Raw genomic sequence first — 69178 nt, 5'->3', positions numbered from 1 at the left:
AGTGGATAAAAGCAAACAGTCGCATTTTAAAACGAAATTTCTATCGCATAGTTCTGCTCATAAAGAAACGTCCTTGCTCATTTTCAACACATAAAGAACAAATTACTCACTTCCTGCTCTTAAACGTGAAGTTAGAAAACTGAATCATGCTTTTACACAAAGGTAGTAATACAGTTTCAAATAGCTGTAATTTTTTTCTCTCAGCACTTGTAGTTTCCAACTCTTCTCAACACGTCCCCCCTCGTTTTTTCATTTTTCCCTGTAGAGAGCTGGGCAGGTTGGGGCCGCTGGTCTGTGTGCAGCCAGGAGTGTGGTGGTGGAGTCCAGGTGCGTAGCCGAACCTGCCAGCCTGAGGATGGAGTGTGCGAGGGAACTGTTGAGGAAGGCCGTGCCTGCAACCCTCAGCCCTGCATTGGTAAGCTATAATTTTGTCATTGAATCAGAAACACTTCTGCAGGTGGCTGGGCTATAAATCCATAACTACGCTTTTTTTATTTCAACTTTCACAGGCAAAGAGAGGAACAGGAGCCAAGGTCTGCGTGCCATTGTTGGTCTGAAAAGGGACAACGCTGATGAGTCCTACCCTGGAGCTGTTGCAACTCAAACAGGTTGGATAACAATGAAGTCCTGCCACATATAGATGACTGAAATGAAGCAACACAATCCCCTAACCTTAGACTGTTTATTGTCCTCACAACAGATGCAAAAACAGACGAGTGGGCCTCCTGGAGCACATGTTCCGTCACCTGTGGGGAAGGCTGGCAAAGCCGTTCCCGCCTCTGTGCCACTTCTTCCTTCACCACCCAGTGTACAGGACCCCTGCGTGAGAATCGATCATGCAACAATTCAGTTGTCTGCCCTGGTGAGTTTTTAAATCATAACATGAGCATGGCAGAAAGCATAAGTCTCAATGATATCCTTTAATGCCAATTAGACAAGTTAGAAAAGCACTTTTTTATGCAGAAATGTAAAACTTAACCCAAAAGTGCCCCAAAAAGGCATCTTGATCCAGAGGCACCTTCAGAATGATCTTCCAGAGATTTTTAACAAAATGTCTTACATTGCTTAACTAATCATCAATTATGAATTTCATAACTTGCTTGCAGTGGATGGTGCTTGGGATGAGTGGACCCCCTGGAGCCTGTGCTCTTCCACATGCGGCCGTGGTTACCGGGACCGTACCCGCACCTGCAAGCAGCCCCAGAATGGAGGACAGCCTTGCCGCGGCCCCACGAGACAAACCAAGTTCTGCAACATTGCTGTCTGCCCAGGTGAGAAGCATATCTTGTTTTATTCCTTTGAGAAAAAAAAATCCAAATATTCCTTTGGAGCCCAGATTGTTCTGTTAAAAGCTCACAATAACAAGCTCATGATGTGATGCTTAACTCTTCCTCTGACTGATTCATTTATGAAAGCCTAATTAGGTCACCAATTTGTATCAGCATCATCACAACTGCAGTGGCAGGTTGCAATTTCACCTGACTCACCAGAATAAAAGCATCTGTGGATGTTAGTCAGTGGCTTAAGCTGTCTGTGACTCATGGTCACTTGGCCCGGTAGAAGTCAATCTTCTATTGCACCACCTACTCAAGTACTTAAAAGTTTTACCTCTGAAGTTACTGCAGCACCGTATTGGTTGTTTTCAGGTTTAATAGTCATCATTTACACATGCTTTTTATGTAAGTCTTTTTTAGTCCGGGTTTTGTTGCAGTTCCACCGTATCACCAGCAGATGTCTCTGTTTAACAAAAGAAAAGAGAAAATGAAAAGAAGAAATGGAAAAGTCATTACAAGATGATTGTGTATTTTATTTGAAACTCAGAGGAAATTATGTTTATGATTAATATCCAATTTGGCTGTAATATGAATGTTATTTAAATATTCACTTTTGTCCTAGAAATGAATGGCAATGGCAATTCAATTGTTTTATTTTTTTATTTTTTTATTTTAATACATCTGAGCTTGTAGCAAGCCTCAAACATAAATTGCCAATTTAAGTCCTCTGGTTTCATCATTCAAGAATATTCTTTCTTATCAGTCACTGCCTTTTATTAAAAACTCAAAACTATAATTGCATCCATAAATTGGCTAAAATAACTGACCCATTCAAACTTTAAATTTGCCACCTTTATAGTTGAAGGGCAGACAACTGAGATCTAACTTTCTGTTCTGCTTAAGCTTAGCCTAAGTGGGTCATGTGAGATGTTAATAGCATCAGTGAGTTCGTCATGATGTCTGCAGAGGCCCGAGGGTCTGTCTTGTCCTTGCCATGCCCATAACTCTCCTGTGTACACGTTCCTCTGCTCCCCTCTAGTGGACGGATCCTGGAATGAGTGGTCAGCCTGGAGTACCTGCTCTGCATCATGCTCCAATGGCACCATGCAGAGAACCAGGGAGTGCAACGGGCCATCTTACGGAGGCTCCGAGTGCCATGGCAGCTGGAAAGAGACAGCAAACTGCTTCCTGAAAGAATGCCCCGGTGAGTCATAAAATAAATCCCAGATCCAACTTTTGAGTTTTATTTAACAGGGTAGAATGAATATTTATTTATATATATATATACATTATTGTCTATAGTTAATGGAACCTGGCATTCATGGAGCTCATGGGGAAGTTGCAGCCAGATCTGTGGTGGTGGCTTTCAGCAGAGACAGAGAGTCTGTGAGGGCCCTTTCTTTGGAGGAGAACCTTGCCCCGGTGAAATCAGAGAGCAGAAGCGCTGCAATGAGAAGCGATGCCCTGGTTAGTGTCTCCAGCACAATGAATTAATATAATCTTTTTAGAAATCCAAAAGAAAGTAGGGAACTAACCATGCATCAACTGGTTCTGAATTTAGAGCCCCATGAGATCTGTCCTGAGCAGAACACCGGAGACATTGTGTGGAAGAAAACCCCTGCTGGAGATGTTGTTGCTGTTGCCTGCCCTGCTGATGCTTCAGGTACTTTAACAGCCTGGTTGCTGACTTTATGCATTAGACTTTCCCCCATCTACATTAAAACTAAACCAAGAGTTCTTCATCTCATCAACAGGTCTGATTCTGCGTCGTTGCACCCTTGATGCTGTAGGTCTTGCTTCTTGGGAGAACCCCACTTACACCCAATGTGTTTCCAAGAACTACGAGAACATTCAGATGCTGGTAGGCCTCCAAAAAGCATCAACAATGTGCTAAAAATTTAAATTATTGAGGGTAAGACATTTTAAATAACCTTTTAACTCTGTCTCTGCAGTCAAGGCACTACATCTCCAAAGCACAGATTGGGCAAAGCGTTGATGGTGTTGCTGAGGTGATTTCCCGCTTGAGATTCTCCTCTGATGAAAAAGCCAAGTACAGTGGTGACCTTTTGGCCATTATGGAGATCATAAACAACACCACAGAGGTGTACAAGGAAACCAAGCTGAGGCTGAGCACTGCTGACATAGAGGTAAGCTCCAAGGGCTCAAGAGATCCACAAATTTAGAGTTAATACCTTTTAAGGAAAAATAGCATCTAATTAGGATGGGCTTGGTGTCTTCTCACACCTCTACCTTTGTATTCCATGATGTGCAGAACTACGTCCAGACTATCAGCAACCTACTGAAGGAGGAACATCGTGACAAATGGGAAGAGGCACAACTGGTATGTGACAAGAATGTGTGACTGTAAGAGTTCAAAAAAGCAAAGGGGGTAAAATAATAAAAATAAGCCTATTATAAAATACTATACATACTCATCTAAATAGGATGAGTGTGTGAAGAAGAAATCTCAGAAAATATCTGCAAGGGAGTGCATAAGTACCAAGAAGATGAGGAACATATATTAAATGTGCTCTAAAATAAATGTTTATTCACTCAAACCTTTTAATTTAAACAGAAGTTGCAAAACCAAAGTATTAGATGAGATGTGCAGGCATTCACTCCTCCAATTTGTGAAACTCAGATTAGCCCGAACAGAACTTTGTCACGTTTGACCAACTGTCGACAAACCTCCCCCACACTCCTATGACGCTTGCAATGTTCCTGCATGTTTCTTAATAAAGTCCAGCCTCCAAAAAAAAGTTGTAATAAACACACTGTTTCATGCACAAACTGATCTGAGAGCAGGAGGGTGAGTTACCGAGGCCAGTGCCTCTCTGAATCAGGGAAAATCACTACTCCCACTCTGCAATCTGCGTGTCTCCATGCCATCCCACATACTGACGGCTGCTGCTGTATAGAAACACAGGCAGAACATTTCATGCAAAAGCGCACACCTCGCGCCCACATCACTGCTCTGCTGCGTCAGAGACACGCAAGTCAGGTGGCCCTCCCTTTTCACAGAGAGAAAAAGAGACGGGACAAAAAAAAATACAAAGTATGAATCAACATCCATTTATGGCCAATCGAACATTCTAGGGTTGCATAGCAGCAAGAATTGTGCGTTTTCTCATCTTTTTTTCAGTCAGCCAGAAAACCCTCTGAAAAAATAAGCACTAGCTGGAACCTGTGCATCCATAAATAATCAGTAAACTATAGCTGTGCTTGACTGAGCAAATAAACTAGATGTATATGCTGCTATTTCTGAATGTTCCTTTTTTTCTCCATCTTCTCTCACTTAGATGGGTGCCAACATCAAGGGGTTCCTCCGCCTGGTCGAGGACATTGTGAACATGATTGGCACACAAATGAGCGGCTTTCAGGACATTTACGAGGTCACAGAGAATTTAGGTGAGCCCGGTTTCCTGTTCAGTCAGGCAGAATGATATGTCCTTTGGTAAACCAGAAAGTCTATCAATCTCAATATAGGTGCTGTACAAGTAGAACCTGAATTCTCTGGTTATCAATTTAGTACAAACTCTAGTCCATCAACTGCTAACTGCAAGATGTAAAAGCTCATATGGCAACCAGATTTGACAGAAATACAGTATTTTTTAAGAATAATTAAATGTAAAAATACAGACATCACACAGTGAAGATCCTATTCTATGTCAATTTATGAGCTTAACAAGGTATGAGTATCTACTCACAAAGTCCCCTTTGGATGTTATCATTTGTACCTTTCAGTGCTGAGCATCCACAAGCGCCCAACGACCACGAGCTCTAACTTCACCTTTCCCGTGAAGGGCTGGAGGGGGATGCTGGACTGGGTCAGGACCTCTGAGGAGAAGGTCACCGTGTCCCGTGATGCTCTGTCACTCAAACCGTCTGGTAAGATCATATAAATTTAACATTTTTGTCAAAGAAATAAATCAGCATGTGAGATTTGGATTAAAGACTGAGTGGAATTTTGTTTCTTTTCAGATGGCAATGATGCTTTTGTGACCGGCATTGTCCTTTACAGAAACCTTGCTTCAATTATGTCCTTTCAGAGGTAACATTACTGTGTTTTAATATTAAGTCTCCATATTCCTGCATTCTTATTTCACAGTCTTACGCATCTAAGATCAAGCTTTGACAGTAAAATGTGCTCTTCCTCTACAGTAACACCACCCTGCTCAACTCCAAGGTGGTGACCGTGATTGTCAAGCCCACTCCGACTCTTCTGTCGACCCCTGTCGAGATCGAGTTCCCCCACCTGCATAATGTGAGTTCCTAATGATCAGCCTAATGGAAAAATATCAGGCTCCCTGTGGGTGTTTATGTAACACATTGCAGAGAGAGTGACATTTTCCTGACATTTGCTGCGACACTTTGACTTTTGCGTCAGCTGAAACCCAGCAAACATCTCAGAAGCAACCAAATGGTCACTCGATAATGAGAAATCATGCACAATAATTACAGTCTGCAGCTGATAAGTGGCTGTTTTTAGTTTCATTAATGCATCACAATAGGGTGGGGTGAAAAAAAATGTGCATGTTGTGGCTAGCAAGCTGTTGCATCTCACATGTTTGTAGTAAAGTGTCCCACCCCACGTTTCCCTTTTCTGTAGAGAGATTTCTCACACTGACCTCCATCTGCCTCTTTTTTGCAGGGCACCGTGAATGAAACATGCCTCTCATGGGACGAGAGCGAATCGTAAGTGTTAACTGATGGGTTTTGTTTTGGCTTTTTTTCCTTGAATGCACATCTGACCATTACTCATCTTTTTTTAAGTGAAAGGGATGGCCTTTTCAGTTAAAATGGTGCCTCTTGTCTGGTTCTTCACAAACATCTGTTACCATTTACACAAACCTATAAGACAGAAAACAATCCTCATTCCACATCTTTTTCGTGTTAGTAATTTATACAAGGGGGACAAAAGAATGACTAAGACACGTGAAAGTTGACTCCTTAGTCTCAGGCTCAATCAACAGTCTGGCACATTTGCAGACACCTGGATAGAGTAAAGAAATGAACGCAACTGTAGCTGGCTTGCAACTCATTTCAATCTTTAAAGTGTACTCAAAAGCTTTTAGCTTCTCCATGACCCCTGAACTGCATCTTAACACATATTTATATAATATTTTGCATATTTTAATGAGAATAATACTGGTATGGTTTATGCTGCCTTGCTCAGCTGTCCTTCCATAATAGTCTGAACCGGATGGCTATATGATGCCAGTCAGAAGCTGGGGGCTCTCCTCTAACTGCAACAAACAAATGTATTGCTGCATAGTATGATCTCTTGGATGTGATAAAAATGGCAATAATTAATGCCTTATGTTCTCCTGTTATGAGGGGACACCTTGTTCCTTGTCCACCATGAACTGGATACATTTTGCATGTAGACATAAAGAGGAAAGAATGTGATAAGGATTATGCTAATTGTGGCATTTGTGAAGCTCTATCACAATTAATCATGACACGCATTACAATTAATCACAAGCACATTAATCCTTGGGTGTAATTTTGCACCCAGGTTGCACAAAATTGTATTTTGTGTCTCAGAAATAATTTTTTGGTATCCTTTTTTTATGTTAAAGCGCTGAAAAAAATCTTGTTGGTTTATTCTTATTATTTCTCATCACATATTTATTTAAAAAAAAACATGAAGAAATAGCTCAGATCAGAGATTTGTCAGATCTCTCCTCTCCTAACTCCCCCTCTCCTCTCCTGTGCAGCTCCTCTCTTCTTGGCTCTTGGTCTGCTCGGAGCTGCAGAGCGGTGCCCGTTCATTCACACAGAACCAAATGCGTGTGTGACAGCCTCTCCACCTTCGCCATCTTAGCGCGCGTCAACTTCGACTCGGTAAGTCTCCTGTCTGTTCCCTGTGAGGGCTTGTTTTTCTTTTTCCCGTTCACACGACGTGCATGCCAAATGTCTCCTGCAGTGTGAATGCGGTGCAGCGAGGGAGCGGATAGGGACTTGTTGTTTTCCAGTGAGCGGCTTTGCAGCAGCGCTCCTTTGTCTCCGCGCAGGTGCCGCGGATCGGAGAATCTGCCTGTTTCTCTACTGAGAAAACATTCAAACATTCAACATGTCGCGATTATATTTTCTAGTAAAAAATGTCCATGTTAATGTTTGTAACAGAATACTAACATCATGCTCGTATTTACAGTGCATCTTGCAAGAATAAATTAAGAAAGGTGCACAACAAATGAGCTATTGCTAAATGTTTGCTCTAATTGTAGCCGTTTTGATGGTTTTCGAGATTGATTGCTTTATAAGTAATTATTGTGCATTGCTGTATTTCTTGCGCAAAAGCAATATAGATTGTGCAGCTTCCATACTCTGTCATCTTGAGGTGTGAAAACCGTCAAGCAGAAAGGAAATCTAATCAACAGATATCGAATAGATTCTTCCATCTTTCTTGATTCCATTAGTTTGCGGATAAGCACATAACATTGTACTGCAGTTTATTTCAACTGCTAAATCCGTAGTTTTTGCTTCTTTATGCTCCAACTTGTTCACATCCTAAATTTGACTTGACTTACTGCTGCCAACCTGAACAGCAACCCCTCCTCATCTCAACATCCCCACCACAGTAGAAAAGAAAAAGGAAAAAAGGCAGCTGAGCCAATCATTTCCTCTGCCAATATCTCTGAATTCTCAATTACATGCACCCCACCCTCCTCCTCCAGCTTCGACTTCTCCTTCTTCTTCAGTAGCAGCAGCAAGATTTAAAATGCCAGAGAGGCAGACCAATGAGAGACAGACTATGGTCATGCACTGATTGCAATGCACTCATTTCTTCTTCTCCCCCCCAACACCACCAACCCCACATTGCCTGACTTTTTGTATATCCTTTGATGTGCGCTGTGGACACTTTTTAATAACAACGTCTTCCATGAAGAACATCAGTGAGATTTGAGTAGCAGAAAAAACAGAGTGAGCTTTGGAGGAAAAAACAACCAAATGTTGCAGTGTGTTAGCTCTCATTTGATGTGCTTTTGACACCATGGTTCCCATAAGAGGACAGAGGACGCAATTGACCACTCCTAATATACAAATTTTAAGATTGAGGGTCTCTGAACACACTATTTAAAATTGGAGCACATGATCCGGTCAAGGACGTACTTCATATTTAGGTCCAACTGGCTGTCTGGGGCTCACTTAGCCAAGTGAGCAAGATTCGACCCAGATACAAAGAGGAAAGGAAACAGGACACCCTGTATCAACTGTGTTATACCCCAGATTCCCTGCAAGCTGAGGCAGTATGACAACTTACCCCTCTGCTAACTGCCATCTGGCTGGGGATGCTACTCGTGTGGAGTTTGAAACTAATTTACCACACTAAATTAGTCTCATTCTGCCACGGGCAAAATTCTCCATCTGTGCTTTGATATTCGTTAAGCATCTTCCCATCGCACTTATAACCTGAGATGCACCAATCAGGCTTTTCCTGGCCAGTATCGATTTGCAATTTTCTTGAAGGTCTAACCTGCCAATTATGAATTTTCTTTCTAAGGACTTTAACACATAAAATAGAAACAAAATGTGCTGCAGCTCTATTGATAAAGATAGAAGTTTTCAGCAAAAAATATGAGATCAGCCTTAATTAGGTATCAAAGCATAACTCAAAAAAAAAACCCAAATAATTCAGATTACATGCTGTTTTGTTTATCAACCATAAATGGTTTTTGGTTTTGATGAATTCGAATGAACGGGAACAACTTTGATTGTTCAGCTATTGACATGCCGATTGCCAACCAGAACCAATAAAGGAAAAAATGTCCTATTCCGATCTCTCACTGACTGACTGATACGTTTCTACTTATACTCCTGCTAATGTATACCCTGCAGATTTTCAACATTCAAGGATATTTCGTTGCTCACCTTTTGAGGACACATCATTGGTTTTCCATCTTTTTGCCCTCTTAGAACATTAATAGTATTATAAGTACAGCATTACAGCAAGGAGGACATCTTTGAGGTGATGACAACTGGATCAGAGGTGTGAGAGTAGCTCGTAGCCTCATTAAAAGCCTGGAGAGCATGAGCTGGGGGAACCAGCAATTATCCGCTGAGAGGGCTTTGTGAAGCTGAGATTTGTGCATTCACAATTGACCCGCTGGCGTGTGCAGCATGGAGGACAGGCAGTAGAACAACCTCTTATCCAACCTAAGCTTGGCGCCAGGTCAGCCCTGCTGGTGGCAAGAGCGGGCGCTAAGTTGATGTCACAGATTAGGAGACTGTAGTGGTGGTTTATTGCACAGGTGATAATGGTCCACCTGCTCCCCTGCAGCTCCCCCAGGGGTAGAAGAGAAGCTGTAAGTTGGCATCAAAATATTGAGGACATGCCAAACAGGGGAAAAAAAGCAGCGTGTTCTCACCCCCTCCTTTGCTGACTCCAAACCCGACCATTTGTTAGTTCAGCCCTCCATCTTTTTGACACATTCACCGTTAGGTCACCTTGCCTGAGCCGTGGCCTAATTGTGCCATTCAGCTGTTTGCCATGAGGGAGCCGTCTGCTTTTCCAGATAGTGCTCATCCAGAGGCTTCCTATTCTTTCCAGTGAATGTGTGTGAGCGTAATTGGTTTGCCTGGTGCATGACTGCCTATGTGTGTTAGTAATCATAGCTAAGAGGCATGTTTTTGGTCTTGTCTTCCCACTACAGATCATGGACAAAGCAAACCTCCCATCTGTTACCCTCATCGTCGGCTGTGGGGTCTCTTCCCTCACCTTGCTGCTCCTCATCATCATCTATGTCTCAGTTTGGAAGTAAGTATGCCTCAAGCAAATCAGCCTCTAACATTACATGATATGTAGTGATTTATCATCCAACCTCTAAACCTTTTTTATTTTTTTTAATTTTCAGGTACATTCGCTCAGAGCGTTCAGTTATCCTCATCAACTTCTGCCTCTCCATTATATGCTCAAACGCTCTCATTTTTGTCGGACAAACCCAGGTTCGCAACAAGGTAAACCGCGCTCCAAATCTAACCCACACTATCTTTATTATCTCTTGGATACAGATTTCTCACTGTACCTCTTTATCTGCTTCATCCTGGTGCCCACAGGTGGTGTGCTCTCTTATAGCTGCCCTGCTCCACTTCTTTTTCCTCTCCTCTTTCTGCTGGGTCCTGACAGAAGCTTGGCAGTCCTACATGGCTGTCACTGGTCGTCTGCGCAACCGCATCATCCGCAAGCGCTTTCTGTGCTTAGGCTGGGGTACGAGGACGAGTCTTCTTCTGCATCTCATGCTTTATCAGTCTTGCATGAGTTTTTCTTCATAGCCTTTATCCTGTTGACTCTAATTGTAATGTATATTTTTTGACCTGCAGGACTTCCTGCTCTGGTAGTTGCTGTGTCTGTGGGTTTCACTAAAGCTAAAGGATATGGAACTGTCAACTAGTAAGTTCAAGCTCATATTCTATTCTTGCTTCATATTTTTATTCATTTTTTTATTTGATAAATTAAAACTTAATATCATTAATACTTCTCTATCATAGCTGCTGGTTGTCCCTTGAGGGCGGACTCCTCTACTCTTTCGTTGGACCTGCTGCTGCTGTTGTTTTGGTTCGTATTCTAGACTTTGATTTCCAAGTTTTAGAGAGTACAAAAACTGTTTCTTTAAAATTTATTACACATAACTGCACAGTCTCATCAATAATTTCTTTTTAAACAGGTGAATATGGTCATTGGTATTCTAGTCTTCAACAAGCTTGTTTCAAAGGACGGCATCACCGACGTGAAACTGAAGGAGAGAGCTGGGTAGGTCTTATTGGTCTTCACCGTATGTGTGTGTCTTGTGTTTAAATGGAGGGAAAACGCTTATTCTTCACCAAGAACCTTAATATAATGATTAAGAGTTAATAATATACCTCTATGTACTTTACTGAAACTGTACAGGGAGTGTCCACACAGATCTCTCACAGTAGTATAGGAGTGAGACAATCTTTCGTGATTTTATGTGGAGCATGACAATCAAACAACAGCAACTTGAATTAATCTACTGGACCATATACAGGAGTCTGGGAGTGAGACTCAAACACTAATCTGATTAATTTATGTTGTTTTTTTCTTCCCTCTGCAGGGCATCACTGTGGAGCTCCTGCGTGGTTCTCCCTCTCCTTGCCCTCACCTGGATGTCTGCTGTCCTGGCCATCACCGACCGGCGCTCTGCCCTTTTCCAGATCCTCTTTGCCGTTTTCGACTCTCTGGAGGGTTTCATTATTGTCATGGTCCACTGCATCCTGCGTAGAGAGGTAGGAAGGCAATAATACCAAATGAATTGAAAGGAATAAAGATAAAAATGAATGTTAATTTTATTGTTTTTTTGATCAGGTTAAATGAGCTGGAATATTGCTTACAATTTTCCATGTATCCATTAGGTTCAGGAGGCTGTGAAGTGCAGAGTAGTCGACCGCAAAGATGATGGGAATGGAGACTCTGGCAGTTCTCATCACAATGGCCACCCTCAGCACATGGTAAATATCTTGGCCAATTGCCTTTGTAATGTCTTGAGTGCTTTTTAAATGTATTCCTAAATGAATATATGCATGCATTAAGGACTAATAGTGTTTTTATTCTTTTATCAGCAGCCTGATAATGAAAAGGATGGGGACTCAAACAGACAAGGTAAGTCCAGCACCTAAAACATTTTGGCTTGCATTTAAAATATATACATTTATGTATGAAATTTTTCATTCAAGGCGTTGTTTCTTATGTGTTTCTTATGTTTCTTTTTTTCTTTTCCCTAAAGGAATGAAGAGCTCTTCTGAAGAAAAGGTGCCTCCTCCTCAGATGCCACTTCCAATGGGCCCCAACTTCCACACCCTGCCGTCCAAGGGCAGCCACATGCAGGCTGTTCCCGAGTACTCCAGCCACACTCTCACCCTGAAGAGAGAGAAAAGCCGCCTGGCCGGAGGGGTTGACCCGTCTTGTGGGAACCCAGTGTACGTCTGTGAGGGGGAGCTCTTCCAGCAACTGGATGCGGATCTTGCTCTGGCTCAGGCCGAGGGTAGCCTCTCTGACGGCTACGTCCTGATGCCCAACACTACGTCCACCCTGAGGTCCAAACCTAAAGACGACCCGACAAAGTACAACATCAGCGTGGAGCAGCTGCCCCAGGCCAGGCTTATGCACCTCGGCGGACCCTTCGCCGAACCCCAGGCAGCCTTCGGGATGGGCTCGATACTGCCCGACCAGGTCAGCGTGTCGTATTCGGAGAGGGACTCACCCATCCAGAACATCCACAACATGTCCAGCGAGTCGCACATCACCCACAGCAGCTTGGAGAACACCTTCGAGTCCATGAACTCAATGATGTCCAAGAGCGAAACCATCTCCACTCTGTCCATGAGCTCCTTGGAGGTAGGAAGAGATAACTACTTTATGCGTTTTCTAAGACATTTTTAGCATGTTTGGAAATCTAAACTCCATTCTTTCTCTCTATTGTTGCTTTGCAGCGACAGAAATCACGATACGCTGAGCTGGACTTTGAGGTAAATATTAATTAATACATTTATTATTATTACTGTTATTATTTATTCATAATTTCTGCCTCACAGTTATAAAATATATCAAATTTCTGTAAGTTCTAATTTTGGGGATGTTTTTTCTGTCTTCTCCAGAAAATCATGCACACCAAGAAGCGCCACCAGAACATGTTCCAGGACCTGAACAGGAAGCTGCATCACACTGAGAAAGACAGAGAGTCCCCTCCATCTGACAGCAAGGTAACACCTCGTCCTATTACGCTCAGCATCTACTTTCACAGTCATTTTCAGGAAATAATGAACAAATAATTAAAAAAGAGGCAATAATACTATAAAAAGAAGACAGTAGGGAAAATAATGACCTTAAAAATGAGCTGCAACATGGTGTACTGAACTAATGTTCTTGGTACCTGGAGGTCATCTAAATAAGGATGTATTTTCTTCCTTCTTACAGTCTGTGAGATGGAGTGTGTCTTCGGGAGGAAGTGACAAAACAAACCACAGCGTGAGTGTTTATAAACAAACTCACACAAATGTCTTTCCCGTAGATGAGACACACCTTCAGATAGTTCAATGCCTCAAAGAAGGAGTTATTTCTCTGATTCCCTTCATTAGAAGATCATTTCACTTTTTAAAATAATATAATGGAATTGCTCCAGGTTGGTGACGTGATACCAGTCCTAAACACTCCTCTCTCTCTGCTCTGACAGGACAAACAGCAGGCTCCAATGGAGAGGTCTTGGGAAGGAGTCCGTGGAATACCTCAGTCACCCCCTGCATGGGTGCGCAAAGACATGGAGCCTCTCGCCGCCTCGCCTCTGGAGCTTCACTCTGTGGAGTGGGAGAAGACAAGCACGACCATCCCCCTGGTGGGGCAGGACATTATTGACCTGCAAACAGAGGTCTGAGGAGGAGAAAGGGGGCAAAGCAAATCCGCCTTGTTTCACCTCAGTCACCTTTTTTGGTTTGGGAATGGGATCCTTTCATGGATGAAGGTAGAGTAACCAAAAAAGGGGGGAAGTAAGTCCCAGAATCATTGTCTTCAAACCCTCAACCAGAGTGAGAAGGGTAGGGAGAGAAGGAAGTGATGGAGGAGTGTGGGGGTGATGGCATTGGGGATGTTTAATGTAGCTTCTCAGTGTGGACTCTCATCAGAGTGCTCCTAAAGCTCAAAGAACGGGTAGTCGGAGCGGTCAGTGGCATCCATGGGCTTGGACTGTCTGTGGCTCCATAAACACTTCCCCCGGGAGTTTCCCTGGGCCTCCGGTTTTCAGAAGATGTGCTCGACATGTCTGTGCTTCTCTCTTTTTGTCCTTCAAATCGACTTTGGAGAAACAAATTGAAAATTGGAGAAAAACATTGAAAATTTTAAAAATGGCGTGTGTTCTCCCTGCTTCTTGGGAGGCACAGCCGGAACTCTTCCAAAACGAGACGAAGGCGAAAGAAAAATAAAAGGGATTTCATGCTCCGATAGAGTGGACTTTAGTAAATGGGCACACACTTTTTTTTGTTTTTGTGCAGTGTTTTTTTTTTTTCATTTTGAGTTTGTTAGCACCCAAATCCAACAATCTTGAGCAGAAAATGAGACTCTATTGAGACTAAAACATTTCTGTCAAACTGGAAGCAAAACTTATTCATCTTGATAGTGTTTCTTGCTGTGTTTGTCTTTACTATTATTAATTATTTCCAGTGCATTGTCTATATTTTGATTTGTCTCCCCTTTTAGCCATTACTATTGTTTTCTGTTATCTACAATAGAAAAAAAAACATTTAATGCATCCACAATGTGTTGTGAGCCCATATGGACTGCATCGGGACAAACATATTGAGTGGCGATGGAAGCGCTGGTTAGTTAAATTTCCTGGTTTCTTTGATGCCAAAACACCAGCACCAGGATGAACACGGACTCTCACGCAGAAAGAGCAGTGCACTCTTGGGAATTGCCGGATGGATAACTGGCACAAAGAAGCAGGCTCTTCCATGTCGTACATGCGGATTTTAAAGGCCTTTTCATCATCGCCTTTTTTTGTTTTTCAGCCTTGCAAGACTCTTGGACTGAGCAAAGACTTCAACACATTTTGTGTTTTCAGCCATCAGTGTGTAACAGTGCAATATGATGGGCGCTTGATGCTCAAGCAATGACTGATATTATGACCTAGGCAGAGTTTTTTCCTACCGATATTTCAAAACTTTTATACCATCTTCCATATATATTTACAGAGCAAATAGATGCATTATTGTATTAGGAATATATCCATTAGAGATTTGTTTGCACAAGACTCCATATTTGGAGTTCTCTGTGAAATCATACTTCTATAGAGTGAATGAATCTCTGATTATCTCCTAACTGTTCTTCAGGATATTTGTTATTACTCTCAGCTGTAAAGCAGTGGGTAATAGAACCTCGTGTCTTCTGTAACATTGTGTTACTATAACTCAACTGTATGTTCTACCAGCCAAATCCTAATGTCCGTTTGTTTCAATTTCCTCGTCCTGCCGAAAACCCGACTTTAGTTACCTATATTGAGTATTTTCTTGTCGAGATTTCTGTTTTAACCTGTGTAAATGTACAGTTTTCACAGCACAAAAATGAATGTGAATTATTTCTAATAAAAACATCTATATCAAATAATCTGAAGCCTTTGCTCTTTTTTAATATTGATTTATTGCATCTTCTTTAAGCCTTCTTACGAAGATAAAAAAAAAAAACTATTCACTTACAAGTCTATGTCAATAAATTAGAATATGATTCAAAAGCTAACTTAAGTAATGTAAATAAAAAAACGAATCAATATGGATTCATGACAAAGGATGATACATTTAAACAATTTATTTTTGTAAATTCTGATGGGTAAAGGTAATAGCTAATTAAAACCCAAAAATCAGAGTACCTAAGAAAACACACTTATTAAGTCAGCATTTTTCTCAATGATTTTTGTAAACCATAACATAACTATGTTAAAAATCATTTTTTGTGCTCTTAAGTACAAGTCTCCAGGAGACACTGACTGTTCACAGAGTGCTGAATCCAATAAAATCAATGGAAAGTTTAGTGGAAGGAAAAAGTGTGATAGACAAAGGTGCACAAACAAATTCGGAGGATGTTTTAATTTATCGAAACTTATCAACTTATCAATTTATCAACTTTATCAATTTTTAAAGTAGTAGCAAAGACCAAATATTGCCCTTTTCTTTTTTTTAACTGTTATATACCAACCACCAAAATGTGCAGTTTGAATCACTTGATTATTTTTGTCATAGAATTTCTAGTATACATGAACATGTGTTATTAGGTCTCATTTGGCTATATCCCATTTCCTAGGGTTATCCCTGACTTTATCACTTCTCCCCTATCCCATAGTACTTTATCAGATAATCATAAAATATTTAATTGAGAAATGGGACATTTCTTCATCAAGGACAGTTCTCACTGATTTCTGCTTGGCAACAACCAAAGGAAATGAGATTTAGCCTTCAAGAGACTAATTAAATTAACATGCATGTTTTTGTACAGTAGAAGAAAGCCCCCATGCACCTGCAAAATCCACACAGAAAGGCAAAGGCAAAAAACACAAAAACTATTACCTAAAAATGCTACTTCATGTGCAGGTAAAACAAAGAAAAAGAAATGCCGCAGTAAGATGTTGAACCCCTGCAGTATTAAAGCCTCAGGCGAACATCTCGCTCTCTAAATATAGGCGTGATTTTCAGGTACATAAAACAGCACTCATTTAAGATGATAAAAGTGTAATTCTCCTCTGTTCTATTTCCATCCTTCGAAGGGCGGCACATCATTACCAAGAGAGAAACGACTTGTGATGTTGAGTAATGAGAACAGAAGAATTAACAGGAGCTAGAATCATTTCTAAAATTAGGAGTTGGCTCAAATTTAGATTTGCCTGCTTCATTTTCAATATTGCCTTCTCGCTCTCTTTAATCACTTCTTGTACTTTCTTTTTATTCAACCATAATGTTGCTGCAAGGCATAAGCAGAAAGGTGATTTACATGTTGCATTTGTGTAGTGCTGCTCTGTTTTGTGAGGTCACCCAGAGAGCAGAGCAGCCTGATTACAAATGGTGCTCCACCTTTTATGTGTCATTTTCACAGCTACCACTTCATCACATGATATGCATCATTTTCCTCTGGTTTCATTTGCATAACTTTTTTGCATGTTTGAACATTTTGTGCTAATTTATTTTCCACCACAAGTTGTAACTGCGAAAGTCTGCACAAGCTGTTAATGATGGCGAGGATCGGGAATTTAATGTTCGAGTGAATTTTACAGCTTCTCAGGTCTTTCGCCCCTCGTTTTCCTTTTTTTCAATGTCATGAGGTGCTGACTGCGCCCCGAAGTGTTTTCACCATTATAAATAAGAACATGCATGTGACAAACTGTACTAAAGAGCCCCACAAATACAGACTATTTGGTTGTTACCCTGGGAAATGGATGTGTAAAAAGTGCTCCATCTCCTATTGTACCAGCCTAATTCCTCACCGAGAAGTTTAGGATAGTCCACCTATTTAGTATTTGAGCTCATTTGAATAAGAAAAGAAATATCATGCTAAATAACTGTTTCAATAAAATTATTGGTATCCCTCACAAATCTCTTTAAAATAAATCACATCACACCTTTTATTTCATTTTACTGCATCCATTTAAGTTGATCTGACTTTCTGTTACCCTGGGGTGTAAATATGAAGTGACAAAGAGGACAACATCTTTTAGACACACTAGAACACTAGACTGGATGAGGATCCATCACAAAATACCTGTCTGATCTACTTCAGCCTTATGCTCCTTCACGTTCTCTCAGGTTAGATTAGCAATTGTTGGTCATCTCAAAAACAAAGTGGAAATTTAGAGGTGACCGTGCTTTCTCAGTCACTGCCCCTAAACTGTGGAACAAATTAGCGTTGCACATTATACACAGGCCGACTTACTTACCGTTTCCGAGTCCCCTTTTGAAACACATCTATTTTTCTTGGTTTTCAGTACTTTATTTCTTTAGTATTATGTCTTACTTTTTATTTTATATTTGTGCACAGCACTTTTGTCTTTGATGTTTTAATGTGCTATACAAATAAAGTTGGATTAAATTGTTAATATATTGTTGATATTTATCTTGCAACCTCGCACAGTGAGCAGGATGGTAAATGAGGAAAACAAAATTTCAAGAGCTTTCTGTTAAAGCACCATAGCAAAGAGTGGCATCTCAGAATCACCGGCTCTCCATAGCAACCTTTATATGCTATCTACATGCTAACAAGGCAGAATGATCTAGAAACTATGTGCTATTCTTTTCGTAAAAGGGTTTTTTTACGGAGTATGTACAGAAGGGGTACCAATAATTGTGCCGCTTAGGATAATATTACACACAATACTTTCTATACATGGGATTTTGTTTTTCCTGCTCAGTAATATGTCATGGGTCTTTGGTGGGGAACCTGAATGCAATCAGGAGGTATAGGCAGACAAACGCAATCTGCACATGCATTCTGTTCACATAAGCAGGTTAATAGGTGAATATTGGCAAAAAGCTAAATAAACAGAGGTATTTGTGTGTACAGTGATTATTGTACAAGAAGGAAGATGGAGAAGCTGGTGGCTGCGCCTGAGGAGAAAGCAATGAGCTAGAGTGAACTGAGGATGGATAATGACATGAAATGATTCAACAGGGAACAGAGAAACTAAACTGAACTAACTAGATCACAAGAGGATTAACTCTATATATCAGGGCGAAGACTAAAAATCAACAAAATTAATGGTAAAATGAGCATCGATGCAAAATATACTCAAATTAGAGGTCGGCTTTTTAAAAAGCTTTTTACAGATCTTTACTAGGGTAGGCAACAAGTTTGGAAAGAACTGTCTGTAATTACTTTGCACATTTCCTGCTATCTTGTTTCCTATGTTTAATAATCAACATCAATTCAGTCATCGTTACAGTAATTACAAGCAAATGCACGCAGTCGCCATCTTTGTAGGCATGTTTGTTTGTCTCAAAATCTGAATCCCAAAGCTGATGACATCCGCACACAATTCCCAACTCAATCCTCCCAACAACATAAATTCCAATTTTAATTAGCACCTTGGTGGAAAACAGCAAGACCAAAGCTGCCTCTTAATTTGGTGTTTTAGCCATGAAATATCAAATCCTTAAAAACATCAAGCTCGGGAAAAGAACAAGCTTGCAATACTGGCCCTCTGCCATACATCTGCAGGCATAAAGAGATAATTACTATCATAAGAACAACAAAAGCAATGCATGTTGAAAATTCAGCCTCGTATCTGCACCCTGGACCCTGGTGAAAATAAGCAAGAAGTCAAAGATGCCACACTATTGCTAAGTTGTCATTTATGTGATGTAAAGAGGTGACACTAAAAACAACAGAATAATTACAGAAGCAATGTAACAGATGAGCATTTGACAAATTGATTAACCCATCAACTAGCATCTCTGCAATGTGTCAACTTGCTGTGCTCCAACACCTATTTAGTAAGAACCACCTGTTCCTCATTTACTACATGTCTACACATCAAAATGGAATAGAATAGAATAGAATAGAATAGAATAGAATAGAATAGAATAGAATAGAATAGAATAGAATAGAATGTTGTGAAAATGTATTTGCTCCCTTAGAGATTTCTTTTGTTTTCATTTTTTGTCATACCTAAATGTTACAGATCATTAAAAGAACTTTTAATATCAGCAAAAAATAACCAGAGTAAATACAAGATACACTTTTCAAAAGATGATTTCATTTATTCAGGGAAAAAAAGCTACCGACTATGGAAGCTCTGTACACATGATCATGCATAACTTGGATTATGTGCCTTCCCACTCTTACTGCAGACTCTGGGATCTTGATCTCCAAATAAAATGCAAAATCCACTTTTTTCTGCGATGAGACTTTGGACTGCTGAGTAATAGTCCAGTCCTTTTGTTTACTTAGTAAGATGCTTCTGACATTGTCTATGTTACAGGAATGGGCTTTGCTTCAATAACCTCTTGGCTTTATCTATTGTAATTCTTTACTATCAGGATGTCCACAAAATGCAGTTAAAAGCCTTCAGCTGATTCAAAATGCTGCAGCAAGAGTTCTGATGAAAATTAAAAAGAGAGATCATATTTCTCCTACTTTAGCTTCCCTTCATTGGCTCCCTGTTAAATCCAGAATAGAATTTAAAATTCTCCTCCTCACATATAAAGCCCTTAATGATCTAGATCCATCATACATCAGAGATCTGATTGTTCCATATGTTCCTAACAGAGCACTTCGTTCTCAGACTGCAGGTTTACTGGTGGTTCCTAGAGTCTCTAGAAGTAGAATGGGAGGCAGATCCTTTAGTTATCAGGCTCCTCTCCTGTGGAACCAGCTCCCAGTTTTAGTCCGTGAGGCAGACACCCTGTCTACTTTTAAGGCTAGGCTTAAAACTTTCCTTTTTGATAAAGCTTATAGTTAGAGCGGCTTAGTTTATCCTGACCTATCTCTGTAGTTATGCTGCTATAGGCTTAGGCTGCTGGAGGAGATAATGACCACTTTCACCCTCTTCACTACATTCTCACACTACTCTCCAATTTTGCAATATTTGCTGTTATTTCAGTTTTTAACTTTGTTCTCTCTTTTCTCTTCCTAGAAGCTACACCTGGCCTGACTCTGTGTCTACCTGTGACACCTTTCTGGAGAGGGGCAATGTCCGAGCTTCTGCTGGCAACAACTTAATGCTCACCCTCTACCGATGATCCACATAGCCCTGTCTTTTAGTGTTTAACCCTTTCTCTCTCCTAGACATGCCAATTGACTGAGCTTTTACTGTAACTAATTATATGTGCTCTCTTTCAGACTCTAACCTTGAAAACTGGCTCAGAGTTTATCTGTTCTTTCTTTCTAGGTGAAATGACTAAAGGAGCTACATCCATTAACATTTACTTTTCCTTCCCATAGAAAGTACTCCTGGATCAGTGCTTCTTTGTTCTCTTTGTGTCTCTGCTCTGTTCTCTCAAACCCTCAGTCGATCGTGGCAGATGGCCACTCACACTGAGCCTGGTTCTGCTGGAGGTTTCTTCCTGTTAAAAGGGAGTTTTTCCTCTCCACTGTCGCTACATGCATGCTCAGTATCAGGGATTGCTGCTAAGTCAACGCCAGTGACTGTCCACTGTCTCTACATGCTCATCCAGGAGGAGGGAATGCTACAAGTCACTGACTGGATGCAATCTGCTGGGTTTCCTTAGATAGAAAAACTTTTTATCCAATTTGAATAAATAACAAACTCTGACTGCACTGTTCAATGGTTAGGACTAATTGGAATGTATGTACCTGACTTTGTGAAGTGCCTTGAGATGACATGTGTTGTGAATTGGCGCTATATAAATAAACTGAATTGAAATTGAATTGCTTGTGCACGTTTTTCTACTATACTTTTTCCTTCCACAAAATTTTCCCTTAATATGCTTAGACAAAGCACTTTGTGAACAGCAAGCTTCTTTAGCGCCAACCATTTGTGACTTGTTGTATAAGGTGTCAATGACAGAAGCTTTCCCATGAATGTGTCGACTTAAACATGGCCATAATATTGCTTTTCTCCGTGTTTCCTTTTTTAAATGTTATACAATATTCTAATTTTCTAAGAAACAAATTTTTTGATTTTCAGTAGCCAAAGGCAAAATCATTAAAATTAACTAAAATAAACCCTGCCTCTCGCCCATAGACTGCTGGAGATAGGCACCAGCTCCCCCGCGACCCACTATGGAATAAGCGGTAGAAAATGACTGACTGACTGACTGACTAAAATAAACCCTTGAAATATTGTTTCTGCTGCAGTTACTAAACTGAATAACAGGAATATTAAGGACATTTTCTTGGATAAATTTTGTTACTTTCTTTTACAGAAAAGTTGAGATATACACAGATCACGTTGACTTTAAACAGTTAGGTAAAGCCCAGATAATGATGTAATTACTTTTAGGCATCTTTTATAACTTCTGAGTCAATGAAGAACACCTGTGTGTGTATTTTAAGGCTACACATCAAACACACTGCTTGTCTCTATGGCATTATGGAGAAATCCAAAGAAATCTGTCAAAATATCATAAAGAAAATCGTGGACCCCTGGTTTATCAATTGGTAAAATGTCCAGATGAATGAAGGTGCCACTTTGATCTGTTCAAACAATCATATGCAAGTATTTTGGTGAAAAATGTGCATATCAGCTCCAAAGAAATATAAAAAATCATGTCAAGATACTGATTGAAGCTGGTAAGAGATTGTCCCTAATCAGTGAAACAAGTCCTGTTCTGACATTGGCTGGAAGGCCACTCAGTGATGAAGAAGCCACTTTTCATCCAGAAAATTAAATATGCGAAACGAATGGGTCTCTCAAATGAGCAATAACTCAATGCTGCCAAATTAATTAAAAAGTGGTGTGTCCATCACCTAGTACTGATCTCAGTCCTAGAAATTTTGTTATCAGAGCAGAAAAGGTGTGTTTGAGCAAGGCGGCTTACAAACTTGACACTGTTGCACCAAATGTCCTGCAAATATTGTGAAAATCTTGTGGAAGGATACCCACAACATTTTATTCAATTAATTTGGTTTAAAGGGCACCTCTACAAAATGCTATGGAAATGTAATAAATTTACCGTACATATATACTTCTGAACATTTAGAAAGCAACAAACAACTATCTAATTGTCTTTCTTATTATTTTTGCCATTTTGCAATTAGGAATAGTTTTGTTCATTCTAACTGATCTAAAACAGCAAGTTTGGTAAAAAAAAAAAAAAAAAGTTATGTCTTTTTATACAAGGTTATAAAACAGCTGGTTTCAACTGTCTGAATTATGTAGTATTCATAACAGGTTCAGATTTGGACATTTCTGGACAAAGTAATTAGTTTGAACTGCGAGTATCTTTGCCTTTAGTAAAATACTACAAAAACAATGATTGTATGTATATTCTTCCCACTCTTTATTTAATCTTGTTTATGTAAAACAGGCAAGGAACCATATGCGGGAGACTTATTGACCTTAATTTCTAGAAACTAAAAGTTTCCAAAAAATGTGTTAAAATCCACAATGACACCCTGAGGTCTCAGTATTTCATTATTTAAATTCTGTAGTTGGTTGACTGATCTGTGATGTTGAAGTGAACTCTTTCTTTCTGTGGGTAAACATTTCATCTTGTCAAATAGATAATTTTGAATGAATAACATCAGTTTTCTATTTTACATAATTGTCAAACTGTCTAAGAGATCTTAGCTCCTTACTGAAGATTTTAGACAATACTTAAAGTGTTGTCTTTTTTTTCAAAACTGAGTTTGATAGTAGTTGTTGAGAACAAATCAGCATAAGCTTCATGTCACATGATTGGCTCCAGTTCAGCGTGTTTTAAATGAAGCTTAACTGACAAAGTGTAACGAAAGTGTAACGAAAAAGCAAGACTTTATAATGTTCACACCGCCTGTTGGTCAATGTCTGATGCAGGAACTCTGTTTTTGAGGCAATCACATAACCTTATGAGAATACTCAAGCTCAAATTTGATAACAGGGGATGCAGAGGAAAGGAAGCGGTCTCTCAGTGACTTTAAAAAGCAATGCAAACACACTCACACACACAAAAACATTCTCTTTTGGCCACACATCTTCAGATTTGCTTGCACTCTCCCTCCTGCTTAGAAGACATAAAGCAGTGCTGTGCATAGAGAAATGGACCTCCTTCTTATGTGGGTCTTTCTCTGAATGGCAAGAAGTCAGCTGTGGTGGATTACAGCTGTGCTTGTGCGTCATGCCGAAATGCCAACACGCTCTTGAGAGTGGAATCCTGGGGCGTATTACTTCGTTCCCCTGGTACGCTAACTCCATGGGCTTACTGCACTGATGGAGGCTAATGACTATCTTCGGTATTATTAGCAATGCTATGGAAAGTAACATTTTGTACCATAGAAATCACCTGGACAGCCTATAGTTAGGCCATGAAAGTTGAAAATTAAGCAAAATCATTCAAGAAAGAAAAAGAACACATAATTTACATAGTGAGGGTTAGTTGCATCCACCAGGGGTTTATTATTAAAGGTTGTAAGCTATGTTATTCCTTGTTTTATCCAGCAGCATCTTTTATCTGCTCTCATTTGCTTGCAAGGCATCCACCCCTGGTTCAGTATTTCAATTCCTGATTTCTCTTTGTTCCTTAGTGGTTTTTTCTGTTTGTCTATCCAGTACCCTGCCTCTTGACCGCCTGTTCAGTAAATATAGTAAATTTTATTGCACAATCTGACAAAAATTTGTCGTAATGAAAACCCAAGTTGAATACATGTTTAAACACATCTGTACGTAATTGCTACCATGTTAAATACAATCCAGCCTAATGTGGGAAATGAATCTGAGGACATGCTTTTACAAATTTCTGTTGCAGTTACAGCTGAGGTCATTCTATCTATCCTTATCTTGACTGGCATGATGGAAAATCGTTAATCCAGAGGTGTGGGAACAAATTCAATATTAATGTTCCACATGTCATGTATAAGCACTAAAGAGTTTCTATGGACACTCGGCCTGCAGAATACAACTATTTCCACCTGTTAGCAGCCTTCCCATCCATGAACATGGTGGATATTAATTGCAATAATGACTCACTAGACTAATTATCTGCTTGAACAAATAAAAAATAAGCTACAAAGGGACCACCAAAGGCACCTTGACTTTTTCAGCAACGGCTCGTAGAAGTTATTAAACAGCTACTGTTCTTGCCTCCTGTAGCAGCTTCCAAACAAACAAGTAGAGATTCAGTTTCAGCTGTATATTGGTCCTCCTCTCTAACAGTGCCACATCTAACAATCCTTTTGGCGACTGTGGCTCAGTAGGAAGAGTAGTTGTCTTGCAATCAGAAGGTTGTGGGTTCAATTCCAGCTTCCTTCTGCCATATGTTGATGTGCCCCTGGGCAAGGCACTTAACCTCAAGTTGCCTACCGATCTGCATATCGGTGTATGAATGTGAGTGCGATTGGGTGAATGTGGCTCTAGTGTAAAGTGCTTTGAGCGGTCTGTATGACTGGAAAAGTGCTATATAAGTTCAGTCAGTCCATTTTGCTTGAATTTCCACTCATAAACATCCGGTGTTCTTTATTGTGCAAAGTTAGTCTTAGCTTACTAAACCCTTCTGTCATGACAAGGGAGGATTTTGGATGCTAATACTTCTTAAGTTGATGAACCCTTTATGAGTTGTCTACAATATTAAACATGCAAAATAAAATTTCACTTTTTCCAATATCAATATTTTCTTTCCCTAAAATGTGATTGATTTATGAAATGACATCTTTAGAAGCATCCATCCATCCGTCTTCCGCTTATCCGGGGTCGGGTCGTGGGGGCAGCAGCCTAAGCAGAGAGTCCCAGACTTCCCTCTCCTCAGCCACTTGGGCCAGCTCGTCCGGAGGAATCCCAAGGCGTTCCCAGGCCAGCCGAAAAACATGGTCCTTCCAGCGTGGCCTGGGTCTTCCTCTGGGCCTCCTCCCAGAGGGACATGCCCGGAACACCTCACCAGGGAGGCGTCCGGGAGGCATCCTAACGAATCTGTAGAAGCAGTTAGCGTGTAATGAGTGCAGGATTCAATTTAATTCAATTCAGTTTATTTATATAGCGCCAATTCACAACACATGTCGTCTCAAGACACTTCATAAAAGTCGGGTACATACATTCCAATTAATCCTAACCATTGAACAGTGCAGTCAGATTCAGTTATTTATTCAAATTGGATAAAAAGTTTTTTTGTCTAAGGAAACCCAACAGATTGCATTCAGTCAGAGATTTAGCATTCCCTCCTCCTGGATGAGCATGTAGCGACAGTGGACAGTCACTGGTGTTGACTTTGCAGCAATCCCTCATACTGAGCATGTATGTAGCGACAGTGGAGAGGAAAAACTCCCTTTTAACAGGAAGAAACCTCCAGCAGAACCAGGCTCAGTGTGAGCGGCCATCTGCCACGACCGACTGGGGGTTAGAGAGAACAGAGCAGAGACACAAAGAGAACAAAGAAGCACTGATCCAGGAGTACTTTCTATGGGAAGGAAAAGTAAATGTTAATGGATGTAGATGCTTTAGTAATTTCACCTAGAAAGAACAGATAAACTCTGAGCCAGTTTCCAAGGTTAGAGTCTGAAAGAGAGCACATAGAGTTTGTCACAGTAAAAGCTCAGTCAATTTCCATGTCTAGGAGAGAGAAAGGGTTAAACACTGAAAGACAGGGCCAGGTGGATCATCTGTAGAAGGTGAGCATTAAGTTGTTGCCAGCAGAAGCTCGGATGATGCCCCTCTCCAGAAAGGTGTCACAGGTAAACACAGAGCCAGGCCAGGTTTAGCTTCTAGGAAGAGAAAAGAGAGAACAAAGTTAAAAGCTGAAATAACAGCAAATAATGCAAAATTAGAGAGTAGTGTGAGAATGTAGCGAAGAGGGTGAAAGTGGTTATTATGTCCGCCAGCAGGTAGCAGAAATGGAGGGTGTGTTTGCACCTCAACCATAACTGAGCCGGTTTCTAAAGTTGTTTCAAATAATTATGACAACTTACAGTCCAATCTACTTTGATGCAAGAATCTGCGTTTGACATTATGTTGCTGTTAGAAGTAAATAATTTATCCCAATTTTTGCAAAATTCCCCTTTTTGTTGCAGCTAGTGGGTTTGGTATGTAATATTTGCAATGCAGCTCCATCAAAAAGACCTTGTATGCAGAGAACACAAAGGATTCTGGACTCCCCTTTGTCAGTCCTGGTAGTTGCCATAGCAACAGAGGCAGCAAACAGGCAGCTCATGAGGGCTATTAACACCAATGTATTTCACCTCCAGCAGACCCTGCAAAAGGACAAGCCGCATGAACATAAAGCAAACCGAGATGAGAACTGAGCAGGGTTTATTCTTCACACATTTAAATTTTCACTGAATTATTCAGTTTGGTGCAATTATGTTAAATATTTCAGCAAACTATATCAAATATAGGTATTTTATTGTCAGAAGAAACACATAGCTATAGGCCCTTACAGTGTTAAGAGACATGCAAACTAAATAGTAGTACACTTAAAATGTGCATAACATTTAATTGAGGTGATCTTAAAGAAACATCAGCAAATTTTCATGTGTGAGCTTTATAAATGTGTTGGAGCAATTATGTGTTCAGCAAAAGACTGCATTCCAAGATCTCCACACCAACAGAATATTATCATATTTGCAACATGTGTTCAAATCCTGAACAGAGGAGCTCAGTCATAGAAAATGTATCGACCTGCTTTTACCCTGCAGGTATGATTACATTTCTGACTGGTCATGTGTTTTGTGAAATTATTGATGCTCTGGCAGAGGAAAGCATGCTACAAGCTTTATCCATGACAAACATGTGAATCTATAATGCCTTCAGCAATAAAAAGAAAAGCTCCGATGGTGGAGTCATGTAAATTAAATCCAAAATGCAAAATGTTGAAGTCAAGCTTTTTAAATTATTCAAATAATCATCCTTGCAGGCAGAAATTATGAAAGAGGGCCATTGGATTATACCCCTCTATCTCATCTGAATGACCTTACTCTGTCTTTGCTCAAGGTAGTGCTGCTGGCAGCATATCATTTCCTCTTGCAACACTGAGGTGCGCAGCTCAGACAGCATTTAGGTAAATGGCTGCTGTGCATCCGGTGGACCGGAAGTCCATATATGGCCACAGATAGAAAAAGAGAGCAGAGAAATACACATAAAAATGCTGCAGAAAAAGTATGATGCTGTAGCAGATATATAACAGAGATTCTAACAAACGTAAAACTAATTCAGCCACATACAACATGCAATTTTAGATTATGTAAAATTAGGTACAAATATAATATTTATTGTCACTTATTTGTGTTGCATTAATAATAAACTGTGTGGGAATTAAAACATTTCTCTCACTTTCATGCATTTATCAAATGCATCTGACTTTTTCTTCTTATGTACCCATGAGGGCACTGCTTCTGCACTTAAAGTTCTGCAAATGGGGAAGTTTGAAACAAAAAGAGAACACTTTCTGTGATTTCTTGCAGAGAAGGACTACAGATTCATTTGATTAATTAGAACGTCATGTCTTCATCATTATTGCACAAGTTAAAATGCCAGACATGGATGTGCATATATGTTAATACCGTTCAGTGTTTTCATAACCTTTCCATAATATATCTTGACTGCAGGTTTAACAGTGAAAATAAAGCATAACTAAATATATTGACATACGATCAGTATTTATGTTAATTTTCTATCCATTTACTGTAGATCCTCTCCGTTTGTATACAGTAAGTGCATACTGCCACCAATTGTTGCAGAGCTGCCACTGCCTCGTTTGGGCTGTTTCCTGTTGCTTCAAAGAAAAAGATGTCCAAGAAAACCTAGAAAATCATAAAACCAAGAAAAGAAAAACACAGCTCGAGTATTTCTTCAATTGCTTGTTCCTGTGCTATCTCCAAGTCTCAAAAAGCCCCTAAACATCCTGTCTTTTGTGTTTCTCCTCTCTTTATTTACAGACCAAGGATGCTGGACAAAACAGTGGGGCAGCCAAGCGCTTCCACATCATCAGGGTCATCGCTGGGCCTAACAGATGGACACAATGCAGCACGTCATCAACAAAAAACCCCGCCCCAACACTGGCTCGTCGACCTTCACCTCCAGTGGATTCAGACGATGAAACAGGCATGTCGGGGATGGTGAGCTCATGCAGCTCGGTGCTGGGTTGAGCTTTGTCGAGCTTTGGGGTGCTCTGTATCAATGGAACTCCAACATGACTCATCTGTACTGAACACCCACCTCATATCCTCACAGCTCAAAGCCTGCCTTTGTGTTGATAAGAGTGTCTCATCTAGCCCTTGAGAGACAAGCACCCTCCGTGTATAATTTGTATTGCTTCAAACGTCAGTATAATGACATCAGACAGAGGTACAAATCTATGACAAGAAACAAGATGCTGTTTACCCACTTAGAGTTAGATCTGAAGTAATCATTACTGTGTGAATAGAAAAGATTGAATCACCTCCTAAATGATGCAGAACCAGAATTATTGCTTGAACAGGTGTAAATATTAATGACTTTTCTGTTTTACCCTAAACAATAAAAACTAAATGTCATTACAGCTTAATTGTGTGTGAGACAAGGACACATACAACCTGCATTCATCTGGAAAACATTGTGCCTTGCCGAAGTATTTATAATATATTTCTTGTTTTTTTTTTTACATTTTCTCAAGTTACAACTACAGACTTCATGTCCTTTAGGGTATGTGTGACAGCAATTTCTTTAAACCCTTCCACAAATAATCTATTGGATTTGGGTCTGGACTTTGTCTGGGCCATTCTATGGCATGAAAATAAAGATCTCAATTATTCCATTGTAGCTCTTGCTGTATAGTTAGTGTCGTCCTGCTGCAGTCTCAAATCATTTGCTGGCTCTAGCAGGTTTTCCTTGTCCTGTGTTTAGTACCACCCATCTTCCCAGTAGCTAAGACCAGCTTCCTTGTCTCTGATGAAGGAAACGTTCTTACTTTGCAGTGAAAGGTAGATGTTAGCTATCTAAAAGAAATGACAAATTTACAGTCAGACATATGTACATTGGCTTGTAATAGTATTTTTACCCCCTTTTTTATACACTTTTTTACATTTTCCTACTTGAAAACCGCTCATTTTGTTATATTTGGATTTTAGGTGACAGACCAACACAAAGTAATGCATAATTTTAATCTGGAAGGAAAAGGATGTATGATTTTCTAAAGGTTTTACAAAGAAACATCTGTAGTGTGAAATGAATTTGTACTCTGAAACCCCCAAATAAAATACAGTGCAAAGCTTCAGAGGTTTGTTCAACATCAGTAAACAAACAGCATCATGAGGACCAGTACTTACATTCACCTAAAAACACCCTTTGAAGTGTGAAACTTGGTAGTAGAGCGTCATTCTTTGTGAATGTTTTCTGAAGCAGGGTCAGCGACGCTGGTCTGACTTGACGGAAAGATAGATGGAGCTCAATAAAGGACAACTCTAGAAGAAAACTGATTAAAGGCAGCAAAAAATTAAGACTGGGGTGGAGGTAGGACAGTAACACTGAAAATACAGCTGGAGCTACAATACAATGTTTTAGGTCAAAGGTTATTCAAGTCAAAGAACTGAATTCTTCGCCACACTTTTCTCTTGTGAAAAACTTATTTGTAAAAAAAATTACAGAAAACCATGTATCATTTTAGTTTGTCTTTACATGCACTACTTTGTGAATGTCTATCACAATAAATCCCAACAAAATACAATGAATATGGTAGTTGTGAAAGGTTCAAGCGGTATGATTATTTTTTCAGCGCCTTGTATTTTCTCGATGAAATCAAAGCTGTGTCCAGTTTTGTTATGGTCACATGTTCCTGTAAGGAAACCATGCTGGCCATTATTTACAACATAATAAAAAATAAAAAAAATAAAAAACTTTATTTGGAAAAATTTGGCAAAATTACATATACATAAATGTGGATTTTTTTAAATCACTCACATTTAACTGCAACACCGAATAAAGGAGCAATGTTAAGAAATATAGAATATAAACAATGATCTTCTTTGCTCTGTTTCCTCTTTTTCTTCATTTACTTTTGGTATAATTAACTTTTGTTATTGCACAGTTAAGTGTCTTTAAATGGTTGTAACTGCTCTTTTGGACACAAAACTTTGCAACATTTCCAGTAAAAAAAACAAATCCCCTTAATGTAGTTCTCCCCCCTCGCCATGCGGTGGCAGCGCAGAGCACACACGCTCTCCTCGGTTTGTTTCTCCACGCCCAGTCAGGGAGGTTTACTTAAATTTCCGCTTTTTTGACCTGAAGTTGTTGCATTAAAGGGGACACGGGTTCCGCGTCCTTTTAAGAAGCAAATAACATATCTGACAGGTAATGGCGCGACTGTTTCTGAGGGGAAGCCTGCAGAGGTGCATAGCCACCCAGATCAGGATGTCATCTGACCAGGTAAATGGGTGGATTGGTTACTTTTCCATGAGGGTAGCATTAGCTTGCCGAGTTTTTATGCAAATGACACAGAACAAAGACATTCGATTTGCTGGTTCGACATATATTTTGCAGTCTTCTTGTTATATTAGTTGTAGTTTGAGGCTTTGAAGCATATATTTAGCAGTCAGTATGGGACTTTACTTTTCAATCAAAGGGTAAACGTGGATTTCTTTTGCAATTTGAATGAAATTACTTGGTTTTAACGGTTTGTTTTCATCTTGAATATTTTATTCTGTAAGGTTATCGATTTTGTTTGCCCTAACTATAGTTCTGTTTGCGAAGCAATCGATTAGTTGTTGCAACTTTGTAACAGATGTTGTCAGTGTTACCCACACAGAGTTTAAACTTAGCCAGTTTGTTGGGTAATCGACCCAAATCAGTTTGTTTATAACCACCAAATATAGTAAAACCAACAATCTAAGAGCTGCATGCATGGCTTTGGTTCAGCTATCCCCATCCACCTCTGACACACATTTTAGCAGCCCCTCCCCCCCCAAACATACACAGTCTGATTCAAATCGAGGCATGATTGCATTGTTCTAATCTTCTGCAGCTAAATGCCTTTAGATCTTACTAAAAATCCAACAAAAGTATGCTGCTTAAAAGATTACTCTATTTCTTCCTTTTCAGACTTTAAAAACACAGAGTGGGGGGTTTTCATGTCCATGCATTACCATAACTGTTAGAATACAGGCGTGCATTTAATTTAGACACTTATAATTACATCAAGTAAATGTTGTTGCTGACGTCTGGCTTGGATATGAGGGAGTAAAAATAAAATGCATGCTTCCGAGTCTGTTGTAACCATAGATCTTGAGAATGAGGGGGCAAGCCTTAGGAATTTGGACTTTGACAAAACAAGTCAGGCACTCTGGTGAACATGTGTGCAGCCACCCAGACATGGGAAAAGGGTGGACTGAACTGGAGCACATCTGAATGTGCAGAATCCATGTGTATGCATGCACGCTGCATACAAATGTGCGGTTCTGCTCCTGTCTGCAACAGAAGTGGCAAGTTGAAGGCTGTGAATAGTAAATCTGGCTCTTCTTGACCTTTGTGATTTTGGCCCTCAGCAAAGGCAGCATATGTTGCACCCCGTCTGAAAGGCCCCTAAGGCTTTGTTCAGTTATCAAAGCAAAAAGAGAACCGAATTGCAAGATCTGGCTAGTTAAATATGAAATATTATTTGGTTTGTTGAATTTTAGAATAGGATTTATAGGGAAGACATTTTTTATTTTATTCTCGTTTGTGGTATATTTATGCCTATGTACTCAAATTCTGTTCATTGCCGTTTTGACTCATAAAACACCAAACTACAATAAATGTCATCTCAAGGCACTGCCCAAGACAAATTTCTAAACCTATCAATTATATGGAATCTGAAACAGTCGATCCAGGTTGTCCCTATATAATCTAATCAGGTGGGCACTTTAAGATTTGGGTACGTACAGTCTAATATGATAAGTTTTGTACAGTAAAATTCGGTTGATCATATAATTCCAATTGGTAAAGTTATGTCTAAGAATGCCCAGCTGTTTATCCTGAGTTGTAGAGTTTGCAGAAATCCCACTTTGTGACCAAGCATAAACAGGTCCTTCTCAAAATATTAGCATATTGTGATAAAGTTCATTATTTTCCATAATGTCATGATGAAAATTTAACATTCATATATTTTAGATTCATTGCACACTAACTGAAATATTTCAGGTCTTTTATTGTCTTAATACGGATGATTTTGGCATACAGCTCATGAAAACCCAAAATTCCTATCTCACAAAATTAGCATATCATTAAAAGGGTCTCTAAACGAGCTATGAACCTAATCATCTGAATCAACGAGTTAACTCTAAACACCTGCAAAAGATTCCTGAGGCCTTTAAAACTCCCAGCCTGGTTCATCACTCAAAACCCCAATCATGGGTAAGACTGCCGACCTGACTGCTGTCCAGAAGGCCACTATTGACACCCTCAAGCAAGAGGGTAAGACACAGAAAGACATTTCTGAACGAATAGGCTGTTCCCAGAGTGCTGTATCAAGGCACCTCAGTGGGAAGTCTGTGGGAAGGAAAAAGTGTGGCAGAAAACGCTGCACAACGAGAAGAGGTGACCGGACCCTGAGGAAGATTGTGGAGATGGGCTGATTCCAGACCTTGGGGGACCTGTGGAAGCAGTGGACTGAGTCTGGAGTAGAAACATCCAGAGCCATCGTGTGCAGGTGTGTGCAGGAAATGGGCTACAGGTGCTGCATTTAAGCCACTTTTGAACCAGAAACAGCAGCAGAAGCGCCTGACCTGGGCTACAGAGAAGCAGCACTGGACTGTTGCTCAGTGGTCCAAAGTACTTTTTTCGGATGAAAGCAAATTCTGCATGTCATTCGGAAATCAAGGTGCCAGAGTCTGGAGGAAGACTGGGGAGAAGGAAATGCCAAAATGCCAGAAGTCCAGTGTCAAGTACCCACAGTCAGTGATGGTCTGGGGTGCCGTGTCAGCTGCTGGTGTTGGTCCACTGTGTTTTATCAAGGGCAGGGTCAATGCAGCTAGCTATCAGGAGATTTTGGAGCACTTCATGCTTCCATCTGCTGAAAAGCTTTATGGAGATGAAGATTTCATTTTTCAGCACGACCTGGCACCTGCTCACAGTGCTAAAACCACTGGTAAATGGTTTACTGACCATGGTATCACTGTGCTCAATTGGCCTGCCAACTCTCCTGACCTGAACCCCATAGAGAATCTGTGGGATATTGTGAAGAGAACGTTGAGAGACTCAAGACCCAACACTCTGGATGAGCTAAAGGCCGCTATCGAAGCATCCTGGGCCTCCATAAGACCTCAGCAGTGCCACAGGCTGATTGCCTCCATGCCACGCCGCATTGAAGCAGTTATTTCTGCAAAAGGATTCCCGACCAAGTATTGAGTGCATAACTGTACATGATTATTTGAAGGTTGACGTTTTTTGTATTAAAAACACTTTTCTTTTATTGGTCGGATGAAATATGCTAATTTTGTGAGATAGGAATTTTGGGTTTTCATAAGCTGTATGCCAAAATCATCCGTATAAAGACAATAAAAGACCTGAAATATTTCAGTTAGTGTGCAATGAATCTAAAATACATGAATGTAAAATTTTCATCATGACATTATGGAAAATAATGAACTTTATCACAATATGCTAATATTTTGAGAAGGACCTGTAGAGATATTCCCCTCAGAAGTAGAAACTCTGAAACGTTAATTACTCTAATTCTGCCTCCAGATCTGTGATGGTTTTGTTTAGGCTGTTGCTTCTGACTCCCTGGGTGATTGAGGTGCTGCATAGACACTTCAGTTCAGCCTTAGGGGCCAACATTCAATGGCCATCTGAAAGCTCTTCACACTGCTTTGAAGTGACGACGGGTATTTATTCAATCATTCAATGCTATTGTGAATAATTTATAATATTGGCATAAAATTTAATGTCCATATTGTTTTGTCCTACTTTGAAGCATGCTACTTTGTCAAGGACATTGCCTTTGTAATTTTGAGATTATATTAAAATACAAATGAAATTAAATGTACCACCCTAATATGCACAACAAGCAGGAGGATGGTCCACATGGTAAATGCTTTCATTAATACAAGCTAACTCTGGATTGGAGGTAGTTGAGCAGAAACTGGGTCAGTGGGTTATGCTTTTGTGTTCACAGGTCACAAGAAGAATAAGCAGGTGGGAGCTACTCTTCACCATAATCATGTCCTCTTTCAGTTTTTGACTGTAAAAAAACAGAGAAAGGTCTGGTTTTGTTCTTTTAAAGCGCATAGGAGAAATTATTTCTTGTCAATGTTTTGAAATAAAGTTGGACAAGAGTCGCACAACACCTGAAGACAGTTTAAATATCCACTGGTTCACTGACTGAATAATAGGAAAGATTGAAGTGAATCATAATCTAACATTACTCAAAATAAAGAGTAGTTATGTTTTTAAAAAAGTTGTCTGTAAGTCAGTGACTGAGACTTTTAAAAACTCCATTACATAAATTTTAACACAATAAAGATTACTGTGGTTTGAAAGGAAATATTAACTAACATCTGAGAGGGACATTTTATCTCTAATAGTATTAAGGTCCTGCACATTGCAAGACTGCAGTATCGAATCTGTTAACAGAAGCATTTTTGTGTCTTATCAGCTTGGTGAGCTGGGCAAAGGAGCAGGGAAAGGTGGAGGTGGTGGGGGATATGTGAGGTCGGCAGGAGGTGCGTTTGGAAAGCGGGAAGCTGCAGAAGAGGAGCGGTACTTCAGGTGAATGCTGAACATTGTAGCAACTGCACTGACCTATGTGCCCGGTGAGCCTTTTAACCCTCTGAATTTTGTGCTCACTTGCAGGCAGAGGGAGAGAGAGCAGTTGGAGGCTCTGAGGAAGCACCACACAGAGGAGATTGAGCACCACAAGAAGGAGGTTGAACGCCTACAAAGAGAGATTGACCGCCACAAGGGCAAAATTAGAAAGCTGTCACATGACGATTGAGGCAGAGAAGCCTACTGTCATTTATTACCTGAGTGCAACTACTCGTTGAGTATCACTTGTTTCCTCTGCTGGTCAAGGCAGATTCTGTGGTCATTAGATGTTGTACTGACCCGATTGTAAGGGCTGAAACAATAAAGTGATTCATCTTCCAGAATTGTCCAATTGTCAGCTTATTTGGTGTTCTTAGAATTGGAAAAAGTTTGTTGAATGTGAATAGAACAAAGATAACTTATTTGTATTTCAATCCAAATTGTTTCTTTGAACAATGGATGCTCTTATTGTGAAAATAAAGCTCTTATTTTTGCTTTGAGCTGTAAATCATCAATCCATTGTCTATACCCACTAATCCTTGGAGGGCCGCAGGTGGTGTGGTGGCCATCTCCATTTGTCATTTGCGAGAGGCAGGGTGCACCCTGGTGAGGTGGCCAGTCCATCACAGCGCAGGACGAACAACTTTGCACACATGCAACTTCTACTGCAGGCTGTTTAAAGAGACTAAAATAACCTAAAGTGCATGGTTTTAGGTTGGGAGAACCCACACTTGCATAGGGAGAACACAGTCCCTTTGACCAGCCTGTTGGTTTAGGTGGATTTTCATTTCTTGGTAGTTTTGAAGTTGTGCCATAGTTTTCCACTTTGGGGTAAAATGCTTTATAAACTAACCCTGCTTTAAACTTTACAGCTTTGTCCCTAAGCTGTCGTGTTCCTTTGACTTCATAAAGCTATTTCTTTCACTAATTGGGTGACTTTTAAATTATATTTGTTGCATGGGATTTTATGAATGCATATAAGTAAAAGGGGACTGAATACTACAGTGGTTGGCCAATGAAACTGAAACACCTGTCATTTTAGTGTGGGAGGTTTCATAGCTAAATTGGACCAGCCTGGTAGCCAGTCTTCATTGATTGCACATTGCACCAGTAAGAGCAGAGTGTGAAGGTTCAATTAGCAGGGTAAGAGCACAGTTTTGCTCAAAATGTTGAAATGCACACAACATTATGGGTGACATACCAGAGTTCAAAAGAGGACAAATTGTTGGTGCACGTCTTGCTGGCGCATCTGTGACCAAGACAGCAAGTCTTTGTGATGTATCAAGAGCCACGGTATCCAGGGTAATGTCAGCATACCACCAAGAAGGATGGACCACATCCAACAGGATTAACTGTGGACGCAAGAGGAAGCTGTCTGAAAGGGATGTTTGGGTGCTAACCCGGATTGTATCCAAAAAACATAAAACCACGGCTGCCCAAATCACGGCAGAATTAAATGTGCACCTCAACTCTCCTGTTTCCACCAGAACTGTCCGTCGGGAGCTCCACAGGGTCAATATACACGGCCGGGCTGCTATAGCCAAACCTTTGGTCACTCATGCCAATGCCAACCGTCAGTTTCAATGGTGCAAGGAACGCAAATCTTGGGCTGTGGACAATGTGAAACATGTATTGTTCTCTGATGAGTCCACCTTTACTGTTTTCCCCACATCCGGGAGAGTTACGGTGTGGAGAAGCCCCAAAGAAGCGTACCACCCAGACTGTTGCATGCCCAGACTGAAGCATTGGGGGTGGATCAGTGATGGTTTGGGCTGCCATATCATGGCATTCTCGTGCCCCAATACTTGTGCTAGATGGGCGCGTCACTGCCAAGGACTACCGAACCATTCTTGTGGATCATGTGCATCCAATGGTTCAAACATTGTATCCTGAAGGCGGTGCCGTGTATCAGGATGACAATGCACCAATACACACAGCAAGACTGGTGAAAGATTGGTTTGATGAACATGAAAGTGAAGTTGAACATCTCCCATGGCCTGCACAGTCATTCATTTTGAGAGAATGTGGTTCCAGTACTGTTCCATGCAATTTAAGTCTTAGTCTCAAAAATTCAGTGCATAGATAAACATCAGTCCTAAAATGAACTGGTTTTAATTTTGGTTAAAAAAAGGTGTTAATACTGATGGAATCTGCATTCAAAAATACCCTAAGTGAAATTATTTATTTAACTGGATAGAGAACACGTGCTTTTGTTATTCACTCTTGTGTTTTAATCACACCTACTAACATAATCAGTATACAAATATCCAGGCTTTACAGAAGAATGTAATTTCTTAAAGGTCCAAATTCTCTTTCCATCCAGTCTTGTTTTATGTGAAATATGAGTAATTCATGTCTGATTCATTTAATTTCCCTTTGGGATTAATAAAGTATTTTTGAATTGAATTGAACTGACGTGTAAACACTGCAACCTGACGTCAGCTTCTGCACAATATTAAAATCATAATTTGAACAAGTACACTTTAATCTGATGTGGTTGTATAATGTAGAATTTATATTTCCAATTTATATTTTACTCTACAGCAACATTTTAAACTATTCTATTCTGTTCTATATCTTGCCCTATGATGGCGCCTGTATTCGCTTTCGAAAAAATCGAACCCACCATACACCCATTGCCCTTCATGAGTTCTCGTTCAACGTCTCGCGATGGATTGTGAGCGGTTGCGTTGTTCAAGCGAGCCGACGACGAGACCGTTGGTGTCTGGAAAATTGTCTCGTGGGTTCGACTTAAACAGTCGTCATTCGGCTGATTTAGTTCGTGCGAAATTTGAAAGATTTCACGTCCTGAACCACGTTACGGTTGACTGACTGAATCTGACCGGTAAGTTTTGTTAACTACCTGTTTTGGCGCCCTTTGTGTGTACGGCGTGTGGACGGCGTCTTTCGGCAAGATGAGGCCTGTTAGCTTCCATTGGTAGCTGGAAAGCTAGCTACTGGTCCTGCTCTCAGAAGAAAGAGAAAAACATACTTGCACGTTACTAATGCTCTCAATCGTGTTCAAGTCCGTAGTTATAATCAAGTTTATCTAGTAAAATATTGTGCCGGTTAATTATTTGAAAAGAAACATGTTCCTTTAGCGTTGTAGCTGCCTGCATGTGAAGGGGGCGGGACTGTAATTACCGATGGATTCTGTGAGATCCCGGGCTATTTTAACTCGAAACAGAAGCCATACCTCGTCGTTTACTGTTATTAAACACAGTTTGGAGCAATTTCATGTTACTGCATCTTGCAATCTCCACACTAAATGATAATTTACAAACTCAAGGTAATTCGTGCCTACTTAAAGCAAAACGTTCATAAAAAAAACGTTTCATTTGTTTGTAACATTTTTAAAGGACCTGTAACTAAGCTACATTATTTGAAAAAAAAAAAAACTAAAATTTGTCTTTCAATTTACACCAAACTGAATGTTTATTCTGAATATTACATTTTGTTTTGCTGTTAAGCTTCTCAGAAAATGTTCTGTGATGAATCGCCTAAATTCTTTAGTAGTTTGGACTAATATTTATATATTTTGCATTACTTGCCAAGAGCATTTGATAATTGTTTGTGAGAGGCGTATCACCATGTGCTAATAAGGATTCTTGCTAATCGGGTTCTTGTAAACATTAACTAAGATTATTAGGTTATAAAAAATTCTAAACACTTTCAAAAAATTAAGCAAGAGTTTGTTGGACCAGTATTTAAAAATCGACCTACTCCAGCCTTGCTCTTATCTATAGGAATCCCTGAGAGTCCTTTCAATCTGTCATTTAGGCCAGAAAAGGTTCCCAATCTCGTTTTCTTTGTAGAAGAATGGCTGCCGCTGAGGTGAATGGTAGCTCTGCTCCAACAAAGGAGGAAGAGGAACCCATGGATGTGACAACAACACATACAGAAAACTACCAAACTCTCCTTGATGCTGGGCTGCCCCAGAAAGTGGCTGAAAGTCTAGATAATATCTTCCAAACAGGTAGATACTTTCTGCTGTGGCATATAAAACCAAACAAAGAAAAATAATGCAAACCTCCAAGTGTGTTTTATTTGTCTATGTGTATATTGTGGTTGATCGTGTTGGCCAACATGTCTTTCTACTGCAGGCCTGGTGGCGTATGCAGACCTGGATGAAAGGGCTATTGATGCTCTGCGAGAGTTCAATGAAGAGGGAGCGCTTACTGTGCTGCAACAATTCAAAGAAAGTGACTTATCCCATGTTCAGGTACCTGCTTGGTTTCAAAATTTTCCTTGAGCAGCGTTTGTTTTGTTAATGTTAATTGTGATCCATTCTAATTTGAGTTTTTCTTTCTCAATAGAATAAAAGTGCTTTCCTTTGTGGGGTCATGAAGACATACAGGCAGCGAGAAAAACAAGGAAGCAAGGTCCAAGAGTCAACTAAGGGTCCAGATGAGGCAAAAATAAAGGTAATTAGTAACTTTGGTGGGGTTTTTAGTGTGGAAGCCCAAGAGTAAATATCAACGCAACATCCCCCTGCAGCCACAGTTTCATTTTGTTTTTGTGTGTGTTAAGGCTCTGTTGGAGCGGACAGGCTACACTCTGGATGTGACGACAGGGCAGAGGAAGTACGGCGGTCCTCCCCCTGAGAGTGTGTTCACGGGCACACAACCAGGGATTGGAACTGAGGTAAGTGGTTAGTTGAGAACAGTAAGGCTGTTTTAAGGCACCTCTATTGCACTCTTCAAAGAAAAGTGCAATCAGAGTAATTTGGGCTTGTGATATTTATAACTGATATTTTTGAAAAAAACTGCTCAACATCAGACAGAGAAACTGAGGAATCTGACCCCAAAACTGGAAATGTCTTATCAGATAAGGTGCTTTCAGCAAAGATTTGAGCATCAAAAGTAAAGCTTTAAATAAACGTGTCTATCTGTTTTCTTATTCAGGTGTTTGTTGGAAAAATCCCCAGGGATCTATATGAAGATGAGCTTGTGCCCCTCTTTGAGTCTGCTGGTCCCATCTGGGACCTGAGGTTAATGATGGACCCCCTATCTGGTCAGAACAGGGGTTATGCTTTCATCACTTACTGTAACAAAGATGATGCGCAAAAGGCTGTGAAGCTTGTAAGTGGGTGTAGTTCAATCAAAGAGTTATATTGTCTTTCAACATTCACTAAACAAATTGTATTTTTCCCTAATAGGGTGGGCAACAACGTTGTTGCTGCAAACAGTTTCATTTCATTTTGATTTGGCCGTTAAACTGTCTGAACAACGGCTTTGATTAAAATCTGCCTTGAGAGAAATTTCCTGCCAAGATTTTACAACTGTGTTTGTGTTGTTTTGTTTGCAGTGTGATAACCATGAAATCCGCCCTGGGAAGTACTTGGGAGTGTGTATATCTGTTGCAAACAATCGCCTGTTTGTTGGATCGATTCCAAAGAACAAGACAAGAGACAGTATATTAGAAGACTTTGGCAAAGTCACAGGTTTGTCTCAATTGTAAAGCAGTGGCTGTCATTTAAAAACTCATTAGGTCAGGCTGTTATTGGCGGGGTAATGATAGGTATTTGTCTTTGTAACAAGAGCTGTTATTGAATTATGTTACAGAGGGCCTGCAAGATGTGATCTTGTATCACCAGCCGGATGACAAGAAGAAGAACCGTGGCTTCTGTTTCCTTGAGTATGAGGATCACAAGTCTGCAGCTCAGGCACGTCGCCGTCTAATGAGTGGGAAGGTCAAAGTTTGGGGTAACCCAGTCACAGTGGAGTGGGCTGACCCTGTCGCTGAACCTGACCCAGAAGTTATGGCTAAGGTGAGCAGTCCACATTTTAAAAACCATTCCCAGTCTATGTTCTTCATGATGTCACCATCTTTACTATAATCACAGGTAAAAGTTCTCTTTGTGAGAAAGCTGGCTACAGCTGTGACTGAGGAGCTCCTTGAGAAGACATTCTCTCAGTTTGGGAAGCTAGAACGAGTGAAAAAGCTGAAAGATTACGCATTTGTCCATTTTGAAGATCGGGATGCTGCTGTAAAGGTGAGATATTTTGATGTTTAAAGGATTTTGTGCATATGATGATTCTGTGTAATTTACAGTTATGAATTGTTCATGATGTTCAGGCTATGGAAGAGATGAACGGTAAGGAGCTCGGAGGGGAGGAAATCGAGATCGTTCTGGCAAAGCCCCCAGATAAGAAGAGGAAAGAGCGTCAGGCAGCCCGACAGACCACCAGGGGAAGCGGGTGAGTCAAGCAGTCACATGATTGGTCAGTTGTGTTAATGACTATTGTGACAAATCAAATATCTGTTTTGTTCTGTGCAGGTATGACGACTACTACTATTACCCACCTCCTCGCATGCCACCACCTGGCCGAGGAAGGGGCCGTGGTGGCCGAGGGGGCTATTCTTATGCTCCTGATTATTATGGCTATGAGGACTACTATGATGACTACTATGGCTATGACTATCATGACTACCGTGGCGGCTATGAGGACCCTTACTATGGCTATGAAGATATGTACAGCATGAGGAGCCGTGGTACCCGCCCCAACAGGGGTGGACCTCCACCCCCAAGGGCTCGTGGAGCTCCTCCAACACGAGGCCGGGGCGGCTTTGCCCAAAGAGGGCCACCCCTTGGTGGCCCGCGTGGTGCTCGGGGAGGACGGGGAGCACCCTTCCAGCCTCAGAGGGGCCGTGGTCCTCGCGGTGCCAGAGGCAATCGCGGGGGCAACGTTGGCGGAAAGAGGAAGGCAGATGTATTTAACCAGCCTGACTCCAAGCGCCGCCAGACCAACAACCAACAGAACTGGGGGTCCCAGCCCATCGCCCAGCAGCCCCTGCAGCAAGGGGCCGACTATTCCGGTAACTATGGTTACAGTAATGATACCATGGAGTTTTCACAGGATTCTTATGGGCAACAGTGGAAGTAGATGCACCTAAAGGTATTTGGCAACAACAAAAAAAGAGGAAAACTACAAAAGAAAAAAAAGGAGATTGGCCACAGTTTTTTTGATTGACCTTTTATTCTTCATCCTTCATGAAAAAAAATATCTGTATATACATATATCTCAGAAAAATGGACAGACTGCAGAATTGGCTCAAGACGATTGGCTGGAAATCCTTTTGGCGGAAGAAATGAAAGTAACCGTTGTGGTCATTTCTTACTCCTGCGGTTACATTGGGACACATCTTTAAAAATAAGTACAATTTTATTGGAAATTTTTGTTTCTGGTTCTTTTAAAGCCAACAATGAACTGACAAAAAAAGTGGACGTTCATTCTCAAAAATTTGGGTGGACAATAAAGCATATGGCCTTTCAGGAAGTCTCTTGTCCATGCTCCCATTTTCCCCTCCCCTTCTTGTACTCCTTTTTAATTTGTGGTTTATTATAGTAGTTTAGGATCATGCTTGTAAATAAATGCATATGGTTAGAGCTTCGTATTCATTTTTTGTTTTTTTGCAATGGTGGAGAAAAGAATCCACCAAAGGAAAAGAAGAAAAGTTTTGTAATGTCCGAAGTGTACGCCTAGCATTTCTAGATAGTTAAATTGTGTTTTCTTTTTTTTTTTTTTATTTAAACTGATACCATAACTTCCATGTTTTCTTTCAACTTGCCCAGTAGGAATTGGTTTGGCTTACCTTAAGAGCCATAGCAGTTTGTTCTCTGATGTTATTTGTATTTATAACTTTTACGTTTGTTCCGTTTCAATAAAACTCAGATGAGCATCAGTCCATTGTCAGAAACTCAAACTCAGTGTTGTGATTTGATCTATAATCTCGATTCTTTGATTCAAAAGAGAACCACAAATAAACCACAAATAAAATTGAATTGCAGAGTTCAACAGAACAGGAGAACTTGTTTGAATAAAACACGGCTATAACTTTTATTCCTCAATTATTAGATCAATTATTAATATTCAGTAACACTGCAGCATTTCATGCACACACACAGTTGTTGGTGGTGAAATTACCAATTCATACAAACATTACCCAAAATCGTTCCCATTTCTCAAACTGTTCTCATAATCTCATTTGTCTTCTATGTTCTCCAAATGTTCTGCGATTCACGACATGAAGCAGTATTTATCCCTCTGAACAATATGTGCTTCTTATCAGGTTTTTACGTAACCTAATCACATTTTGAGGCTGCCATTCCTAAATGACTTGGTGGAAAAAAGACTTTTCCAGCAGGTTTGTATTTGTCTTTAATCTCCCAAGTTCTACACATTTCTGTGAGGTTGGTTGCAGGTGGACCCATAACTACTTAATTTTGCGCACCCTAAAAATACATTGAAAGATGAGAACATGTTTGAGTAATGGTGAGCACGTAAAAACTTGAACTGAGAGCAACACATTTGACTTGGAATAGATCTCTGCTTCTACATTGAATTGATTCAACTTGATCTTGTTGCTTTCAGAATCAGCCTCTCGCCGTTGCAATCTATTCTCTCCTCTTAAAGACACAAAGGATCTGGCCATCTTAAGGTTTAACATTCTTTAAACATACTCGCACCCACAGAAAGGCTTCACTTGAGAGAATGTGTTAACCAGGACAATTGACGTTTCTCTAGCCTTTACCTGTTGGTGTCATTGTTTTGTATTTTGTTTCATGTGTCTGTCCTCTTATTCCAACCTGCCTAGGTGGAGAAGCAAAGCGAGCGGCACCACTAGAGTGAGGAAATCACCTGAACGGTACTTGAGGGTGAGCCAGCCTTCCACAGAGTACTGCCTCCTCTCCTGTAGTTAACTATAATCACTTGAGAAGCTTAAGCATCTTTGTTTTCCTTGTTTAATATGTAAAAAACAGGGACTTGGTGTCAATTACAAATACTACTGTGCAATTGCTTTAAAGCACTGTTATAATTTGCTTCGGCAGGGGTGCAGCTTTTAAAGGTTCTCTTGATCAACAGTTAAAAATGAGAAAATGGACAAGTAGAGGACAAAACAATTGTCAGACACACAAAGTGATCTTTAACAGATCCTCAGAGCCATGTCTAAGAAATCCAGCATAGAGCTGACAAGAAACCTGAGAGATGCTTTGTCTTGGTTGATCTATGCCAAAATTACTGCAACAGTCTGTCAATCGTATTAATATTTATTATTTTATATAAATACAAATACAGAAACTAGAAGAAATTATTTTTGAACAGTTGTAACAAAATACCTAAAGTTTCTTTTTAAAACTGGTTCTTTGCTAAGTTTGTGTAGACAAACTGATCAATCTGATCAGTTTAGGAGCCTTTTTATTAGTAATTCACCAGTCAATTGTTCATTGATCAATATCGGCCAATTTTTCCCTCGATCATTTCTGGCCGGTATTCAAATTTATTCATAACTGGCATTATTTCTTAATTACTTTCTGTTTAATTCAAAGCTTTACTGTGTTACAGGTGTCAGAAAAAAATGACTTCAGAAAAAGAAAAGAACAAATCATTATTGGCTAGTAAACTGTGCTTTTTATGTCTAAATGAATCACATGTGTAGAATCAAGTCCGATACCAGACAAAATGAAGAAACGAGTAGCAAAAGCCAAAAGAAAGTAAGATCATCAGAGTTGAGGTACATCGTCTCAAGACCACTTTAAAGGGTCACAAGACAGTCTGGCTGCTTGGAAACCAAAAAAATACATAAAATATATATACATATACACACTACCGGCCAAACGTTTTAGAAAGCCTTTCTCATTTAATGGTTTTCTTCATGTTCATGACTACATTGTACATAGATTCTCATTCAAGGCATCAAAACAGTGAATGAACACATGAAATTATGTAGCAAACAAAAAATTGTAAAATAACTTTGAGTGTGTTATATTTTAGATTCTTTTGCTGTGATGACTGAAATATTAACCTATTGCCGTCTCTCAGTGAACCTCTGGGAAGTTCTTTCGAGACTCTTTGGAAAACCATTTCAGGTGACCCGCTCATGGAGAAAATGCCAAGAGAGCAAAGGGTGGCTGTTTTGTAATAATCTTAAATATAAAAATGTTTAGTTATTTCACACTTTTTGTTTACTGTATAATTTCATGTGTGTTCATTCACAGTTTTGTTGCCTTTGGTGAGAGTCTACATTGTAAATAGTCATAACAATAAAGAGACCCATTAAGTGAGAAAGTGTCTAAAAAAAAAAAAACCAAAAGCTATAGAATCATAACGTTAAATGGGGCTTGGTACAAACTACAATAAAAGCCAGAGTGCAGAAGGTCTTGGGTTTGGTAAGCAGAATACAACTGAAACCATGCAAATATCTTGCATATCTTGGCTCACTGCACCAAAATCACTGCAGGTGTCTGCAAAGACATTCTGCAAGTAGGCGGAGCTGGACATTTACCCTTTTAGGCCACTAGAGGTAGCACCTCTAGTCATGCAAAGTGACTAGTGATCATTTGCTTTATCCGACGCTGCATTTAAGGGATTATGTGAGTTAATTATTTGGCCTTTATGAAGAAGAGATCCTGCTTGGCAAATGTCTGTGCGCATCAAAGGAGAACCTGCTGAACAATTTCCGAGATTGACTGACTGTAGAACAATGGCTGCACATAAAAATAGGTGTTTTTCGTTTTTACCACCACCAGATGGCAGTGTGGGGGGCTGCATTTATTCACTGGTAAAAGTGGGGTGTGGGATGTTTGTGGAAATGCAACAAAATAAAGCTAGATGTTAATACTGCGGTGTCCTTAAAGCACATTTTCATATCAGAACTGTGTGTTTATGTTGCCTCTTGTCACCAGGCAGTAAAGGAGCTGCCCACATCCATGTGAATGAGTTCACAGAACTGGAAAAGAGTGATTGGTAAGGCTTCATTATTAATTAATGCTCAGAAAAATTAACTGTTACATATTTAAACTGCTTTTAGATGCTTGTTATGCTGGGTTTCTTTTAGAAAAAAAAGGTAGTTTTGTAAAACTGATATCTTTCCAAATCTTATGATAAAGGGAGTACCATCTTTTTGCAGGAGTTGAGTTTTACGGTCATTCATAAACACCTTTCTGTCTGTGACCATGTTTTAGTTCCAGGTCAGAGCAGTGAATCCCACCTGATGCAACCTAGATCCGTTTGCAGGTTTTCACCCTCCTCAGGATGGATCTAAGAATTCGGGTCCCCAGCAACCAGCTTTCCTGAAGATAAGAAATAAAGGTGAAGAGTGCATTTATTTAGAGCAAGATTTGCCTTTGCATCAGTGTGTAAATGGAACAAAAACTCAATTTAAGCTTCAGTTTTAAAGGTAAATGGAGAATGAGTCACAATAACTTGAATGATCTTCTCTTTGTACTTAGGGGAGAAAAGAGTGCAAGCAGTCCACATCAAGAAAGCCATGCTCCTTATCCAACTTCAATAATTATCCTTAAAAGGGAAAATATTTGTGCTAGTGATCCTACATCGTCTATTTATTATCCATGTTGTTTTTTTGGGTTTTTTTACAGTTTCAACTTAGATTTGAATTCATGAAAGCATAAAATGGGCTCAGTGTATTATAAAGTGAACAATTGCACCTCATAAGTAAAACATTGAATATGGTGGGTGATTCTGATTCATTGTACATTGCCTAGTAAACGGTGAAAATATGAATTGTACATCCTGCTAATTTTAAATACCTGTTGCTTTCTGTATTACCCACATTCAATAAAGTTTGACTTTCATAAATTAAAAGCCTTTTTCAGACATATGAACTTGACCTAATGCTTGATTTTCCTAAAAAAAAAAAAAAAATTTTGAGCCAGGTGTCAATAAAAGTATTATTTGTCTTGTATTCTGACTTTATAAACTATATAAGTATATGTTTTGGTTGTATTGGAAAGATTTTAATTGAACTTTGATGTATTGGTGTGTATAAAACCGGATGTAAACTGGATCTGTTTAAAGTGCTGTAAAATGGGCTTTTGTGGTAAATTGGTGCAGTATAAATAAAATGGATTTGAATCATACTAAAATAGTAACCTTTCTCATTCTCAAACTATGTTTTCAAAGATCACTGCTTCAAGCAAGGCCAGATGCCTCAGTAAATAAGAAAAGGGTTAAATAGACTCGTCAGTATGCACGGGTAAGTGTTGAGTCACGAAAGACGTTTAATAAAGATTATTTAAAGGGTTTTCTGCATATGGCTTCTTTTTTAACCAAACGAACCTCGCAAATTTGACCATTTTCAGGCGTTTAACCCCCGTGTTTTTTTTTTTTCCTTCAACCAACAAGGTTGTTTTCAAACGCAAGATATTCAGTGCCATCATCTACCATCTGTCCAGAACGACTCGTATTTCATTTTAAATCTCCAAGACAAAAAAAAAAAAAAAAGCACTGCGCCGTCAAATCTGACGTCATTCGCCGCCTTACGGCTGGAATCCTTTGTGAGTCACGTGACCCGCTACGTCACATGTAAACCTGAGCGAAAATGGCGGCCGCTGGAGGAGAGTCTTCCTCTCAGAATGTGTCGGATGAATTATTTCAAAACTTTTATACTGAGGTAAACAATGTGACTGTAAAATGAATGTTTTCCAGATGTCTGCCATCTTCATTCATTTATACCTGAGTCTGTATGTCGACAGCTCATTGGTCCATGTCTTACCAGGCCTAGATGGGAGCATCAGCTAACGACCAAAGCTAACATTCACTGATGGGTTGTTTTCTCTCTAAGCTACACAGTATTAAGCACATATGTATCATCATATACTTATTTCAAGTAGAGCCGTCATTGAAACTGAACGTGTAATGTGTCACTTTAGTTCAGCCTTACAACACTTTACTCCATCGTTGAGGAGCCTCCTTCTCCTTAACCCATAAAAGAAAAGCGCGTAACAACCACAAACATGGTAAATGTTTAATAAATCATGGTGGCTTGTGTTGTGTGTTTTGACAGGTGAAGCAGATTGAGAAGAGGGACTCTGTGTTAACGTCCAAGCAGCAGATTGACAGGTTGCTAAGACCTGGATCATCGTACTTCAACCTCAACCCATTTGAGGTAACATGTGTTTTAGTGGGTGATATTTCGTGTTTTTAATTAATCTTTTCAAATGAATATCGTTTGCAACATTTGATATCTTTATAGATAGTTTTTATTTAGTGAAAGGTTCAGTAAACGTGGTTCCATCCTTAACGTTTAAAAAGCAGCTTAGATCCCTATTTTATTACAAAATACACTTTTCCAGAAGCTAAAATAACTTGTTACAATATTTTTGTTTATAGAGCTGCTTTTGAATTAATATATTACTTGGTCCTCATTTTGTCTGTAATCCTTTCAATTCAATTATTTTATATTCCATCTTTTATATTGTACCAAATGCACAGTAAACGTTATTAGGCATTTACTTTATTTTAGGTGCTGCAGATTGATCCAGAAGCAACAGACGAGGAGCTGAAGAAAAGATTTAGGGCGGTAAGGAAACAGATGTAACTGTAACAGTTTATAACTTTTTAGATATGAAAAGTAGCAGCGTGCGACTGGACATTTTGTAGTGACCATGCGATTCATGTGAGTCATTTCATATGATCTACAGTCAGGATATGTGGTTATTGGGCTCCAATAAATTATATCTGCCAGCAGAAGGTCACTCATAAGTCAGCTGGCCCAAACAGCGATCATAATCAGAATCAATAAAAATGGGATATAATAATAATAATCTAAATAAGCAAAATGATATGCAGTGGTGAAGTACATTGGTAACCCATGGATATGAAATTGGTGTATGAATTGCATTACCTTTTTTTAAATTTGTTGTTTTTAACTCAAATGTCTTTTTTTATGGCACAGTTGTCTATTTTAGTCCATCCAGACAAAAACCAGGATGATACTGACAGAGCACAGAAAGCCTTTGAAGGTACATATACTCCTGTCCAGATTTCTCCTGTGTATTTTAGTTAAAGATTGTGGCATAATACTTTCAAACTTAATTGTACCTAGGTTAAAGTAGACTTAACTGTCATTATCATGTGTGTGTGAAATGTCAATTTTGACCAATAATGTGTTGTTTTTTGGAATCTGCTATTCTAAACCACTAAATCCTATTGTCTTCCAGTTGTGGACAAGGCGTACAAACTCTTACTGGAACCTGAGCAGAAGAAGAGAGCAGTTGATGTGGTCCTAGCGGGAAAAGAATACGTGGAACATATGGTGAGTGCCATCTGTGTCGACAAATTTCATGAATTTCTTTTTTGCATCCATTTGTTAAGGCATTGCCTGGCATGAACAGGTAAAGCAGAAAAAGAAACAACTGAAAAAAGATGGGAAACCACAGGATGTGGAGGAGGATGACCCTGAAATGGTAAGTCACCCTTTGAACCCTTTGAGGGGGTATTACCTGGTTGACCAATAACAAGATGATTTGTTATAAATCGTAATTATTTTGTCAGGTTATACATGTAAAATTCTTTTGGTTATGTTATTTTGTTTTTATTTATTTTTTCTTCCTTCCAGTTCAGGCAAGCAGTGTACAAACAAACCATGAAGCTGTTTGCAGAGCTTGAAATCAAAAGGAAAGAAAGGGAAGCGAAGGAAATGCATGAAAGGTAGAGAACCATTTGTTTACAACCTGGATGTTGTCGTTGTGTAGGACTGCTCAAACTTTATTTAAATGTTATAGTAGTATGTTTTTACTCTCTTAATAAATTCTGTTTATTTGACCAGGAAAAGGGCAAGAGAAGAAGAAATTGAAGCAGCAGAGAAGGTAAAGCGGGAAAGAGAATGGCAGAAGAACTTTGAGGTGAGTTTTGCTTTATTGATTCACATTGGCACTATTGAGTTGCTTTTTGTATTTTTCATTCTTTCATTGTAAAATTATGCAGGAATCAAGAGATGGACGGGTGGACAGTTGGAGGACCTTCCAAACTAAAGGAAAAACCAAAGAGAAAAAGAACAGGTCCTTCCTTAAACCCCCAAAAGTTAAGATGGAACAGAGGGAGTGATGCTGTAAAACTGTCTAAATAAAAGTCATTTTCTGTGAATCCCCACCTTGTTGTCTGCAGTCAGCACAGTCACAATCTGACAAGTTCCTTACCCTGATAAATGTAGTTTTGTACTTCATTTTCTATTGTACATACTCGTGATCTAGTTGGAGACAACGCATCTTCCACTAATGTAACTCAAACAAAATGTCTCTGTTTTTCGAACCCTAATAAAGCTTCATCTTCAGTCTACTTTACAAAGTTGTGTAACATTTGTATTGGTAGCTAGGTGCACATATTTTGGGAAATGCATGTCTGAAATGATGTGGCACTAGTGTTACGAGTCTAATTTATTGATAAAGCACCAATTCACAGCATGTTGTGTAAAGGCACTTCACAAAGTCAAATCAATCAAACCATACAGATCCCACTAAAACATCTACCTCCCATTCTACTTCTAGAGACTCTAGGAACCACCAGTAAACCTGCAGTCTGAGAACGAAGTGCTCTGTTAGGAACGTATGGAACAATCAGATCTCTGATGAATGATGGAGCTAGATCATTAAGGGCTTTATATGTGAGGAGGAGAATTTTAAATTCTATTCTGGATTTAACAGGGAGCCAATGAAGGGAAGCTAAAGTAGGAGAAATATGATCTCTCTTTTTAATTTTCATCAGAACTCTTGCTGCAGCATTTTGAATCAGCTGAAGGCTTTTAACTGCATTTTGTGGACATCCAGATAGTAAAGAATTACAATAGTCCAGCCTTGAAGTAACAAATGCATGGACTAGTTTTTCAGCGTCACTCCTAGATAGGATATTTCTAATTTTGGCAATGTTCCGGAGGTGAAAGAAGGAAATCCTAGAAACCTGTTTAATATGGGATTTAAATGACATGTCCTGGTCAAAAATAACACCAAGGTTTTTTACTTTATTATCGGAGGTCAATTTAATACCATCCAGGTTAAGTGATTGACTAAGTAGTTTATTTTTTAAAGACTCCGGTCCAAAGACGACAACTTCTGTCTTGTCTGAATTTAGAAGCAAAAAATTTAAAGTCATCCAAGTTTTTATGTCTTCCAAGTCATGCCTGTAGTCTAACTGGTTGGGCTCATCAGGATTTATGGATAAGTAACACTGAAAATGTATCCCATGCTGCCTGATAATTTGACCTATTGGAAGCATATATGTAGTAAAGAGAATTGGCCCAAGTACTGAACCCTGTGGTACTCCACAATTAACCCTGGAGTTTAAAGATGATTTATCATTTACATGAACAAACTGGAATCTGTCAGACAGATGAGATTTAAACCAGCCTAGCGCTGTTCCCCTGATCCCTAAAGCATATTCCAGCCTTTTTAAGAGAATATTATGGTCGACTGTATCAAATGCAGCACTGAGATCTAACAGAACCAGAACAGACACAAGTCCATTACCTGAGGCCATAAGAATATCATTACTGACTTTCAGCAGAGCTGTTTCAGTGCTATGATGAGCTCTGAAACCTGACTGAAACTCTTCAAACAGGTCATTGCTGTATAAATGTTCACACATTTGATTAGCAACTATTTTCTCAAGAATTTTAGATAAGAATGGAAGATTGGATATAGGTCTGTAATTTGTTAAGTCATCTTGATCAAGCGAAGGTTTCTTATGTGAAAGTTTAATTATAGCTACCTTAAAAGCCTGTGGTAAAACAAAGGGGGGTATTCAAAGGGAACACTTCTTCCATAGTGGGTTGCAGGGGAGCTGGTGCCTATCTCCAGCAGTCTATGGGTGAGAGGCAGGGTACACCCTGGACAGGTCACCAGTCCATCGCAGGGCAGAGCAACACAGACAAACAGGACAAGCAACCATCCACACACTCATTCACACCTAAGGGCAATGTAAAGAGACCAATTAAACTAACAGTCATGTTTTTGGACTGGAGTACCGAGAGAGAACATGCAAACTCCATGCAGAAAGACGTCATTAGAAGTGTGAACCTTAAATATATTTGTTAAAATAAAGAAAGATGCCAAACATTTGTGATGATGGTATAGTGTTTACCATTTATATTGGATGAGAAATACAAACATTTCTGATCTGCTTTGAGTTTCAAGCTACAAACAAAAAAATCTCATGTTCATACAAAAAACTAAAATCAATAATCACTAAATTTATAAATGTATTGAAAAGATGTTCTGGATTGGCAAATGCATGAATACAGTCCACAGATTTTTCAAGTGTACAAACATTTCAATGACATAAGCTCAATGTTACACAAATAAAGGAAGAAAAGTTTTCCCTCTTTCATTACAAAACAGAAATCAGTCACTTTAAATAGATTTCTGCAGCAGTTATTTGTAGAGAACCTTCCCAAAGCATTCAACTGTCCTTAACTGTTGCACCTCACATAACGTTGCACTGATCTCCTCCACCTGCAGCAGAAACAACAGGAGATCCAGCGGCACCTCCTGTTAGTCCGTCCAGACTGAGGCCCTGAAAGGCTCCGAAGAAGGAGTCATCCTTTGTGGGTGCATGTTTTCTGGCTGCAGGAGTGTGCTGTGGGTAGAAAACACAGTCACAATCACCATTGCAACACCCCCCCCCCTGCAACAATTTTTTTAATTTAAACTACTTATTTACCCTTGGAAGGCAGTGGTGGCTCCTGAACTGAGTTCTCCGCACGGTTCTTTCAGCGTTCTTCTTGGCCAGCATGGCCTGCTGACGTTTCCTTTGGCAAACAGCACAGAGCAACATTAGGCGCTGCACACGGGCAAGTAGCTTATTCATGTAACATGCAGCCTTATCCGTACAAAGCCCAGCCTGTCTGGCCAAGAGTCTTAGCAGGATAACAAGACAGTGGTTTGTGGCAATATAGCTTATTTATACTGTTTAAAAAATGTCAGAAGAGTCTAATCATAAAAAACATTAAGAGGTAATAAAAAACCCCATGCTTTAGTTAGATCAAACTCGTTGCTGTACCTCTCCTTCTTCAGCTCCTCCTGGTACTCCCTGAGCCAGGAGTCTGGGACTTTCTGGCTGTTGCAGGGAAGGCTTCTCCTCCTGCTGACGCTCTTTCTGCGAGTGAAGCTAAACCTGCGGACGGACTGGCTTCCCTTGTTCCCTCTCTTTTTGGTATTTTTTGTGCCAGACACACAGCTGGTAAACTGCTTCAGAGGAGCACCCAGGGACATGAGGGAATCCATTTCCAGAGTCTGTAGTGGGTAGATTTGGTTTCAGATGGTTTCCACCAGGCTTCAAGGCAGTCAGTCTGGGGGAGGATTACAAATGTCCAGTAATTAAACAATGAAAAAGAACCATAGAACAATCTATTATAGTCTAAATATTTTATTTAAATATAACTTAATGCAGATTTAACATAAAAAATAAAGTCAACTGACCTGTGAGATGTCCTGACCTGTCCAGCTCAGCTCTTTGTTATATCTGTAGAAGGTCCATGTCCAGTAGATGAATTGGTCCCTGTTGTTCTGATGTTCTACCCTCCTCCTCTCTGTCTGGACTTAATGATGGTTCAACTGATGACATTGCTGGTCTTGAAATAGGATAATCTGAAGACGGATAAGACGTTTATCTCATTAACAAGTCACAAACAAATCTGTGGCGGAAAAAGAGGTGTGTTTACAGTCAGCCGGCGAAAATAAACACTAAATCAATTTTAGGCTTTAGAATATTATTTTAAGACGACATCGCATTTTCAATTGCATTTTATTTTATAATCATATATTTTACTTGAGCAAAAATTGATATAAAAATTTACAAAACTGTGTCATTAGAGGCCAGACAGATGGAGCTTTAATTGACTCAAGGATGGAAGGTGACTTTGATGATGCAGAAAGGATCGTCTTTTCCTCCAAAGACGTCTTTTCATTGACATGAGGCATTAGGCACCCACATAGCAACGTTAAACGACTCCATTCATTCACAGGTTCATTGAATTAACTCTGTTGAACTCAAGTCTGGAACGATATTACTTTGTCCTCACCTCCACAAGTCTAACACTACTAAAATGAAAAGCATTAACCTTCATTTTTATCTTTCAAACAACAACAAAAATGCATTTCTCAGCTGTATCGACTACAACTTCAGAAGGTTTTCATAACCTGTAAACCTTCCCATATTTTGTTACACTGTATTTTCCTGGGAATCTATGAGATAGACCAACATGAAATGGAGCATAATTGTGATATGGAAAAAATTATGATAATTTGTTTTTACAAATAAAAACAGAAAAGTGTGACACATACTTCTATTCAGACCTCTTTACACTTATATTCGTAAATAAAAAACCAGTATGCACAAGGGGACAGAGCAAACACGTAGAAGGTGCTCTGGTCAGATGAGATTGGCCTACATACAAAACACTGTATGTAGGCCAAAGAACATGCCCACAATGAAATATGGTAGTGGCAGTATCATGCTGTGGGGATGCTTCCTCGGCAATGACAGGAGAGTTAGTCAATTGGAAGATGAATGGAGCTGAATACATGAAAAGACTGGGAGAAAATCTGTTAGAGGCTGTAAGACTTGAAACCGGGGCAGAGGTTCACTAAACTTAAAGCCAGACTCACAATGTAATGGTTTAGATCAAAGGATAGTCATATCTGTTAGAATAACACAACATCCAGAACTAAATCCGAATGAGAATCTGTGGCAAGACTTGAAAACTGATGTCCACAGACCTTCAGCATCCAATCTGGTTGAGCTTGTTGTATTTGGAAAGAATGGGCAGAAATTTCTGTCTCTAATGTGCAAAGCTGGTAGAGACTAGGGCTGCACTGATTGCAGTTTTCTGGCTGATCACCAATCTTTAAAGAACCCGACGTGCCGATTCCGATGTTGGTTGATACAAATTTTATTTATAACTGACACCGTAAGGTGTCACAGGGTCACAACACACCTATAATGCTCTAGTCTTATGTTGTCAACAGTTGTGAACCGTGCACGTGCAGACGTGACCTGGTGGGCGGGTCGGTCAGTCACCTCTGTCTCACAGCAGAGCAAGAGGGAACTGGGTGATTTTCAGAACTTTGCCGAGGTAGATGAGATTAGTTTCACACGTTTCGGCAGATCACGATCACCAAAATTAAGAAAATAGGGAGCTGATCAATCGGTGCATCCCTAGTAGAGACATACCCTAAAAGACCTGCAGGTGGAACTGCAGGTTGTTCTACAAATTGACTCCCGGAGGACTGTAAACAAAAGCATGCCACACATTTCAGATTTTTACTTATGAATACATTTAAACTGTGTGTGCTTTTCCTTCCACCTCACAATTATGCACTACTTTGTGTTGGTGTCTTACATTTGAATACTTTTGCAAGGTAATGTATTTTTAATGCAAAGCCGAGTTTATAGCGGGGTCCAAAAAGCTGTCCAATATAACAGCTGGACGACCCCATCTTTAAATATCGAGGAATAAATAATGAGAACATGTGAGGTTAATGGAGCAACAGGTTTACCAACAGATGGACATGGTGCAGTGCATCTTGGACCTCTGCTGGTGCAGATCGTCTACGTTTCTTAATCCCTGCATCATGACAAGCCTGCTGAGCTTATTTTAGGAAAGGAATAAAACAGAAATTATTTTCTGAAGGAATTAACAAGACACCACTGAAATAAGCCTATTATGACTGCCAAAATATCGACTAACTTAAACTTCTATGAATCAATTTTAAAATGACTATTCACTCATATTGTTTCACGTTGAGGAATTAACATTAATCATGAACTTTTTTTCTCAGCACATAAAAAAAAAAAAATGACCCAGCAGTTGATGAGGTACCAGATAGACTCTGACACAGTATTTAAAGACTCAACACCCTGCGTTCACCACCAGAGGCTCAAACTGCTGAGAGCATTGGTAAACTTTGGCAAAGGAGACTTTAATTCTACACAATAATACATATATACAGCATTATACGCTTTCATTTCATACAAAACAAAGTCACATTCAGGAGGATAATGGGGACTATGACCTATAGGAACTGGAAAATAAATACCATTAACAGGACCTGTGGGCTTAACCTTAATGTAAAGACTTCTTATGCGAAACGTGGAAAAGGCAGTTTTGTTTTAAATGAGAACGACCCCATGAATAATGTTCAACTTAACGACGGAGCATGAACGCATCACCCATCCCATTCACATCAGTATACACGAGCACACACAAACACACACTCGCACTTAGAAAACGCATAACAAAACAAACGGGTATCACAGAAGTCAGGCTACAGTGAGGCCAATATAAGTGGAGTGTCCAACGCCGTTGTCTTAATAAGAGCGACCCACCAACTGGGTCAGTTTTCATCGGGGGAAACTCTTTTAGACATAAAATATTAAAGTATGCAAAGCAATGGCTCATTAACAATGTTAAATACATGTCTGTGCTGCAGAATCCAAAGAACACAGATATTCTGTTTATATTATTTGCTCTTAGAAAGGAAAAGTTTATGGGTGAAAACTTTTACTGGATATACAGCTCCATCTCCTTTTTACCCCCTTCTTGGACTTCAGCACTGCGAGAGATTTCTGCTTCCAAACTGATCTGTGTTTTAAAGACTGAGTGTAGATAGGATCATTTCCTTCCTGAGGTATCATTTTCGTCAGACGGAAAAGGAGAAAGGTGTTCCCAGGTCGATAGGAAGACAGAAGCTGCATAGAGGCCTACTTTGGGTAAAAAATCTTCCATCTTAAATTTTATTCAGTGTTATTGGGCTGTGATGACTAAAAAATATTACACTCTTCTCCAGTTTTTACTGGTTATTTTGGTCTCTCTGCTGCAAAAACAAAAACACATGCCACTTGTGCGGGCAGAGATGAAGAGGAGAGGCTCGAGCTGGAGGAGCAGAAAGTTAAGGTGTCCATGCTTTTATGATAACTCCCACCAAAACTCCGGACCAAGTTTATTTAACAGTTCAGATCTTCCAAATCGAAAACAACTTGATCTCCCTATCAATCAGTCTCTGAAGTGCAAGGGTCACCGGCTGATGTCCCGGTTGCCTTCCCAGTTCTTGCTGCCTGCTGCCTCGCCGGTGCCGTTGTTCTCGAAGAACGGGTGTTTGAGGGAATCAGACAGCGTCAGCCTCTTGGTGGGCTCATACTCCAGCATGCTTTCAACGAGGTCAAATAGCTGGTGGTGCTCCTCTGCCTCTGAGAGCAGGTACCGCTGATTTAAAAACAGACAAAAAACAAAGGCATAAGAGGAAAATATGAAAGCAGAAAGCTACGATGCCAAACATCCGATACTTCAACGCTGTGCACTATTTTGCACAAATACTCCCACTTACCCTTAATGGTTTGCAGTTCTCTCTGACATATTTCCCTGCTGACGAGGTCTCATCCCAATCTAGTCGTCCACGATAGAAATACTTCTGTTTTCTAAAGGATAAATGTTTGTGGGCAACATCAACAACCTCATCTAACAAAAATATGAATGTCTCAAATTGACATTTTTCTCACCTGGTTTTACGAATCATCCTAGAGGGTACTGGACCCAGGATTCTTTCCATCATGGCCAAATGCTCTCTGTTGTCATGAGTCTGAAGGACAATAGGCAAACAATTTATGAAACTTAATACAAGGAAAGTGGTTATTTATACATCATGTTAAACCCATTGACACACCGCTCTACAGTATTAAACTTATGTGTGAATTTATTCCCAACAGCAACTCAATCACAAAGTGTTGTTCCAGGTAAAAAAAATAAAAAAAAAATCATAGAGGAGGGTCAGCGGAGGTCTTTGTCACCAGGTCTCTGAAGAGTCGACAGCATCAGACCTCCAAACCTCATGTGGATCTCAGATTAGCTGAGGAACTGTGCACAGAGAGCTGCATGGTTTCCATGGCTAAGTAGCTGTATCCCAACCACAGATAACAAGAGCAGAGCAGGGGTGTATAGCTCACCCCCACTGGACTCTAAGGAGGGGAGGCATGTTCTCTGGAGAGGTGACTCAAGCTTCTCTTTCTGGCAAATAAATTGCCAGGACTGGGTTTGGTACAGGAGGATGGTACATTTCTGACACCGTTTGGCCAGACTTGGTGGAGGGATGGGGTTGGATTGTTTTTCAGGGGTTGGGCAAAAAACAACATCTTTGACCGTTTTATCTCCCTGACTACATAGAAACAGTTTTTTGATGACCTTTCCCACTTCCAACATGAGTAAATATAGACCTGAGCTCAAAACCTTTAGGATGAATTAGAGTGAAATCTATGACCCTGGCCCAGCCTTTTCAGAACAGCTAGAGTTGTTATAGCTTCATCTATCCACAGTACATCCAACTCGGATGTACTGTGGTACTCAAATAAGTCACTGACATTTAAAGTAAACAGTAAGGTGGAATTAAAGACTGAGCCCTGCCTGAAAGAGCAGACCCGTTTACCTGAAACAAGGTGAAGCCCAGGTAGTACTCAAACAGGATACAGCCAATACTCCAGACATCACAGGGGTGACTCCAGCCCAGCTCTAAATGGTAAACAAAAAATAAATACAAGATTTGTGTTATCCGAGTAATTCAGATAAATAAAATAATAATACATAATGAAATAATTCAACCTTTTATCCGCAAGCAGTAATCCTTTGAACGCAGTAAATGCTCTAACCATTAACAGGTTACTGGAAAACTGAGTGTAGGATTGGTGCAATTACTCCCATAAACTCACCACAAAATATCTTGATGTCATCACTAATTATGTTGAAGATTATGTTGCGGTTTTCATCAAACAGAGGAATTACATTAATGGAAAGGAAGGTGTTCTTGTTCAAAATAGTTAAGCAGGTCTTGTTTATTCAAACTTTGAGGGGGAAAAAAATGCGGAAACAAGTCACCTGTAAAACATCTACAATCACCTCACCTAATATCACCTCCGGGGCACGGTAATGCCTGGTGGACACAATGGTGCTGTGGTGCTCGTGGTCAAAAGTGGCACTGCCAAAGTCCACCACTCGTACTGCTGTGCTTTTCACAGTTCGCTCTTCTCTTTTCTGCGAGACAGAAAAATAAACAACTAATAAATTAAATGAACTGATAAAACTATTTCAGATTTGCAGACCTATCTCCTTAAATAGATGCCCGCTCATGACATCCACGGGTTGTCGTTATATCTACAAAAAGCCAACTGCAAGACATCTACTCAATTTAAAACATTCTCTTTAAATTGTAGAAAAAAACATGTTAAAAATCACAAAGAAGGTCAAAGATTGAGGTACATCTAAATAATGTAAGGATTTGGCCTCAGGAAGAATTCGGAACAGCGGGGAGAAGACATCTGACCAGAACCAGGACAAATCTCTATCGGCCGCAAACAGCTGAACAGAACAGTGGTTTGTTTATTAAGTTGTTGGTTATTCAACTGCTTTCTCTTACCTTCTCTACATTATAGGTCATTGTGAAGTCTGAGTTGACAAACAGGATGTTTTCTGGCTTCAGATCTGTGTGGGTGAGCTTATTGTCATGAAGAACTACAGAAAACAAGCAGAAGAAAATTTAGAAGAGATTATGATTATGAGCTTCTGGTGCAAACCCTTCTCTCATAAGGGAATTTATTCATATACTTTATTTTAGATCATTTACTTTTTTATAACAGATGCTATAAAAGTGCAAATGGAGAAAAATATGCTTCAATAAAAAAGAAACCACTGACTGGAGTACATGATAATCACAACTTTTGTCCACCAAAAATCACCACTTTATTTTTTTTAGTCACTCTATATGATGAATACAGACAGGGACATTAATGTTTGTGTTTAAATGTATTTTTATTGCATGTTATTAAGATGAATCTAATTCCACTAAGAAATTGAGTACATTTACTAAAAATTGCTTTACTAATCCCTCTTTAAATAAAGTTCCCATATATTTTCCATTTCAAACCTTTTAAGGTTTGAAATTTCAAAGATTTCTGAGGCCAAAACATAATGTACATACAGGGGTTGGACAATGAAAGTGAAACACTTGGTTTTATACCACAATAATTTATTAGTATGGTGTAGGGCCTCCTTTTGCGGCCAATACAGCATCAATTCATCCTGGGAATGACATATACAGGTCCTGCACAGTGGTCAGAGGGATTTTAAGCCATTCTTCTTGCAGGATAGTGGCCAGGTCACTACGTGATACTGGTGGAGGAAAACGTTTCCTGACTCGCTCCTCCAAAACACCCCAAAGTAGCTCAATAATATTTAGATCTGGTGACTGTGCAGGCCATGGGAGATGTTCAACTTCACTTTCATGTTCATCAAACCAATCTTTCACCAGTCTTGCTGTGTGTATTGGTGCATTGTCATCCTGATACACGGCACTGCCTTCAGGATACAATGTTTGAACCATTGGATGCACATGGTCCTCAAGAATGGTTCGGTAGTCCTTGGCAGTGACGTGCCCATCTAGCACAAGTATTGGGCCACGGGAATGCCATGATATGACAGCCCAAACCATCACTGATCCACCCCCATGCTTCACTCTGGGCATGCAACAGTCTGGGTGGTACGCTTCTTTGGGGCTTCTCCACACCGTAACTCTCCCAGATGTGGGGAAAACAGTAAAGGTGGACTCATCAGAGAACAATACATGTTTCACATTGTCCACAGCCCAAGATTTGCGCTCCTTGCACCATTGAAACCGACGTTTGGCATTGGCATGAGTGACCAAAGGTTTGGCTATAGCAGCCCGGCCGTGTATATTGACCCTGTGGAGCTCCCGACGGACAGTTCTGGTGGAAACAGGAGAGTTGAGGTGCACATTTAATTCTGCCGTGATTTGGGCAGCCGTGGTTTTATGTTTTTTGCATACAATCCGGGTTAGCACCCGAACATCCCTTTCAGACAGCTTCCTCTTGCATCCACAGTTAATCCTGTTGGATGTGGTTCGTCCTTCTTGGTGGTATGCTGACATTACCCTGGATACCGTGGCTCTTGATACATCACAAAGTCTTGCTGTCTTGGTCACAGATGCGCCAGCAAGACGTGCACCAATAATTTGTCCTCTTTTGAACTCTGGTATGTCACCCATAATGTTGTGTGCATTTCAATATTTTGAGCAAAACTGTGCTCTTACCCTGCTAATTGAACCTTCACACTCTGTTCTTACTGGTGCAATGTGCAATCAATGAAGACTGGCTACCAGGCTGGTCCAATTTAGCCATGAAACCTCCCACACTAAAATGACAGGTGTTTCAGTTTCATTGTCCAACCCCTGTAGTTAGGTTTTATTATCCGTATGTTCTTAAAACAACATACGAAGGCTTCTGGTCCGGCAGTGTGGTAAAGGGCGCTGGTTTAGTAGGATTTTATTTGGCAAGATAAATATGTTTTAGTGCTGTGTTGGATTCAAACGAGACCTAGTTTTAAACCCGCACACTTCCTGTCTAAAGCTCAGATCTTTTAAAAGCTAATGTTTTGACATGTTTAAGCATAGAAATGAGAAATAAAACCGAAATAGTACGAAATTTGGGGGAGAAAAAAAATCCTAAAAAACAAGTTTTGTCTATAAAAAAAATGCTAAATCTTATTTCCACGCTTCTCAAGACTGTAGGAACCCTGGTCAAAGACAGAAAAGTGACTTACATTTCACAGCAAGACAGAGTTGGTAGGCCATATGCCTGACTTGACCAATTGAATAGGGTAGATAGTTGTTTTCCTTCAGAAAGTCAAACGTGCTCAGAGCTAGCAGCTCAAAAGAGATGCACATATGACCGTGGTAGTCAAACCAGTCATACATCTGTACACACAAGCTGCAAAATGGAGAGAACAGAAACATGCGTTAGTTATTCCAACACACACACACACACACACACACGACAGCAAAATAAAGCAGTTTTAAAAAGCTTGATGGTTTACACATCACCCAAATATTTTCCATAAAAGATGGTTGACTTTTGTCAAGTCTATTAAAATAAATTACATGATGGTGGTAATATCATAATATGGAAAAATATTTCATTCGCTGTACTTGCTGTTTTGTTTGGCTTCTGGTGAAGTTAAGAGACATTTGTTTAGAAAGCATTTTTAATCGAAGAAGGGCAATAATAAAATCTTACAATCGGTTCTCCGGATCTTTTTCATTTATCTTCTCTAGAACGTTAATCTCCAGTCGAGCTGCTTCCTTGTATTTCTCAACATTCTTGATAATTTTCAGAGCTATATCGGCTCCTCCCCTGCAGAGCAAAAGACAGCAATTAATAATAATAAACACTACTCCAACTACAATCTTTAGTGTATTTCGTTGGTACTTTTTACAATAAATCAACATGAAGTAGTGCATAATCGTAAAATAGAAGGACAAAAAATCTCAAACTCAGTCAAACTGAACACAGAGCATCTGCAAACATCAAATTTCAAGCTTTTCCACAGATTATCAATTAGCTAAAAGCTTGGACTTTGACTGGGCCATTCTAACACATGAACATACCCTGATGTATACCATTCCATTTTAACTCTGTAACGCTGTTTGGTTACGGTCATGGTCCCTGCTAGAAGGGGAACTTCCACCCCAGTCTCAAGTCTTTAACAGACACCAACAGGTTTTCTTCCATCTCCTAAACTACTCTGACCAGTTTCCCTGGTCGTGCAGAATAAAACCACCTCAAAGCATGATGCTGCCACCACCTTAATGCATGGTGGGGATGGTGTGTTCAGGGTAATCTGGTTTCCATTAGAAACAATGTTTTGTATGTAGGCCAGTAAGTAAAATTATGGCGTCATCTGACGAGAGCGCCTTCTTTCACATGTGTACGGTATTCCCAGCACGGCTTGTTGCAAACTGGATTTTATTTAGGGGTAATCAGAATAAAGGATATTACTGGGATCCCAATTTAACTCAAATCAAGCATGTTAAAAGCAATCTCTTACTTTTTTAAATAATGATTTTATTAAAACAAAACAAAAAAAAAAAAAAGGTCAAGCAGAGTTAACAATTTCCCAAACTTAGGTAACCAGAACCCAAAGCTGTTGTTTTTCCAATTTCAGAAAGAACCCACCTGCGATGGTCAATGCACCGCATCACCCGCCCAAAAGTGCCTTCGCCCAAAGTGCTGACAACCTCGTCTGCAACACAACAAAGATAGAAAAGGAAAAGACACGGGGAAGTGGAAAAAGAGAGAGCGACAGTATTAGACATGTGGACACTGGGAGGGAAACATAACGTTTAAGTGCAGACAGGCGAATCTGTGCTAGCGCCCATCCCCTCCTATAAAAACTGTCTGTTTAATCTGGTAAAAAATAAGGAGCTGTTGTGACCAATGCAGCTACTGAGAGCTACAGGAAATCTGTCTTCAGCAGAAGAAATAAATGTCTAACATGTAAAATAAGATCAAAATACTAAACTGAAAGTATTTCTAGAACAAAATTACTTCTACAAAACTTTCAAAATGTGTTATGTTTTCCTGGAGAATGCTATATAGGTGATGTACATGTAAGTTCTCCACTAAAAATAATTGAAACCTTGGCAGTGAGGAAAAGCTGGCTTAACTTACAGATGTAGACACTCTAACTGGGTTTTAAGCTAAAGCAAAGCAGAAACAAACAGCTACAAATTAGATTCTATATTTAGAGAAATCAAATAACCTGTGAAACACAAAAATATGCTCCACGGTTTAAAATTTTCTATAATCCCCCTAAAATTCATCAACAATTTGCAATCCACCCTGCTACTTCAGCTAGAGCGAAGAGCATTCTAGCAAGGCATCATCATCAGGCACTTCCATGTCATGTAAATGCTCTATGATAATACTCATATGCAGAAGGGTTACGATAGAGTAGTGGCAGTGAGTACATCTCTCTTGCAGGACGTCCCCACTCCGACAGATCAGGTGCCCTTCCTCGTCGTCCCTCACACTCATTGCTCGCGTCCGACTGCCGCTCCGCTGTTTTCACACCCAAACCGCCATCAGCAGGTCATAGCACGACCGAAGGGGAATTTCAGAGGCAGCCGTGGCATCAGGCGGCACAGGTGGACGAGGAGGGAGGAGGAGGGTGGTGGTAGTTGATGTAGTTGTGGTTGTAGGTGGGTTTCGTGGTCATGGGGCGATTCACGTTTGACACCACGTGTAGGAATAATATAAAACGATAGGGATATAGTGCAAGGGAACAAGTCAAAGATCACATGTTGTCCTCTGCTCCTCTTCCCCCCTCTAATTTTAAACCAGAGTTGTTTAAAAACAAGGAAGCAACCTGCACATCCATTCATCAACTCAAAACACCAGATAAGACAGTGATAAACCCAATGCATAACATTTGGGACTCAATTCAGATTAAAAAAGATGGAAATGCAGGAAACAGTTCTAAAGCAGTCCCAACATTTTACTACACCAGATTCTAACCCCAACTCAAATAAACATCACTCCTATCATCGGGTGTGATTTAACACACAAAACAAAAATATTCATAAATCCAATTATTTTAAAAAGACTAAGAAAATATCAGCTGCTATTAAAATCGAAATTTCACATGGTCTTTGGCAGAACATTTTCATTTTTGTACAGGATTTCTTTACTACAAAAATGTTATTCTATCATTTCCAAAAGCAAATGAAATATAAAAAAGGCTAAATAGTTCCATGTATTTAAAAAATGGTATATTCTTATAAATATTGAAACTAAATATTAAAATATTTATAAGAATAGATACTGCATGGAGTAGTCAGAGATTCAAATCTGTGGAATTTCACAGTGGCTATGGATGGGAAGAGGAAGGAGAAATTGAACTAAACTCACAGACATTTTTAAAGAAAAATGAAAATGCTCTTCCAAAAAATAAAGAAATAAATAGAGTAACCTGTTTTAGCAAAAACAAAAGTAAATTAAAAAAGCAAAATGCTGACAGATCAAAACAAATCATAAGGAATGTAATACTTACCAAGTCCATGTGCTGTAGAGAAAAAATGGTTAGAGAAAGACAGACTGAGACAGAGCTGAAAGAAACTAGATATGAAAAGAAAGATAAGGAGTTAAAGCACAATCTCGGACCTAGCCGTACTCACCGAGGAAGAGGGGCTATAGGACCTGGTTCTACGCCGCCTTCGTTTGTGCTTACGCCTGCTGCCTTTCCGCCGGTACGAGTCATCCCGGTCGCGCTCTCTCTCGCGGCCATGTCGGTAGTCGTACAGGTTTGGGGAGAAATCTCGAGGATAATAGCTTTCGGCTGCTCCGTGTGGTTCCCTGTCCCGGTCTCGTTCGCGACTCTGGTCCAGTCGTCTGTATCCTTCATAGTATCTTCTGTCAAACGGTCGGTGTTCTGTTGAGCGATTGTCATAGCTGCGACTACACAAAGAAACACAAACAAAATACTGTATTCTAAAGACAGGAAAACTAATGAGAAAAAAACAAGCTGATGCTATCAAATCAATTTACTAAAGATGCACCGATCACAGAGCTGTCTTCCAGCTTCCAATTCTGCCCGACCTTGATATCTCTTTAAGAACTATCAACAACAATATATGTTTCTTTTACTTTCTCCATAAACAAATTATTTTCTGAGAGGAAAAGCTCTTGTTTACTCTCATGTACTAGATTGTTAAATTATTATTTCTTTTAACCTTTGAAGATGCCTTTAGAAGCCTTTCAGTCATGATAAATCAATGACTTAGTTTACATCTACTGAGAGCAGTCTGTGTTATACAGCTCTGCAGTTCAATAGAATTTCACAATTATTTCAGAGCAAAGATTATTTCAAGCTGTCATTTTAAACTGTCTATTTTGTAATTATCACCATTTGCAATTAGCATTTGGAGTTAGCAGTAAGAAACATCTGCTTCCGTGTGTATGTGAGATTTACAAAAGATTGCCAAAATATACTAATCCTAAATATTGTGGGGCAGATAGATTGGACTCCGCTGTACTACATGTAGCTTCCTATTATTTGTTCAAGTCTCAGCCCAGCTCAAAAGTAGCATCCTGAAGGAACAACTGATATGCCTGCGTAAAAAAAAAAGAAGAAAAAAGTTTCCTTTTCAGCAGGTTTTCGCACCTTTTGTGGTTCTTCTGACATTTTTAAACTCCTCACTGATGTTGGAAATAGTTTAGTTTTGTTCCCACAATGAAAACTTCCACTCCAAGGAGTGATATCAGCATAACATGGTACTGATCAAAATTAGGATTGTATTTTTAGTTTCCGACCGCCCATTCACATTCCGGTCCAGTCAAACGTAAAACCGCCCAGTTCTGGTCACCATTTAATTTCTCTGTGCATCTCTAACATTTACAGTCAAACAGATAAAACATTTCCCACTATGCACCACATACCTCCTTGAGCGTAGATAGCTTCCTTCTTGCCTGTGCCCTCGCCCCCTTCTGTCACGGTCTCTGTCACTACCAGAGGAGTTAGTAGGTGATCTTCTGTGTCGATGTCTTCGTCCTCTGTCTCTGTATCTGTCTTGATAGCTGGTTCGGCTATCTCTATCTGAAGATGTGTATCGTCTATTGTGAGGCATCTAGTGATGTAACAGAAAGGCAAAACATTGTGAGTTTAAAAAATACAATAAAATCACTAACAAATATATGAAGCCAAGATTGCAATGGAATACAATATTCAATGTATTATTTAATGCAGTGTTTTTCAACCTAGGTCCTCAAGGCACACAGCCCTGCAAGTTTTAGATGTTCCCCACCTGATTTAGATGATTGTACCTGTTGATCGGACACTACTTTTCAGTAGTTAGTCCAGACCAAAATATTACTTGTAATGAAATTAAAAAAAGTGTTCTTCAAGTTAAGTGTTTAGTGTATATATTTTAAAAATAAAAGGTAAATACTATGCCTGTCTCGGACATAAACATCTGATCATAACTCAAAGCAAACCCACGCACCAGTCTAGCTGCAAACAGCACAGAGCCTTGGAGCAGAAATAGCAGCTGCTGGAGAGGCATGTTAGAGCTAGACTGTTAAATATGTGAACACAAGCAAAGATGCATTTAAATATAACCCTGCTGCATGTTTTTTTTTTTTTTTTTTTACCAGCTATTGAGAGCTTCCTAGCTTAAACATTGTAGCTCTTTATACAAGTGTAAGAAAGAAGAGACATGTCCCAGACACACTGTGAGGGGATTTTAACACCACCTTATGTGGCCAGCTTTAACGAAACAGGATTCATACGTTAGCTAAATACATATGGGTTCACCTTACGAAAACCCGACCAATCGCCTCACTGACGTTCGCCTTCGTAAAATGTCAATCAATGTTCATAATTTCACCAACCACCATCACATAAAACATAGGATGACAATTGAGCGAAGCAGCAACATCTAGGTGCTATGCTAGCCACTAGCTAATGTAAATAATTTCACCGCCATCTTAGCTGCACAGCAACTAATGCTAGCGGCTGTGCTAACGGCGGTTCAGCTCATGCAAAACGGGCCTGGAGATGAATAAAAATATAATTCACCGTTTTCGCAGCGAGGCCTGTGCGTTTGTCCCATAAAAAATCCGTGGTGGCGTTTAGGTTTGTCCACGATCTTGTTGCTAGCCCGACGTTAAGCGCCTTCTTGCTATCACGTAGCCAGCGTTTTTTCTCTCTCCGTATGTTCTGGTCCAAACTGGTGAGACTGTGACGCACCCCTGCGCTCAGACACGGTACTGTTAAACGCTTGGTTCTAACGTTACATACAAATAAGGTTTTCAAAAAATCACAACATCATTACAAATGATCAATTCTTTTTTATTCGTTTATAGTTTGCAGTTGTGTGCAGCACTTTGTTTCCGCTGTGGTTGTTTTAAAGCGCTTTATAAATAAAGTTGTTATGATAATGGTGCATAAGTAATTCAGTTCAAAATCTTGTGTAATATATTATATGATTTTATATTATATTATACAGCTTGTACGATTGTATTTATTTAATTCAAAAATTTAACATAAGACCAATAAAAAGTAATTTTTATTACAGAAAGGTAATAGCGATGTTATGGACTACACATTAATGTAGACTGCTGACTTGACAGGGGTCCAGTAGTCATCGACATCCTACACAAGGTGGGTAAATGCACAAAAGGTCATTCCTAAAGAAGCTAGCTGTTCAGAATGCTGCTCAGGCATATTAATGGAAAGTTTAGTGGAAGGAAAAAGTGTGGTGAGACAAAGATACACAAGCAACAGGGTTAGCTGCAGCCTTGAGAGGATTGCGAAGCAATGGTTATTCAAGTTTGGAGACTTCAGTGCAGAAGGCATGGACTGTGGAAGTGTGTGACCCGAACTAAGAAAAAAAAAAAGCAATTTCACTTTTTAGATTAGGGTGCATTTTGAATTTCATTTGAAATCAAGATTCCAGAGTCTGGAGGAAGAGTGTAAAGTCATTAAATTTAGTTTACTTGAGGTCTAGTTTGAGGTTTTCACAGTCAATGATGATTTGGGTGCCATGTCATCTGATACTGTGGGTCGACTGTCATTTCTGAAGTCCATAGTCAACGCAGCTATCTACCAGCAAATTTTAGATCACTTCATGCTTCCCTCTGCAGACAAAATTTATAGTGATGCTGATTTAATTTTCCTGCAGGACTTGGCTTCTGCCCACATGGCAAAAAATACCAAAACTCAGTTTAATGTATCACTGTGCTTAACGGGCAGATAACTGACATGACCAGAAAAACAAAGTTGAATCTGAATGAACCACAAAGGTTCCTGAATGTTGTTCTATGTAATTTCTGCATTGTGTTTAACCACAAGTTTTTTGCACGTTCCAGTAAGTAACATTTCAAACTAATTGTTTTACTAACTAATTGTTGTTTGCCTCTGTGAGAGATCACCATATATTATGTTTTTTTTTTAAAAGCATATGTAATTCCTCCCCATATACAACCATTTATTACATTTCTAAGTTTTTACCATTTAAATAGCAGTTTTAGCAGCTAGTATTTGAGAAGTTTTATCCAAGTGTAACCCTGATTCTGATCAGTTTTGATTTTGTTTGTGTGAAGTAAACTGCTCTGTCACAACACTTAGAGAGTACATCGTTTTTTTAAAGACTTCCATTTGAATATTACGCATTAAAAATAATTTTTGATTTCCATTTTTAATTTATGAATTCCTTTAACCTTTTCCCTCTCATATGGGAGTCTGGTAAATTTATGGTAGATGAAAAGATGTCTTCATCTAATGGACAACAATAAAAGTGCTTCAGTCCTAACTAAAAATGTGCCAGTCTGGAATCAATTTCAAGTCCGCAGCTAAAGAATTTCACATATTAATGGCATGCACAGAAAAAGGTGTCTGACCAAATGAGATTTTACGAAAAGGTACCTACCAATTCTTGCTGGATGCTATGAG

The 69178-nt window shown here is 39.7% G+C and overlaps 6 protein-coding genes across 14 annotated transcripts in view; 4 read left to right on the top strand and 2 right to left on the bottom strand.

Moving 5' to 3' along the window:
• Nucleotides 1-15387, top strand: part of LOC124879729 (adhesion G protein-coupled receptor B1-like) — a 19812-nt gene extending 4425 nt beyond the window's left edge. The window contains exons 3-32 of one of the 3 annotated variants that reach the window (XM_047384452.1): nt 266-415; nt 510-608; nt 701-862; nt 1107-1271; nt 2314-2478; nt 2577-2741; nt 2836-2937; nt 3029-3135; nt 3227-3421; nt 3547-3615; nt 4574-4682; nt 5019-5162; nt 5256-5325; nt 5436-5538; nt 5926-5969; nt 6995-7121; nt 9932-10035; nt 10133-10235; nt 10335-10485; nt 10599-10668; nt 10767-10833; nt 10943-11028; nt 11351-11522; nt 11649-11744; nt 11859-11895; nt 12020-12630; nt 12726-12761; nt 12891-12995; nt 13210-13260; nt 13466-15387. In XM_047384452.1, coding sequence (XP_047240408.1) covers nt 266-415; nt 510-608; nt 701-862; nt 1107-1271; nt 2314-2478; nt 2577-2741; nt 2836-2937; nt 3029-3135; nt 3227-3421; nt 3547-3615; nt 4574-4682; nt 5019-5162; nt 5256-5325; nt 5436-5538; nt 5926-5969; nt 6995-7121; nt 9932-10035; nt 10133-10235; nt 10335-10485; nt 10599-10668; nt 10767-10833; nt 10943-11028; nt 11351-11522; nt 11649-11744; nt 11859-11895; nt 12020-12630; nt 12726-12761; nt 12891-12995; nt 13210-13260; nt 13466-13663 — 3863 coding nt within the window. In that variant the 3' untranslated portion in view covers nt 13664-15387. Of the gene's footprint in view, nt 1-265; nt 416-509; nt 609-700; nt 863-1106; nt 1272-2313; nt 2479-2576; nt 2742-2835; nt 2938-3028; nt 3136-3226; nt 3422-3546; nt 3616-4573; nt 4683-5018; nt 5163-5255; nt 5326-5435; nt 5539-5925; nt 5970-6994; nt 7122-9931; nt 10036-10132; nt 10236-10334; nt 10486-10598; nt 10669-10766; nt 10834-10942; nt 11029-11350; nt 11523-11648; nt 11745-11855; nt 11896-12019; nt 12631-12725; nt 12762-12890; nt 12996-13209; nt 13261-13465 lie in introns of all 3 variants that reach the window. The other 2 variants (XM_047384451.1, XM_047384453.1) reach the window with 2 other exon arrangements.
• A 15184-nt stretch (nt 15388-30571) lies between these two features.
• Nucleotides 30572-35442, top strand: atp5if1a (ATP synthase inhibitory factor subunit 1a). Its single transcript, XM_047382957.1, has 3 exons — nt 30572-30745; nt 34950-35062; nt 35147-35442. Exons 1-3 carry the CDS (start codon nt 30674-30676, stop codon nt 35286-35288), a joined length of 327 nt encoding a protein of 108 aa, XP_047238913.1. The 5' UTR covers nt 30572-30673; the 3' UTR covers nt 35289-35442.
• Nucleotides 35443-37778: 2336 nt separating this feature from the next.
• On the top strand, nt 37779-47053 carry LOC124879235 (heterogeneous nuclear ribonucleoprotein R). Of its 4 annotated transcripts, XM_047383659.1 has the most exons (15): nt 37779-37943; nt 38914-39074; nt 39202-39320; nt 39415-39522; nt 39629-39742; nt 40003-40179; nt 40406-40541; nt 40663-40868; nt 40944-41093; nt 41177-41298; nt 41379-41917; nt 43697-43757; nt 45786-45846; nt 46065-46191; nt 46332-47053. In XM_047383659.1, the coding sequence occupies exons 2-12, from the start codon at nt 38918-38920 to the stop codon at nt 43729-43731; spliced, it is 1863 nt and encodes a 620-aa protein (XP_047239615.1). In that variant the 5' UTR covers nt 37779-37943; nt 38914-38917; the 3' UTR covers nt 43732-43757; nt 45786-45846; nt 46065-46191; nt 46332-47053. The 4 variants fall into 4 exon arrangements, with proteins under 4 accessions (XP_047239615.1, XP_047239616.1, XP_047239613.1 ...); XM_047383660.1 differs by lacking the exons at nt 43697-43757; nt 45786-45846; nt 46065-46191; nt 46332-47053 and adding an exon at nt 43172-43203; XM_047383657.1 differs by lacking the exons at nt 43697-43757; nt 45786-45846; nt 46065-46191; nt 46332-47053 and having other exon boundaries at nt 37780-37943; nt 41379-42784.
• Nucleotides 47054-47366: 313 nt separating this feature from the next.
• On the top strand, nt 47367-50178 carry dnajc8 (DnaJ (Hsp40) homolog, subfamily C, member 8). The gene is made up of 9 exons (XM_047383661.1): nt 47367-47512; nt 47906-48007; nt 48365-48421; nt 48797-48863; nt 49062-49156; nt 49236-49307; nt 49460-49551; nt 49670-49745; nt 49828-50178. The coding sequence occupies exons 1-9, from the start codon at nt 47441-47443 to the stop codon at nt 49945-49947; spliced, it is 753 nt and encodes a 250-aa protein (XP_047239617.1). The 5' UTR covers nt 47367-47440; the 3' UTR covers nt 49948-50178.
• Nucleotides 50179-51954: 1776 nt separating this feature from the next.
• On the bottom strand, nt 51955-55652 carry si:ch211-81a5.8 (uncharacterized protein LOC560648 homolog). Its single transcript, XM_047383415.1, has 5 exons — nt 55392-55652; nt 53313-53480; nt 52894-53182; nt 52555-52642; nt 51955-52470 (listed from the first exon to the last, which is right to left on the bottom strand). The coding sequence occupies exons 3-5, from the start codon at nt 53115-53117 to the stop codon at nt 52318-52320; spliced, it is 465 nt and encodes a 154-aa protein (XP_047239371.1). The 5' UTR covers nt 53118-53182; nt 53313-53480; nt 55392-55652; the 3' UTR covers nt 51955-52317.
• Nucleotides 55653-55793: 141 nt separating this feature from the next.
• On the bottom strand, nt 55794-67467 carry clk2a (CDC-like kinase 2a). 4 transcript variants are annotated; one of them, XM_047383411.1, is made up of 14 exons: nt 67304-67467; nt 66166-66353; nt 64905-65184; nt 64781-64792; nt 63699-63789; nt 62905-62971; nt 61966-62082; nt 61493-61659; nt 59295-59389; nt 58783-58912; nt 58311-58393; nt 57391-57470; nt 57219-57309; nt 55794-57097 (listed from the first exon to the last, which is right to left on the bottom strand). In XM_047383411.1, exons 2-14 carry the CDS (start codon nt 66351-66353, stop codon nt 56909-56911), a joined length of 1590 nt encoding a protein of 529 aa, XP_047239367.1. In that variant the 5' UTR covers nt 67304-67467; the 3' UTR covers nt 55794-56908. The 4 variants fall into 4 exon arrangements, with proteins under 4 accessions (XP_047239367.1, XP_047239368.1, XP_047239370.1 ...); XM_047383412.1 differs by lacking the exon at nt 64781-64792; XM_047383414.1 differs by lacking the exons at nt 63699-63789; nt 66166-66353; nt 67304-67467 and having other exon boundaries at nt 64905-65001.
• Between the last annotated feature and the right edge of the window lie 1711 nt (nt 67468-69178).

This window comes from Girardinichthys multiradiatus, chromosome 13 (genome assembly GCF_021462225.1).
Source record: "Girardinichthys multiradiatus isolate DD_20200921_A chromosome 13, DD_fGirMul_XY1, whole genome shotgun sequence".
NCBI classification, from domain to species: Eukaryota; Metazoa; Chordata; class Actinopteri; order Cyprinodontiformes; family Goodeidae; genus Girardinichthys; species Girardinichthys multiradiatus.
Note: the sequence above shows the minus strand (reverse complement) of the source record. Positions and strands in the feature narration are given on the sequence as shown.

Bases quoted from the DNA above. Each gene is read 5' to 3' on its own strand.
- LOC124879235 (XM_047383657.1), top strand. From the start codon at position 38,918: ATGGCTGCCGCTGAGGTGAATGGTAGCTCTGCTCCAACAAAGGAGGAA. The intron at 39,075-39,201 runs GTAGATACTTTC...TTTCTACTGCAG, and splicing joins AGATAATATCTTCCAAACAG to GCCTGGTGGCGTATGCAGAC. The intron at 40,542-40,662 runs GTTTGTCTCAAT...ATTATGTTACAG, and splicing joins AGACTTTGGCAAAGTCACAG to AGGGCCTGCAAGATGTGATC.
- si:ch211-81a5.8 (XM_047383415.1), bottom strand. From the start codon at position 53,117: ATGGATTCCCTCATGTCCCTGGGTGCTCCTCTGAAGCAGTTTACCAGC. The intron at 52,643-52,893 runs GTACAGCAACGA...TGTTTGCCAAAG, and splicing joins GAGGAGCTGAAGAAGGAGAG to GAAACGTCAGCAGGCCATGC. The intron at 52,471-52,554 runs GTAAATAAGTAG...TTCTACCCACAG, and splicing joins GCCACCACTGCCTTCCAAGG to CACACTCCTGCAGCCAGAAA.
- atp5if1a (XM_047382957.1), top strand. From the start codon at position 30,674: ATGGCGCGACTGTTTCTGAGGGGAAGCCTGCAGAGGTGCATAGCCACC. The intron at 30,746-34,949 runs GTAAATGGGTGG...GTGTCTTATCAG, and splicing joins TCAGGATGTCATCTGACCAG to CTTGGTGAGCTGGGCAAAGG. The intron at 35,063-35,146 runs GTGAATGCTGAA...GCTCACTTGCAG, and splicing joins GAAGAGGAGCGGTACTTCAG to GCAGAGGGAGAGAGAGCAGT.
- dnajc8 (XM_047383661.1), top strand. From the start codon at position 47,441: ATGGCGGCCGCTGGAGGAGAGTCTTCCTCTCAGAATGTGTCGGATGAA. The intron at 47,513-47,905 runs GTAAACAATGTG...GTGTTTTGACAG, and splicing joins TTCAAAACTTTTATACTGAG to GTGAAGCAGATTGAGAAGAG. The intron at 49,308-49,459 runs GTAAGTCACCCT...TCTTCCTTCCAG, and splicing joins AGGAGGATGACCCTGAAATG to TTCAGGCAAGCAGTGTACAA.
- clk2a (XM_047383411.1), bottom strand. From the start codon at position 66,353: ATGCCTCACAATAGACGATACACATCTTCAGATAGAGATAGCCGAACC. The intron at 62,972-63,698 runs GTACTCACTGCC...GTTGTGTTGCAG, and splicing joins GGACGTCCTGCAAGAGAGAT to ACGAGGTTGTCAGCACTTTG. The intron at 62,083-62,904 runs GTGGGTTCTTTC...TTTGCTCTGCAG, and splicing joins CGGTGCATTGACCATCGCAG to GGGAGGAGCCGATATAGCTC.